Source organism: Cheilinus undulatus, linkage group 6 (genome assembly GCF_018320785.1).
Source record: "Cheilinus undulatus linkage group 6, ASM1832078v1, whole genome shotgun sequence".
Taxonomy (NCBI): domain Eukaryota; kingdom Metazoa; phylum Chordata; class Actinopteri; order Labriformes; family Labridae; genus Cheilinus; species Cheilinus undulatus.
Genome location: NC_054870.1, coordinates 4,969,455 through 5,037,926, shown reverse-complemented (window position 1 = coordinate 5,037,926; position 68,472 = coordinate 4,969,455). Strand labels below are relative to the sequence as shown.

General features: G+C 39.8%; 1 protein-coding gene across 1 annotated transcript; it reads left to right on the top strand.

Moving 5' to 3' along the window:
• The first annotated feature begins 10,312 nt into the window (after nucleotides 1-10,312).
• slc18a2 (solute carrier family 18 member 2) lies at nucleotides 10,313-67,446 on the top strand. The gene is made up of 16 exons (XM_041790009.1): nucleotides 10,313-10,333; nucleotides 10,446-10,634; nucleotides 24,202-24,541; nucleotides 33,029-33,087; nucleotides 33,176-33,259; nucleotides 33,479-33,571; nucleotides 40,822-40,911; nucleotides 41,068-41,111; nucleotides 44,574-44,634; nucleotides 46,633-46,728; nucleotides 56,265-56,343; nucleotides 62,245-62,296; nucleotides 64,107-64,170; nucleotides 64,248-64,367; nucleotides 64,482-64,615; nucleotides 66,980-67,446. Exons 2-16 carry the CDS (start codon nucleotides 10,502-10,504, stop codon nucleotides 67,085-67,087), a joined length of 1,557 nt encoding a protein of 518 aa, XP_041645943.1. The 5' UTR covers nucleotides 10,313-10,333; nucleotides 10,446-10,501; the 3' UTR covers nucleotides 67,088-67,446.
• Nucleotides 67,447-68,472: the final 1,026 nt, after the last annotated feature.

The following is a 68,472-nucleotide window of genomic DNA, read 5'->3' as shown; positions in this document are numbered from 1 at the left end:
TAGTGCCTGGACACTGAAGCACAGCAATGACACTTTTTTCCTTATTTACTGTGTACTGTACCTTGTTTGCTAATAATCTGTGTTCAGTCAAATGTAGTTCGATACATATTGAGTCCAATAAGGGAGGTAATATTTTACTATTTACATCAACCAGATGTGTCTTTGATCAATGTTCTTGTCAAAAATCTGGGGAATTGTTTAAAGAACGTATTAGATGTCTGCACCAACACCAGTTTTGTCTGCACCAATTTTACACAGTGAATGATGCTACTGTTTGTTTTTAAAGAGATTTAAATTGTGCATGTAAAGGCTTGTTTACATTAGAATATATCACATTTAAAGGTTTTGTTAATTACTGGACAAATTTGATCTAAGAATGCTGCAGTTAATGTTAGGAAAATGTAGATTCTGATCAGAAATGTGCAATCTTTTTGATTTTATATACATTTTCTTTCAGAAGGAAAAATCTCCAGCCCAGGGATAAATTAGTGGAACTGAGAGTGAGACTTGAAGAAGAAGAGCAGATTAAAGTTTAACATTTTAAAGTCGAATAAACTTTTTTTCATGGCATATATAATTTCTATGGATGAAATTTTGCATTCCATCAATATTAGTTGATTGAAAATAGTGAAAATTTCCTCCATTAATCTCCCTCTCCACAGTCCTCCATAGTCTTGGTCTCAGCCTCTGCAACATCTGGCTTCACCGCTGGTTTAACCACACACCACAGATACATGCTGATAATGGAATAGAGTACATAATGGATGGAGGAATACTGTGGCTTTCTCTGATCCCATCTGAATGATCATTTCCAGTAAGCTCATCCTCGCTGTGACTCTCTTACATTGATTAATAAATCAATCTTTGTTGCATCATTAGAAACGTAATCCTATAAGACACTTCACTGAAAGAACATGTCCAGCCTGTACTCTTCATTTTTTAAAAGAGCCAACATTAATCCACCATGAAAACGTTTAGCAAAGTTAAAGAGGAAAAGAGAAACTCCCTTTAGCGGGCAAAAACATCGAGCAGAAGTAGACTCATGATGAACTACAGCTGCAAGCAGCTCTGAAGGGCCCTCACACTCTGGTGTATGTCGGCGAGTATCACAACCATGTGCATTGTCCTGCTGCACAACAGAGAAAGCATAGGACAGATCCTGTCTAAGGACTGTTTATAAGTCAATGTAATGAGTATATTGCACTTTGTATATGAAGTAGTACTGCTCTTCACCAGCAGGTGGCAGGATGATGAAGCAAGATGCTAATATGTGAAGGTGATCGGGACAGGACTGATAATTATCATTTACATTTCAAAGGAGGTGAAATGATTTATGTTAAGGTTGTCACTTGCTCCTTACAGTAGGTGGCACTATAGAAAAAAACATAATACTTAAATGTTAGAGGAGCAGGATCAGATGATTCATATGAGATCTGCACCAACTTCCTGTCAAATGGCAAGATATGGAAATGCTCGCCCTGGCCAGATGCCAGACATGTCCTTTAATGAAAAGGTGTCGGTGTTGTGGTGAAATAATGAGGCCTTTATCCTAAAACTGGTGCTTGATAGGTTCAGCTCATTAACAGGAATAAACAAATGACCATTTATGTCACTTCCTGTTACACGTAGGGGGCATTTTGATGAGATGTTTGTAGGTTGGCATGATCATTGTGATGTTGTTGTCTTGCCAGATATTCAAGAAGAACAAAGAATCACATTTTCAAAAGTCAGTACATGCTAAAGTCATTTGGCACCATAAAAGATTATTTATTTTGGATTTGAGAGAAACCTCGTGGACTTCCTGTTGGGATTTGTCACATAGCTGACAGGCTTTTTTGTAGGTCTGATGATTTTAAATGTGCCAACCCAAAATCATAAGCCTAGGTGTGCTAGGGCTGAATGTTAAAAGTTGTTTTGGATTAAAATATCAAAATTTAGAAGAAGAAATATTTAACTGGCAGAAGGGGGCGCTGCAACACAGTTATCATATTGATCTCTGAATCAATATATGCGATCATCCCTGAGATGTTTGGTGACAACTGACATGAGCCCTAAAAAGTTATAAGGCATTATTTGTGTAGGTAAACTGCAAAGAAGTTATAAAAAAGTAGTCCAACTTTGGGCCTCAATCACAGCCATGGTTAAAACTCACAGTTCGCTCAGCTTTAGGTCTCAATGTTGCCTCGAAATCTGGATTCAGTCAATAAAACCTTGAGGATTAGTTTGTTAAAGGTCACAAATTATGCAAAATACACTTTTTAGGCTTTTCTAACAAAAATATGTGGTCCTGGCCTGTCCACAATCCCCCCCAAGGATCAGAAAAATCTATTCAGAAAAATCTAACCCCCCCAATTCAATTTTCAGAAAATGTGTGCTAAAACAAGCCGTTCCCAGATTTTCCTCTCATGATGTCATGTGGGGAGTCAGCCCCGCCCCCAAGTTTTGGTAGCCCTCCCCGCTTGGAAGAAAGTTCCGCCCTCCTCCGCTACATCCATTAAGGCACATCCATTTCCAGAGAGGGGCAGAGGGGCTCAAAGGGTTTTAGACATGCAAAATCCAAACTTCACAGGCATGTTTCGGGGACCTCTGAGACCGATTATAAACTTGTCCTAAAAGGGTAAAATATGTGAGCTTTGAAATTTGCTACCTTTTCCTGGAAAGGAAATTTGACCTTTTGCTTTTTGTAGTTTGCTTTCTGTATGTTTAAGAGCCATGGTTCTCAACTGGTGGGTCGGGACCCAAAAGTGGGTCACGGAGCAGCTTTCAGTGGGTGGTGAATGTGTGTCTGGAAAAACATGATGGCAAAAGTCTATGAAGAACATTCAACCATGCCTTTTATTTTATTCTGTTTAGTTGTGATAATCAGTGTTGGGCACGTTAAAAAAGTAATTATAGTTACTAGTTACTTCTCCCAGAAAGTAACTGAGTTAGTAACTTAATTACTCCACTATAAAAGTAACTAGCTACCAGGGAAAGTAACTATTGCATTACTTTTTTTTTTAGTTTAAACATGTCTAAGAATTTGGATGTTTTCTAATCAGGTTTCACAAGCCAGTTGCATAGAGCAGGGATGCTCAATGATGGGGTCCCGAGACACAGGGGGGGTCTCCGAATGCCTTAAAAAACTAAGAACATTTTTTCAATGACACTGTTGCCACTTGTGCAATTATGTCAAATTTTAACCCTTTTTAATCATTTTTCCACGTCAATTTTATCAATTTTATCAATTTTAACACATTTTTGCAACTTAAAACCCTTTTTTTTGGTCAATTTTAAACCCTTTCTACCACTTTTTTCTGCCTGCTTTGCCACGTCTAAACCAAATATTGCCACTCTCTGCCTATTGCTGGCTCTGTTGACACATTATTGCCACTATTAACCCCTTTTACCACTTTATAAGCCACATTTCCCAATTTAATATACCCATTTATGCCAGTTTCTGACTTTTTCTGCCTCAGCTAACCCTTTTTTTTGTGAGATTATATCAATTTTGCCACGTTTATCTAATTTTGGGCATTTCTGACCATTTCTGCTACTTTTAAAATCCAGTTGTACCATCTTCCCACCATATCTTGCCGTTATTAACCCATTTTAGCTATTTTTTATTGTATTTGAATTCTGTTTTCAACAAAAGGATTTACATTTTTAAGAGGGCTACTTTCTACAAAAATGTTTTGGTTTTTTTTTTATAAGAGTGTTATTATTCAGGATAAACTTAACTTTACACTGGACCATGATTTCACTGGCCCCAAGTCTGGCTGGGCCCCAGAAATCTCTCCCATTTTTCCCCCTAATGGGCAGCCTTGTCTGCACATGACTATTCTCTGAATATGCATGGCTGTGTTGGACCACCTTCATTCAGTTTCATTATAGTCCAGGCTGATGTGCTGGACGTAACACGACTGTATGGTAGTCAGAAAGTGGGCTGGAGAGACCCAGATAATTTACTACAAGTCGAAGATTTGCATTCATAAATCTTTCAATAAAATATTTCATGATTTAACCAAAACAGGCTTAGCAGAGGCAAAAACTTCCATACCAGAGTATTTCTTTCTAGTAATTTCTTGGAACATGGCTTTTATAAATCTTGGCTCCTTTGGTTATTTGACCATTTCAGACCAATCAGGGGTGAGTGTGATGGTGATGTCATCAGGCAGGTAAAGGTGCTGATCTGAGGGAGGCAGGTGAACATGGAGACCTAATAATGACAACGACATGGTGATGGTTTTAGCACAAACAGCTGCTGTTCATCTCGCTGTGTCAGATGTTATCAGTTTGACTTTGAAAGCTGCAAAAATAGCAATTAGCAGAAGGGATTTTATAGTATTTAACTCAGATTTTCCTAAAACATTAAACTGATGGAAAAAAAAATACCCTCATATGGAGATTACACAAAATTCAAAATGCAGAGATGGAGGATGATATAACAATTTAAAATCCTGCCAATAATCAATAGATTTACAGAAAGGTATATGAAATTCAGTCACTTAAAAAATGTGATTTTGTGCAAACGTATAGATCAGGAAACAAATAGAGCCGACCCTTCATTTACTCAACAAAGACCAGGCTCTGCTGGAAGACTACAGTGAGCCCTGTTATACTGGAAACACATAAACACACTCACTTTAAGGTGGTGAGACCAGCTGTAGTGGTGTCCTCTGTCCACCAGGCATTCACTCAGAAAAATAAAATTGGACGAACATTTTCAGAAAGGAATGGTAAGAAAAGGAGCACAATTAACAGAGATGAGCTCAGCCTTCAGAGGACTGTCAAACAGCAGATTCGAGAACTTTAGGGATCTTTACAAGGAGTGGACTGAGACTGGAGTCACCACACAGACAAGCCCAGGAGATGCGGTACAGGTGTGATGCATCAGCACCTCACCTGGACCAACGATCAGAGGTCCAATGTCAGGTTCTGAGATTAAAGTCATAAGTTTCATGCCAGTCCTGGCTGTCATGTTGTGTATTAAAAACTTTGGTAGAAAGAAAGACAGAAAGAAAGAAAGAAAGAAAGAAAGAAAGAAAGAAAGAAAGAAAGAAAGAAAAATGTAAAATGCTGACCTTGCTTGAGCCTGATAGGCTGGTGTTGCCGGTTAAATAAAGGCTTGTCTAAGGACTGATTTTGGGGGAAATAAAGGCCATTTAACTGATCACATACTCCAAATTTTGAATATTTCTTCAGAGGAATAACCTCATTTCCCTACATGTTTTTATTCACCAGTTCTTCTGCTGCTTCATAATAAAGTGTCTCTCTTCACTGCCTCAGTTAAAGACCTGATGTAGGAGCACGTCCAGGTCACAAGATGGCGCTGCTGTAAAACAATACTGAGTACTGAGAGCACAGGAACAGGCTGCTGAGAAGACAGAAACATTCTGTCTACATCTCTCCTCACATTAGCGTCACAGCAGCTTTATCTGTGGAAGAAAGTAGGAGTGTTTGTTGGTGAAGCAGTCAGCTCAAAAGTTAAGCAGCACAGTAAAGGTAAACCCCACTTTAGTTTTTTTTCTTCCACAACTTCTCAAACTTTACAGAACAGGGGATTTCTTCAGATAGCATGAAAACATCTTAGAGTTTGGAGGTCATAATCAGATAGCTCTCAAACATGTGCTACTGTCTGACATTAAAAGAGTATGTGGTAGCCAGTCACTCATTTATGTAAGAAATGAAGAGTCAGTAATGAGAGATGTTTATGTTTGATATTTATATTCTCCTCTCACCCCTGTGGTCCTTTAGTATTTTCACATGGCCCTGCAGTGTCATTCCCTTATATGGTCATAGAAAGGTTGTTTTTTTTAGAGTAGTGGTTCTCAACCTTTTCAGACCATGACCCCCCAAAATAAAGGTGCCAGAGACCCCCACTGTACCTGAAGGTGGTTGAACAGCCACGCACATTCAAGAATAGTCATGTGCAGACAAGGCTGTCCATAAAGGGGGATAAATGGGAGAGCCAAACTGGGGACCCATGGAGGTCAGCAAAACCTGCAAAAGCTGTGATATTTCATATTTAACCTGAAAAAAAAATAACCATTCTTATCAAAGAAACAAAAATCTTTTTTAATGATTTGTGTAGCCTTCTTAAAAATGTAAAAGCCTTTTGTTGAAAATCTGAGTTAAAATGGTTTAAAAATTACTAAAATGGGTTAAAATTGGCAAAAATGGTGAAAAAGGTGGTGAAATTGGATTTTAAAAGTAGCAGAAATGGATTAGAAGTGGCAAAATTTAAAAAAAATGGCAAAAATGCGTTAAAGTGGCAATAACTGGAATAAATAGCTGTAAAAGAGAGTTAAAATGTGGCCAAATGGCTTTAAATTGGCAAAAATGTGTGGAAATTTAGTGAAATGGGTTAAAAAAATTGATATAACTGCCAAAAAAGGGCTAACTGTGATGCAGACTGGGACAGAAAAAATAGACAGATATTGGCAGAAATTGGTTAAACTTGCAAAATTTGACATATCAAATGGTGAAATGTGGTTAAAATGGGAAACATTGGGTTTAAAAAGTGGTTAAAAAAAAAAAGGGAGGGGTAATAGTGGCAATAATGGGTCAGCAGAGGCAACATTAAGCTTAAGAGGCAAGAATTGGTTTAGAAGTGGCAAAAACAGGCAGAAAAAAGTGGTGGAAAGAGTTTAAAACTGACAAAAATAGGTTTTAATGGCAAAAATGTGTTAAAATTTGCGAGGGAAAAAATGATGAAAAGGAGTAAAAAAAAAAAAAAAAGTGACAAAATCGGTGTGAAGCTGCATCAGTGTCATTTAAAAAATGTTGTCAGTTTTTTTTTTAGGACATCTAGAGACCCCCTTTCTAGTGTCTCACGACCCCAAATGGGGTCCCAAGGCTGAGAACCACTGCTCTAGAGGAGAAACTAGCACCTGCCTGCAGTTACAAGCACCTGGCATTCATCAAGTTAGTCACACAGGAGAGAGCAGTTCAACACTAGAACCACCAGGGGTCTCTAGAGGTAAAATTTACATGTTAGAGTGCTTTATCTTAACAAATAGTGCCAACCAAGAGCAATTACTAAACCTCAGAAAGAGAGCTAGCTCGCTGTCTGATGATGATTCAGCACATCCAAAATTGTCTTAGGACTCATCACTCTTTCCTGAAACTTCCCCAACATCAGACTCTTCTTCTCCTGAGTAAATCCATTGATTTTTCACAATAAACAATGTCTTTTATTCCCTGTGGTGTCAGTGTTGGAGGCTGAATGATGACTTCTGATTAGGCAGTGCAGCAATAGAGAGAAGGTATTTCTATTGCAACATTTATTGTTTATCTGATGGAGTGAAATAAACAGAGGGAAAATCAGTGGTTTCTTATGGGGTTAATTTGACCCACATGGCCATTCTAGGTGTAAATGGGCGTTTATAGAATTTGAATTCATGCAAACAATTTTCATCAACACCAGGTACCACAAAACAGTCAACGACTGAAAGACTTTAAATTTTTATTGATATGAAGTTACAGCCTGAGGTGACTGTGGTGTACGTCCTTTTGTACTGAACGTCAGCTCTTTGTCATCGCAGATTGCATCAAAAATATAAAAGTAGTTTGCATTTTTGAACATTATCCTGATGTTTTTTAACCTTTTTTTTTTTCCTTAATAGTACGATCCTCAAAATAACCCTCAAGATAAAGTGGTATTCAGTTTTGGATATGGGGCGGCAGTCAGGGTTATGTCCAGATCATTTTTCTCTGAATGTTGTCATATTAAAAACACTGTGAAGCATGACAGCCAAAATGGTACCTTTAAAAGTAGCCAAAGCTGTACACCATCACACATATTCACTTCATAATTCAGAGACATGATGGTCAGGATGAGAGTCCGCACCCCCAAAACCGAGGCCAACGGTGGAGGTTTTCCAGGCACGTCTGTCTGGGAGGAGACCTCGGAGAAGACCCAGAATGTGCTGCATATCCTGTCTGGTCTGGGAACGCCTTGGAATCCCCCAGAAGGATTTGGAAAGTGTGGCTTGGGAAAGGGACGTTTGGGTGGACTTGCCTAGCCTGTATCCCCCCGTGATCCAGCCCTGGATAAGCAGAAGATGATTGATGGATGCATTCAGAGACATACTAAGTGCACAAAGCAAGTGTGCTTTTATTTTTATCAACCCTGCCCCTTAAACAGTCCACCACTGTACATACCATTAACTTTTCATACAAAACAAATATTTTCTGTTTTCTGAAGTTGTTAAAGTTTGGTGCAGTTTAGTTTACTTAAAAACTTGTTTTTTATGTTGTGTTCAGTTTGTTTTAATGTGTCAGTTTCTGCAGCCTCACCACAGTTCTGAACAAAGTTGATGTAAGACAAGCAGCATGAGCAAAGAAGAACATCCAAAGGTTCCTCATTGATGTAGTTTAAATAGACTGATCTAGTTTTTGTACTGGGACATCTTATGACCTACCTGTTTTTTGAACATGCATGAACAGCTTGTGGTGTAGACCTGCATAGGCACTTTAAAGTGCAAATATTAGCTCTGACAGTATTAATTTGAGCATGCAGATTTTTCTGTGTACAATATGGCTGAGTAAAAAGACTCCTACTTTGACTGAAATTGTCATTCTATAACACCAATAAATACTGGTTATATTTGTTCTTCTATCCAACCTGCACTGCTGGGGTCTAGCCAGTACCCCAGACTGTCCTCTGTCCCAGAGGGAAGGTTCCCTGGAACACACACAAAAGCCCTGGGAGAGGGGATACAGGTGGAGACATTACCAGGTGCTGAAGGCGGTAGCTGAAACCATCTGGCAGCCATACAGCACTGCAAGCAGCAGCTCCACTCCAGACATAGCATCACTTTGATCAGCCCGGTAGAAAGAGCACAGATGTCATTGAGCTGCTAGAATCCTACATCAGACAAGAATGGCACAAAATTCCTCTCCTGAAACTCCTCACTTTCCAGACGTTTATAGAATGCTGCTAAAAGAAGACAGCATTATACACAACAGTAAACATGGCCCTGTGCCTGCTTTTTGTGAGATGCGTTGCTGCCATGAAATTCAAAATGGGCTAAGATGTTTCATGAAAATGTAACATTTCTCACTTTTAACATCTAAAATTTTGTTATATGTTCTGTTGTGAAGAAAATATTGGTTTATGAGGTTTGAAAATCATTGCATTCTGCATTAAATAATCTTCATCATCAGGCAGTAGTACAGCTGCAGTCTGAAACAATTGTGCCAGGTCTGAAAACAGATCTGAGCAGTCAGCATGATTTAAGGAAAACAAGGCGCTAGCTACAGTCAGGTTGAGTTGTACTTGAAGCCGATGTAGATGTTAGCTCACATGCAGCAATAGTGTATCAGCAGTTTTATAATGACTAAACCATCTTTCTTTATTAAGATATGAACAAGGAGCCACACTAAGCTGTTCTGGTGGAGAGATGTGCATTATTTGCAATCCTCCTGACTGGTCTTGACATGAGTTTTATCTGCCAACAAGTTTCACTGGATGAATGAAGGGATGGATGGATGAATAGATGGATGGATGCATGGATGGATGGATGCATGCATGGATGGATGGATGGATAAATAGATGCATGCAGGATGGATGGATGGATGGATGATGGATGCATGGATGGATGGATGGATGGATGCATTTAGGATGGATGGATGGATGATGGATGGATGGATGCATGGATGCATGCAGGATGGATGGATGCATGGATGGATGGATGGATGGATGGATGGATGGATGCATGGATGCATGCAGGATGGATGGATGCATGGATGGATGGCTGGATGGATGCATGGATGAATAGATGCATGTAGGATGGATGGATGATGGATGGGTGGATGCATGGATGGATGGATGGATAGATGCATGGATGCATGGATGGATAGATGCATGGATGGATGGATGGATGGATGGATATTTGATTTTTATTGGCAGTTGGCAAACTGATGCATCACAGCGAACATTTGGCAGGGGGATCACTACACAACTATACATTTGGAAATAAAACAGGTGTAATAACCCTTTTTGAAATTAAAGTAATTGTTTATTCATACCTATGGTGTTGGTTCTTTTCTACTTTTCTTCTTTTTCTACTTTTAATAAGTCGGTGTTATAAACTATTGCCAGTCTCTTCTGGGCACCAATAAAGAACAGTTTGGGAGCTTAAAAGAACCGGCTCTGCCAAATGATCCGGATCTCTGAAAAGAGCCGGATCTCCCATCAGATGTTCTGGTGTGAATATTTGAAGGTAGCTCTGACAGGAACCTACACACAAAGGTTGTGTGACGTCAGCAGCGGGTCCTGTCCGTCAGTAAAGGCAGCATCTCCTCCTCCCTCACTGCTGCTGCTGCTGTTGGCCCCTGAGCGTCTGAGGTAAGGCTCCTGCAGCTCCTCTCTCTTATTTCAGCTTTATTAAAAGCTTCATTCTGACTGGTAGGATTCCTGTAAACTCTCTGACCTTCCACTGGTGCTCATTTCTCTACAGGAGGACTTTAAACCCGAGTCTTTTTCTTCTGTCTTCACCTTTTCGGAACTATCGCCATGGGGGGACTGGATGCGATTCGACAGTGTAATTTTTTAAACTGGCTCCGAGAGGAGAGACAGTCGAGGAAACTGATCCTGTTCATCGTTTTTGTGGCTCTGCTGCTGGATAACATGCTGCTCACTGTAGTCGGTAGGTGCTCTCTTCATCCTCAGCCAAGTCTTCGTCTTTGGCACTTTTTCCTTGCGCAACAGGTAGTCCGTTTCTCCATTTCACCGAGGCGCTCGAATCAGAGAAATTCCTCTTAAATACGGTACAGGAGGGTAAAACACCTGAATGAAAGTCTAGAATTTTCTGTGGGGAAATCCCTTCTACCAGGGGCTCGATAGACGAAAAGTTTAGCCTTAAGAAATAAAATCAAAATGTCAGAAGTGACCATCCTGGAACAATGGTGGATTTTTAAAATTATTGCGTTTATCTTTTTAATCATTAACATCCTCTGGACCCTGATAACCATTAGAAAGAGTGAAAACTCTGAGTCCAGACGTGAGGAAAGATCCTTTACTATGCAAATGAAGCTCTCTGCAGCCAGTAAATGGGGCTAAACGGACTTCAGGGAATTTATTCAGCAGCTTCTGACCTTAATATCAAGAAATTTATCTTCATTAATATCACATTGCTTCAAAATAAATTTAGCTTACATTTAAGTGATAATTTTTTTATACCTAAATATATGTTTTTTCATCTTTTCTGAGCTATGGAAATGTATTTCTAGTGTGAAAAGGAAATTTTATTGACTAAAATAGATCATTTAATATTCATGTAATAATTATGAGTCAATAAAAATGTATTTATTTAATCTGTCATTAAATAATAAGAAGAAATACAGCAGTATGATCAATGGATAATAACTACTGGTTAACAATAAGAATAAATACCCAACATTTTATTAGGTATATTTGCTTTAATGCTCATTAACATGAATATCTAATCAGCCAATCACAATGCAGTAACCATGTAATTTTGGCATGTCGACATGTTTTCAAAAGAGGTGCAGAAGCTTAAACTGAGCAGCAGAATGGGGCGTAAAGGTGATCTGGCAGGCTCTCTTGTTGTTTATTCTGATTCAAACATTTGAACGTGGCAGCAGAAATTGAGACTCATCAGACAGGGCTGGAATTTTCTAGTCTTCTGTCATCTGAATCTGGTGAGCCGGGGTGAACTGTAGCCTTCATTTGCTGTTCTTAGCTGACAGCCGCGGTGGTCTTCTGCTGCCGCTGTAGCCTGGCTGATTCAGATTAGACCTGTTGTGTGATCAGAGATCCTCTTCGGCTAGGCCTGGGCCATAAATCCATTTTATTGATGAATTGTATTTGTGCAAACTGATTGGAGACACCTTGTCAGAATGAGAAGTGCTTTTCCTTCCTCTCCTCATCACGTACTCATAAATGCACACATGCATCTGTGCAGGAGCGCTTTGGAGAGCGATGGCGAGTCTTTGACTACGCATTTCTCGCTCAGACTGCAGTCTGCTCATTTTAACTGCCAACCATTGAAGCATTTCTATTTAATCTATCTTCAGAGATCACATTTTGTTAGTCTTCAATTTCAGTTTTTCTCCTACTTTTATACATTTTTTAATGTTTAGCAGGGAATGAAATTAAAAAAAAATAAATCAGGTTTGTTATGCAGCTATCTTAAATCCAGTCTCAGTCTTTAAATTGAAATGCCTCATATTTTCTACCTTTTTTAGTTTATTCAACAAAACCCAAAAACATTTTAGTCCAGTTCTAGTCCTTATATTTTAGTCTTTACTTTTATCTTTGCCGAAATGTGGTGCCAGACCCTACTTGTGTGTTCTAGCGCTGTGCAAAACCTGAGATCCCTGCTTGTAGGACTGAGAGGCAGAAAGGCTACGGCGTCATTCTGCCTAACAGCTTGTGCTCTCTAGTGTCATGTATTTCAAATATCCCCCCAAAAAACGAACTTCCAATTTGGTGTTGTTTTAGTCCCCTTGAAGAAAACTGAACTTCGTTTTCAACAGATTTTTTGTCATCAGATCTATTTCTAGTCTTAGTCTCATTTCGTCATGGAAAAAGGCAGCTGACAAACATTTTTAGTCAGAGTTTAGTCAAGGAAATCAACACTGTTGTTATGAAAAATGCAGATATTTTATTTGAGGGCCGTATCGCCCAGCCCTATCCTCTACACACCTCAGTTGTAACCTGTGATTATGAGAGTTATCGCTGCCTTTCTATCACCCTTAACCAGCCTGCTCGTTCTCCTCGGACCTCTACCGTAAACGTGGAGTTTTCACCCAGAGAGCTGCCACTTACTGGATATTTTCTTTTTTTAACCACTCTTAGTAAACCCTATAGGTTGCTGTGATGGCGTTAAATCTCAGTAGAAAAATACTCAGACCAGTCCAATCTGAACCTTCAAGACCACGTACATTCACCTTAATGGATACATTACTGCCATGTGATTGGCTGATTAGATATTTGCATTGATGAGCATTTGAAATGGTGTACCTAATAAAGTGGTCGGTGAGTTTATGATGCAGTGAAGTAACTTCAGCTTAACCTCTTTATCATTGATGCTTTCCCCTGAATTCTGTCCTGTTAAAGGCACAGCCAGCACACTTTAGGTTAGTTTGGACTGCAGGTTTCTTAGCGCCATGACTGACTGTGTGGAGGTAGAGACTACATTTCAAGCATTTTTTCCTTTACTTTTCTGATTTTTGCACAGGATATTTTTATGCAGTCTGCTTAATTATGTTGCAAACTGCAGGAAGAGTGGCAGCGGCTGTGTGCTGAATCCTTATTTAGCACCACGTACATTTTTTTTACGTAATTAGTTCTTGCTAAATTAAAAGCTGTATTATTATTGTTATTGATATGAAACAAGGGCTTGTTTTCTAAAAAACCTCATCAGCATCAGTATTATTTTCTGAGAGACTCAAACAAAAGTCAGTGTGATTGAAATCTGCTCAGGTAAAAGACTTTCTCTTCTAACAATTTGTGAGATTTAAGAGTCTAAATTAGGACAGAATTTATCAAATCTTTTCCATGCATCAGCGATGGACCACTTTGTTTACTTTAAGGACCACATTCATTTTATTCCAACTGCCAGAGAGCCAAAGTAGTAAAAACTAAAGGACACTCTCAGAGATGTTTAAATCCCTTATATTTTAAAAGTGTATTTTACTTTAATTTTTCCAATGAATTCACAAATTCTTAGTTTAATTGTTATACCTAAGGTTGTGAATCTCTCCTTCTCAAGACGATTCAATTAGAATCTCGATTCACAGACTACGATTTGATTCGCTAACAATTCATTACAATACAGAATGATTCAGTCCGATCTGATTTAACTCAGGTCGGTTCGGTTCAATCCAGTACAATCTGATTATAGAATCAAAATAACTTTTTGCTTTAACAAAAAGTGTACAAAAAGGGGAAAACAAGATAATTTCATAATAATGTTATTAATGTTATTTAAGTTTATTTGATCTTATTTATAAAGCAGACTAAATGCCAGGCCTCCTGTGCTAACATTCTGAAATTATGTTTAAAGGGGACATATTTTACCCTTTTAAGACAAGTTTAAATTGTTCTCAGAGGTCCCCAAAAAACACGTTAGTTCAGGATTTTTGCATGTCTAAAAACCCCCTCTGTTTCAGCCCTTCTCAGAACGAGCCATCTCTGTGTCTGTGGCTTTAAATCTTACTTAGCTGTCTGACTCCGCCCCTGATCACACCTCTCCCAGGAAAGGGACTCCTGATGTTACAGACACTTATATTCAAAGTTCAGGACTTGACTGGGATTCGAACCATCAAGCTCCCAGACTGTAGTCAGCAGGGTAACCCACTGATCTATCCAGCATCTCAGCTGCTAGCTGAGAGGATCAGTAATGGAAGGCAGAAGTTTCCTCCAAGTGGGGGAGGGCCAACCAAACCTGGGTGCAGGTGCTTACTCCCCATGTGAGGTCACTAGATGTAAAATCTGAGAATGGCTTGTTTCAGCACAAATTTTCTGAAAGATGGAGAAAGAGAGGGTGAGAGGGAATGGATTTTTCTGGTACTTAAGGGAATTGTGGACAGACTAGTGGGACATATTTGTGTTAGAAAAGCCTGAAAAAGTGATTTTTGCATAATATGTCCCCTTAAAAATATGCAAAAGACAAAGGGGGAATTTTAAAGTTATTTACACTTCCTTTGTTTTGCAGTTTTTGATTTATCTTGATTTTCAAAAACAATGCACCAATTTTGGACCTCGATCAATCGCAAGTGAAGTATTAAAGGGTGCATATGCCGAAACTTGTTTTTTTCAGCAGCAAACTCCACAGGCAGGTTTTGGGGACCTCTGAGATCAATATAAACTTGTCTTTAAGGAGTAAAATATGTCCTCTTCAATTTTGAATGAACATGGCACCCAGAGTAAGCTAAAAAAAACTACAAGTTAATCAGAGTGAATGGTGACCTTTGACCCAGAAAGTGCTTTTCCACAGAGTTCAGTACATCAACATTGTGATGTTAAATCTGGTCCCTGCAGGTGGGACTTCTCTAACTGAGTGGGTAACTTCACACATGGTGCAAAAGTGTCTAATGGCCAAAGGCATGCTGGGAAAACCCCAGATTAAGGGGTGATTGTTAAATGTTTTGAGTACAATGACAAAAAAAATACTGAGTCTTTGAGAACTGTTTATTGAAATCTAAAAATGTGTTCTATTAACTCTGATAAATAGAGCTGAAGGAGCTCTTTTAGGTTTTTAAGTTCACACAACACTTTTTTAGAGCCTTCAAGTGTTAGGTGTGACAGCGCAGTTTCCCACCCCAGATGTATGAAATTTTTTTAGGTAATAGACTGTTGTGTTGAATGCAAAGATGTGGTAGATAAACCCTAGAAAATTAAGCAATAACATTAGATTGCATCATTACATTTAACCATTAAAATTTAGTCAACATTACAAATTACTTATGTTCAGTATTTTATACCATAAATCATGTCATGCAAGCACACAGCACTAATCCAGAAATACAAAGCATCAACTTAGAGAGAAGCCCTTATCTTTTAAAAAGCAATATTTCTTTGATTATTTTTTATTGAAGACCATGTTAATTTGCATGACTGACAAAATGTATCTCTACATCATCTAAAGCCGAAATAAATGTTCAAAAATAACTGTAAAAAGATGCCGTTTTAAGAGGAAAGGTCCTCCACTCCCGTTTGCCTGGCTACAGCCTTGTCACAATAATAAATGAGTTATGAAAATGAAACATGAAGGATTATGATTTATCAGATAAAACGTGAGAATACATTAACAATGTGGCCATATAAAATCTCTCCTCCATCTTTGCCTCATGTTTCTTTTCCTCGATATATTGAAAATGTAAATGTGTCGATGATAATCTTTGGTTTACTTCTGTTGACACTAACATCTGCATTTATCTACCATGGTGAACTGTTGTGAGCAGTGTTTGAAGTACACAGTGGCATTCAGGGGAGCCCCATTTTCTGATGTGCACCACGATGTTCCAAGTCACATGCACCACATGTACGCTGCCAAACACGCCAGTCCGCTTACAGCAGATCGATCGGCACAGCCAGAAAGCATGAAAAGTATCGGGTCAACTTCAAAATACGACACAATGCTCTGATTCCAGATACTAAATCATTACTACATTAGAATAAGGTCTCATCCTGTGGCATGAGCAGCAGGTCATCAGGAGGTCAGTGGGTCACAGACTATGCTGGCATTGATGAAGAAGAGTTAACTTTTGAGGTGGAAAACTACAGAATACTACCTAACACCACACATCCTTATGAGAATACATTAGACTTTTAATTTACAAACATAATCACCCATGATAGAAGCAGAAAAAACAAGGAACTATGTCGAAACAAACGATAAGCCCTCACACTATCAGCACGGCATCCTGCAGCACAAAGGGTCATTAGGAAGTCAGAGAGTTGCTATGGCGCAATTGTTTGAGAAAAGTTTACCTATGTGGTGGAAAACTACAGAATTTTACATGAAAAACCATACATTCTTCGTAGAAAACAAAAACCTTTTAACTTTTTAATGTACTCAGCCATGGTGAAAGCAAAAGAAAATATGGAATCATGTCCAAATGAATGGCAAATCAACCCCAGGAAGGAAAAATAATCCACTCTTCATATACCATTTAGGTTTGAACTCGTAGCTCTCCCCTCTCGTCTCAAGCTGTTCAGGGCTGCCCTGGTCAACGTGGCGCTCCAGACAGCTTCCAGTGTGAGAGGTCGCTGGCCTTTGGTCGGAGCAAAACCTTTGCACTGCAAAGCATGACACAGACTCACTACATGTGGACTGCAGGTGCAGCAGAGTCAGCATCAGGGTCAACAGACATTCTGCCACCTCTGCAGCAGTTAGTAAATGACATCAGTACCCAGCAGGCCGATACCGAGAACTGATCCGATACCGGTGTGAACTTTCTGGACTAATTGTGCAGACTAGCAAGTTATTTTAAACCTATGTTTGACTCAGAACATGGCTCAACAAATAGAATCATAATGTGCAGCATCTCTGTGACCCTAAAGTTGTTTTTCTGTTGATTATTGAGTTTTACTGTTAAATATTAAAATATCAATAATAGAAGGGGCTGCATCACAGACTCTATATCTCTCGTCACGTGATTATGGAACAGCCTGCCATTGGCTGACAGACCCTGACAAAAGGAAAACAATATGATAATTAGCATTCAAGTTAGCATTCACGCTAACAGTAATAAATAATCATTATTGTATCAAAATGGATAAAACAATGTTTAGTATCGTGTAACTGGTGTGGATTTAATCATTAAAACCCCCAAAAGTCACACAAGTTCCAGGATCACTGAAAATGCTGCTGCAGGGGATTCCAAGTCATCAATAGCATCAATAGGAAGGCACAACTGTTAGCTTCAAGAGGGGAAAAAAGTAAGAGCCAATGATTTATGGTTCAGATGTTATTTAACTTTTAATAAACTGTGTCACTTCTTGTCGTGTACAACAGCGCTGGTCTAGGATGCATTTTAACGATCACATTCAGGAAAAAATTGTCACACAGCCTCCATTCTTTGCTGCTACAGTGGGTCCTTTGGTTCTTCTTTGCTACTCTAAAACAGTAGCTTGTGCATGCAGTGCTTTCTGGCAGCAAAGAAGAATTGATTTCCAGTTTATAGCGCTAACGGTTAGCATGGCTAAACGAAGTAAAATATAAAGTTAAACCAAACGGTATCAGATCGATGCGTAGACTCTTGTACTCGCCGATGCATTTTAGGCAGGCTCGGACGTATTTATGATACTGGTATCAGAATTGATACAACTCTAGTAACCACGGCAACTCACTGATAAGTTCAGGTACTTGCGTAATTCTAGATTTGTTTTTGGGCCTTTTTGTGCCGTTATTGGATAGAGGAGGACAGTGGACAGACTTGGAAACAGGGATGAGAGTGGGGGTGAGACATGCAGCAAAGGGCCACAGGCCAGCCCCAAACACGGGCCTCCCACACAAATGGTGCGCGCCCCAAACCACTCGACCACTGGGGCACCCCATACCTGCGTAATTCTGGGCCTTATTTCAGTGCTGCGCTGCTGACCAAAATGATCACAGAAGGAATAGATGCAGAATTTTGTTGATTTTTTGGGGTAGATGGTTCAACATTTAACTTATTACCTAATGAGCAAGTCAACAAACAATATTGAGATATTTATGCTATTGGTTTTCATTTCAGGAAACTTACTGTACATAAACTAAAATAGTAACCTACATGTTGACAGCATTTTAGGGCTTTCTCTAAACATCTCATCTGAGGTTGTCAAGGTAGCCAAGCTCCTCTTAGCTTCCCCTAAATTCAAACTATGGTTGTGAGCAGGATTGTGATTTAAAACATCAAACCTTTGGCGTTATAGTCATGACTACTGAAAGTGCTTTTTTATCATTTAACACACTGATTATTGAAGTTACTCTGCAAGGAGTCCACCAGTATTAACTAATCTCATTCATCCATATTCACATGCCACTGATGCAGCAGTGGGAGCAATTCAGCATCCATTTGATGTGGGTGATATCAACTGTTCAACTGCACTGCTAGTACTCAAATATAAGTGCTCAATTTTGACCTGCTAGAATGCAACAAGGTCTTACTAGTAGAGCAAAACGTGTTACTAGTAGTACTAGTAAGGCCAAAAATGTCTAGTAGTAGTACCAGTAGACATTCTAAGTGCCACTAGAATGGGGAGAAACAGTCTACTGGTTGTACTAGTGGACTTTTTTTTGCTAGTAGGCCAAAATTAAGTATGAGTACTGGTAGAGCTACTATGGTTGATTTCATCGATATCAAACAAATGCTCAAAGGGTGTCCCATAGAATTTGATTTCTTCACATTTCAGAGAGACATGCTTTTTTTCCTCGTCTCCAGCTTTACAAATGTTCCCAATCTTTTTTCTTCGACTTGTAATCTCTGTGTTTGATCACTTGCTTCGTAAACGTCTGCATGCATCCCTTGCTTTATTTTCTGAAGCCTCAGGGCGTTTCCTGCCTGTCTGATTTACGTCATGTGCAGCACTCTATTAACCCCCCGCCTTCCTAAACTATAAATAAAGTTCCGCTCATATATCTGTGTTTCTGGGATCTGAACCTCAGTTCTCCAAATCAGGCTTATTTAGCAGTCATGTATTCTCTCTCTTGTGTGATGAACAAGGCATAAAATTTCGGTTTTGGCCCTTTATTCTGATAACAGCAGAGGTATATTAGGTTTCTTTTAGGTCTACACAATCAAATTAGGTAGTAAATGCAAATTGAGGCAAGTGTTAGAAAGTGGGACACTTTTAAAAAACAAAGAGAAATTCAAAATAATTTGAAGTGTTTTATTTCATCCATTATTGTACAGATACTCTTAAAATGAGTCCAATTTGAAATAAAAACAGAGTAAATAAGTGAGATTTGTGCTGACATATAAGTAATGTGTACAAAACATGTACACACTTTAACTGCTTCCAGTGACAGAGGGGCTTTGGTGTTTTTATTTTGGGAGTCACAGGCTGGAAAGTTTGGGAACCCCCCAGTCTAATTGTCATTGCTAACCATATTTAAATCTGGTTTCCAATACCATTAGCCTGACCACACTTTCACTGTCTCTGGAAATCAATTCTGCAGTATGAAATTTAAAAAAAATGAGTGGACATTTGACAGGTGTGTAAAAAGCCACAGGCACTGTTTTTCTGTACGACATTTGATACAGCTGACCTGCACCTCTTCATAACATCAGGAGGATCAGACCCTACCTGTCAGTGCATCAACTCAGCCCCTGGTTCAGGCTCTTGTAATATCACATATGGACTACTGCAACTCATTACTGCATGCACATTTAGACATTTGCAGATGATCCAGAACCCAGCAGCACGTCTGGTCTTCAACTAACCCAAGACAGCACCTGTCAATCCTCTGTTCATCTCTCTACGCTGGCTTCAGCTCACACCACAATCAAAACTCTAATCATTGCTTAAGCAGGAGCTAAAACTGCTCCTGTTTACCTGGAATCCCTCATCCAGGTCTGCACTTCCTTTCTGCTTTGAAGAGAAAGCTACAGACCCAGCTTTTCTCTGCTGTTGACCCTCAGTGCTAGACTGAGTCTCCCAAGTACAGTTGGCTCTCACCGTCCCACTCTGGACGTTTAGGCCAACCTCTTTGTGAACAACCCAGCACTTCATACTTTGGTGTAATACATGTTGGTGAAGACAACGGTACCGATGAGAGAGTTTCATGAGGATGACTTGTTGTTTGATGACTAATTTATTGTCACTCACTGTTAAATCCATATGACTCGTATTTTATTTTGATATCATCCCCTCAAAGAAAATGATCTTATTTACATTAGTTAGCCAGCAGGTGCTAATGATAGCTAGCATGCTAACAGTCAAATGTTTGATATGTCACCAGTATGGTCTTCATTGTTCTACACTCAGTTCTCAGATCATTTTAAGTGTGTCTATAGCATATTGCATTTGATTTTTCTGCCCAGTGTTAACTTCCATTCATTTTCTACAGCACTTATCCCTTTTGGTATCATGGTGGGCTGGAGTCTGATGAGCATTTGTCTTGTCTGTGGTAGGAAGCCAGAGTACAGAAAGGCCCTGACTGGGATTCAAACCAGGAAACGTCTTGTTTTGAGGAAACAGTGCTAACCCCTTAACCACCATGCATACCCCAGTGTGAACTTATAAACTCATAATAATAAGTATTTAGTACAGAAGTTTGGGATATTGTGAGTAATGTCTACAGGCATAATAAACTCACTAGCCACTTTATTAGGTACACCTTGCTAGTACTAGGTTGGACCCCCTTTTGCCTTCAGAACTGCCTTAATTCTTCATGTCACAGTTTTAACAAGGTGTTGGAAATATTCCTCAGAGACATTAGTCCATATTGACCCGATAGCGTCACACAGTTGCTGCAGATTTGTCGCTGAACATCCATGATGCCAATCTCCTGTTCCACCACATCCCAAAGGTGTTCTGTTGGCTTGAGATCTGGTGACCGTGGAGTCCATAAGAGTACAGTGAACTCATTATCATCTTCAAGAAACTAGTTTGAGACGATTTGAGCTTTGTGACATGGCATATTATCCTGCTGGAAGTAGCCATCAGAAGATGAGTACACTGTGGTCATAAAGTGATGGACATGGTCAGCAACAAGGCTGTGGCGTTTAAACAATGCTCAGTTGGTACTAAGGGGTCCAAAGTGTGCCAAGAAAATATACCCGACATCATTACACCACCAGCAAGACCTGTTGATACAAGGCAGGATGGATCCATGACTTCATGTTGTTTACGCCAAATTCTGTCCCTACCCACTTTCATAGGCCTCATACACGTATATTAAAGTTAGTCAAAACAATCTTATGTAGGTTCAGATATGTGTAGGAACTGAGTATGCTTAAATAGCTAACAGCTAATCATTTTAAAGATTTTGAGGAGGCCAGTCAGATGTCAGTGGGCCCTGGTCAGCCTATGTACAGCTGGCTCCACCCATGGAATGCCATTGGTACTGATCTTTGCTGCCATCATCCATTAGAGCATAATAAATCAAGATACTATTTATGTTTGCCACTATGTTTACAGATTTACAGTAATGACCTGTTTTTATTTCAGTAATAAGACAACCTGTGTTTCCTGAAACTGTTTCTATGACAGTTATTTTGTTACTGAGGACACGTTTTAGAGACGTACAGACTTTTCTTCAGTCATAAATCATAAAGGCCATTTTCACACATTATTTTAATGATTTTAATCATCAGGTTACAAGTGACATTCATTTAGGATCACACTCTTTACGTCCCTCTCTGACTCTTGCGGTGCAAACAGGGTTCCATGCACCAGTATGTTTTGTGAGATGCATGCTTGGTCACAGTATGGCTTGATTTGTTTTTTTTTTTTTTTTAATTTTTACCTCCACCAAGGAGGTCCTGTGATCGGGTGGGTTAGTTCATTTGTTTGTTTGTTAGCAACATAACTCAAAGTTGTGAACGGATTTTGATGAAGTTTTCAAGAAATGTCAGAAAAGGTATAAGGAAGAACTGATTAGATTTTGGGACTGATCTGGATCACCATCTGGATCCAGGGATTTTTTTAAGGGTTCTGTATTACTGGGAGATAGGGCTAATGGCGGAGGTCTGTGCTGTTACCACTTTACACCAGGAGATGGCGGGCATGAGTAACTTCAATCCCAGCAGCATTGTGGGTGTGTTTTTATTCAAAGTTTTGGAGTTTATAGAGTTTAAAAGACGCATGCCCGGTCGAGGAGACGAGTCAGAGCATAACAGAGAGAAAGACAGCGAATTGTAGTGAGAATACTCACAATGCTTGGAGGAATAGAGGAATATTCACTCTCTGCCATGACTTCCAGTCATCCAGTGAGACCATGGGTGAGACTGTCAGTGCATCTGTTGGCACCGGCAGGCAACGCTTCCACCATGACAGTCCACCTGTAGCGAAGCCAATGCTTTGCCTCACCATGCTTCCACCCCACCGGGGAGGGAGTAATCGGCGAATGTCGTGGTGGGGGACACATGGGGATGGATCCAGGAATTTTTAAAGGACTCTTCACTACTGGGAGATAGGGCTAATGGTGGAGGTCTGTGCTCTCTGAGTGCTTTTCTAGTTATATATTTTTTGCTTGTTAAGAAATCAGAGCTTTCAGACTGCCTATGTGGTGGCGCATGTCTGATGTGTGGAGAATCTAGAGAATAGAGGGCTTGGCTAATTTTTCCACAAACTGCATATGATTCCTGGTCAGAATAGACAGGAAACTGATAAATAGAAAGAAATATTAACCTTGTTTGAGCAGATATCTACTTCAACGTCTGTTTCCTGATGACTATAATTAAAGGTCTTTACACACTGGGGCCGTTATTTTCGGATGTGTTTTTTTCTGATCCATAATTCGAAAAAACATCACACACTCGGACCTTGCACACTGGGTCTGATGCTTTTTTATTTGCCTTCACTGAGAAAATTTGTAAATGTGCGTCTCTGTCTCTTCTTTAAAATCCCGCTGGATCCATCCTGACAGAGAGCTTCATACTGCGCCTGCTCATGCGACATATCGCTGAGACAAGTTGGAGAAATGGAGAGCAGCTTTATAATTCAGTCTCTGTTATGACCTGTGAGTAGGCTACAAACTTCAGCCTTTACCTGTTATATTTCCATAGTTGATTTCCAGAATCTCAGTGTGGGGCTGCAACAAGCTTTATGCTATAAAGGAGGGGGCTGGGGTGGAGGAGGTGCTGAGAGAAAGAGCTGTGATTGGCTGGGAGCAAGGAGGCGATAACCAGGCATCAGCTGATCACGGATGGGTGTATGCTAAGCTTCATGAAGAAAGACAGGACAGTGACAGCAGGGAGGCGCGGCCACCACACACAGCACATACAGCACACACACACACCAAGTATGAAAGCCATGATGGTGCATGTTGGAGCAGCAAAACAAGCAGATAGTCTGAAATAGGCATTACACTCTTTAAATGTTCTTCTGAGATTCATACACTAACCTAAACCATGTCTATAACACTTGAAAAATAGCCAGTTAAATGAAGAGTGATTATGTTTTATAAATGTGCATGATTTAGTAGAGAGAAGAGAACATCTCTTAAACCTCTTCAAAAAACCGGAAGAAGAAAATTAAAAGGATCAAACACGACAGGCTGGATTAGGATTATGTTTGTTGGTGCTGTTAACTATCATGAGACGGTAATTCAAATAAATACTACAAGAAATGCAGCAATTCTGCAGCCTTGCCTCAAGGGCATACTGTTTTTATGCAAATTTAGAAGACATCTGAAGCTATGATTTGTTAATTTCTTGAAATAGGAAGAGAGTTTTCTGAAGCATTTAGCCACAGTTGAAACTTTGAATTTTAAGATGAAGGGGCATTTTCCCTTAAAGTCTTCCTTATTTTGGATTAAGAACATTTAGTACTCTGGTCACAGTAAATGTATTTACACCACAGTAAGAGGTGTTGGTAGAAGGCTGATTTCTGAAGGTGCCCATCCATCCTTAACATGGTTAAAGAAACATTTTCTCTCAGGGGTAATGCTTATGAATCACCAGTAAAGATCCCACCTAGCTCTCTGCTGACATACGCTGCAGTGATGTGGATTAGCATCATGCCAGTGAGCATCAGTCAGTGGTCATGTCATATTTGATTTCATCAGTCTGCTCTCGCCTCTTTCTGCCCTGCAGTTCCCATCATTCCCAGCTACCTGTACAACCTGGACGAGTCAACGGCAGTGGTGGTGAAGAACAACACACTTTCACAGCCGGGTGCTCCAGGGTCCTTCAACAGCATCGTGTCTCTGTACGACAACACGGTGAGGACTTCAGGCTCCAACAGCACAGTCAGGTCTGCTGATCTGGTCACTACGGCGCCCACCACCACTGCAGCGCCGACTCAGAACTCCTCCGACTGCCCCAGGTCCTCCAGCACGCTGCTTAATGAGAATGTGAAAGTGGGGATGCTGTTTGCCTCCAAGGCCACCGTACAGCTGATTACAAACCCCTTCATAGGCCCACTCACAAACAGGTATGTAGCTCTGTCTCCATGGAGAGGGATCAGCGATGTAGTCTTTAACAACCAGTGGAATTATCAGGATACTAACAGTAAAACTAGAGTTTTGATACTGCCTTAGTAATGGCTACCTAAAGAGAATCCTGTTTGTGGTTCTCTTCCTAGTCACTGTCTACCACAAACAAGATTTGTGTTCTTTGTTTACTGATGACGTTTGGTTCATGAGGTCATCATCTTTACTTAGTGTACCGTTAATATTAACCACAGGGTTAAACTACATTTATCAGGAATATATGGACAGGCACAGCAATAACTTCCTTAGTCTATGTATAGTAAGTTTGTTTTTTATATTTTAATTTAGCATTTGGGATTCAGTAAATGATTATTTCATTATTGTCTAAAATGCTATCATGAAAAAAAAAATCAAGAAGCCAACTCACAATAGATATCTCCTAAATTAATTCTATTATATTAATATATTATGATTAAATCGCAATATGGCACGCTGCAATATTCAAGTCGCAGACAAAATACCAGTTTGATACAATCTTTTTTTCTTTTTTTTATGCTTTATACCACTGTTTCTCAACCCTGCTCAACCAAAGAGCCAAATAGTTGAAAAATACCTTTGCAAGAGCCACAATCTAAGTGGTGAAAACTGGCAGAAACAGCTTAAGAAGCAATAACAATAAAATAAAGGGGGCAAAAAATGCTCTAAAAGCAACAAAAATGGGTGAAAAGGGGCAAAAATGGGGAGAAAAGTTGGAAAAGGGTCAGTAAGTAGCAAAAATGGGTGAGAAGTGACAACAAATGGGTGAAAAAGTGCAAAAAAGTTTCTTTTTTTTTTTTAAGTTTTCTGGGGGAATAATATTTAAAATGAAGACATAAAAGAGCCACTTGTGGCTCTAGAGCCACACGTTGAGTATCACTACTTTATACTTTACGTTATACAAACCTTCAAGTATCTTTTTTATTTTATTTTATTTTTTGCAAAAATCTTACTTTTCTTGCTCATGCATTTATTTTTCTTCATCAAAATGAGAAGAATATGAGAAATGATCATCCCCTAAAGCAATCGATATCACATTTGCTATGTGAGCCAAAATGGCAGTAAGATATTTTTTCTAAATTTAGCCCTAGTTGAACTTATCTAATATTGTACTTGTTATAATATAGAATGATTTCTTGCTGATGTTTGTTGAACAACAGCGAAAATGAGGAACCTGAAAAATTGCATTTTTAATTGCAATCGCAATATTGCAGAAAAAGATTGTAATTAGATTATTTTTTGCGAATCGTCCAGCCCTAGTTACATTAGGTAACATGAGATTGAAGTAACATCATGTTTCATTACATTTCTGACCTTTCATTACATTTCAGTACAGGTTTATTATGTTACATAATATTACCTGATGTAACATTATGTTACATAAAAATATGCTACATTATGCTATGTTACATAACATTAGTCTATATTGTTAGATTACATAATGTGATGTAAAGTTATGTTTCATTACATTTTTGTTATGTTAAATTAAGTTACATTACGCTACAGTGTGTCATGTTTTATTATGTATGTTACATTCGGTTGTGTTACACTTTTATGTTACATTAAATGACATTATGTTACGTAGTGTTGCATCGCCTCGTGTTAAGTCCCGTCGTGTTTTGTTATTCTTCTTTATGATATGTTAGAATTCATTTTCATGTGATGTGAACGTCATGATTCAGTATGATACCATGAACCAAACATTGCCGTATGAGATAAGGCAACTGGATCTGATAGAGCACAATACGATACGTTGTGTTACATTACGTGATGTTACATTACGTCATGTCATCATAGTGGAGAAATTATAACATATAGAAACGATAAGATATGACACATTCCATTATTTCATTCCATCACTGTATGGTACTTATGCTGGGTTGCACTGCGTTGTGTTCTGATTAGAGGTTCTGAAAATAATCTTCCCCGTGATGGACTGTGATGCAGACACGGACCACTCTGTATTCATTTGAGGAAGACCTTGATTGGGTTATAAAGAATTTGCTTGTGGGATTTTGCCATGCAACTGGACCATAAATAACAAAATAATTACCAGTTTCTTTTATTGTTACAGTAATTGGAGGTTTTCATCAGTACTCTTTTAATATGTTGCAGCTGTTCTAGTCTTTATGGTAGCACTTAAAGCAAACGAAGACCCCACTAGTTAGAAATGGGTTTAAATAGTTTAATAATGAGATGATGGAATGTCAGAGAAATGAGGGGATTAAGGAATGAAGATAAGAGTTGTGTGATGAAGGGATGAGGGGATGAATAGATGAATTTATAAGGAGCGGAGCAGATGGGTGCAGAGATGATGTTGGGCTGTCTTGAGCTGGTCTGATCTGAGGAAAGCTGAAGATTTGGGACTTGAGGTATGACGTGAAAGCAGAGTCACTATATGATACCATGGACAGGTTAAAGAAGCCAGCCATGTGCAGGTTGGCTTCTTTAAACTCTGTCATTTTTTTCTTAAAAACCTTGTTTGCTACAGTTTTTGTCCATATATACATCCATCCATCCATTCATCCATCCATCCATCCATCCATCCATCCATCATCCAGCTGTAATGCAACTTTGCTAACTGCCATTATGTAACAAAAGAAGAAGGAAGATTTGGGTGACCGTATATGCTCATTTGATCAGGACTGTCCAATTTTCCAGCACCATGTCAAATTACCTAGTCATGTATCCATCCATCCATCCATCCATCCATTTATCCATCTATTTATCTATGCATCCATCCATTCATGCATCTATTTATTCATGCATGTATCCATCCATCCATCCATCCATCCATCCATCCATCCATCCATCCATCCATTCATCCATCCATCCATCCATCCATCCATTTGTCCGTAGATTTTATTTTAAAAGCATAGATACTTTATATTTCTATTTTCATTTGTTGTTTGCTTTGTTGCTCATCATGTTAAGGTTGGTTGTTGACAGCGTTTACTTTTGATAAATACAGGTGATGCAGATGTAAAATTACTGAGTCATGTTTAATAATAATGAATTTAATATCAATCAGAGTAAAGATTATTATCATTCTTTTGTCATAATCATGCTGTTCTATTTTTTTTTCCAGTATAAAAGTCATACATCTGATCATTTCATACACAGAAAATTGATTCAAGGAAAAGTACAAAAGACAAATGAAATACTCAGAGGTGAAATTTGCTTGTAAATTTTCTCTTCCCATGCTTGGTAAAGACCTGGACCCCTGAGTTGTAGATTCTGATTGTTTCTGATTGTATCTGTGTTAAAGGAGCCATAATCTTTTTAGATCAATGTAATTCATTATGACGAATTTCATGTACAATCACCAATCATGTTACATTGCCTCACACTGCCACATGCCTAATCCAATTAAATGTTTTACAGAAATGGTAAAGGGCAGAGGATGGGAAGAGATAACATAAAAACACTCTGACAAAGGACAGAGCGACAGTATCACAGTCTGAACAGTTTGATCTAAATGTAATAGAAGCCTCTTCTTAGCTCGAGGGCTGAATATCTTTTTTTATGACCAAAAATCTGCCTGAGGTCAATACAGAACAACATTTTAGCTCTTATCTAGTTCAGCATCCCACACAATGAGACACAGAGGAGCTCCAACAGACTCCCTCCTTATCGTCTAGAGAGCAGGATCAGATATGGGTTTCATGTGGTAAACATGTCGGCGTAATGCTGTTTGGAGGATGTAATGTCATGTCAGCTACAACAGATCGAATCCAACTGAACTACACCAAGCAGAAATCCTGATTATGTCTGCTTGTGTGTGTTTGTGTTCATGCATGGATAGGCTATTCAGATTTCAGCAGCATCTCAGTGCCTCAACTCTGAAGGATACACTAGTTAAGATTGTCTTACAGCTTCATCTACATCAAGAGAAAACATGATCATGGCTGAGGAAAGCATGAAAGACAGAAGAAGGTTCTGATGTGTTTGAAAAAAATGTCTATATGCTTTCCAAAAGCAGTAAAGACTCTTCTGACACCCGGCTCAGAGTGTTCTGCCATGCAGTGACGGTGTCTATCTGATTTTCCCCCTGAAGTAGTTAGCAGTTTTACTCTGTGCAGTCAAATAGTTCAAATAGTAAATTATTTTATACTCCAGTTTGAGCCCTTTGGTGTCTTAAAATGAGGAGGGATCAGGCAAAGAACTGGCAGGTTTCTGATGATTGTTCTCTGTACATTAAACCACCTAAACCTGGCCTAAGGATCTGTGATTCAGTTTGATATTTAGAGACCAGTCAGAGAGATGGACTTCTGTAGCGGGTTTAAAACTCATTACCGAGTTTGTTCCACTCATGACAGATTTACAACAGCACACCTTCTCCACAGTTTAATGTCAGAGCATTTCTGATCAAGGATTTAAAGTGACAGAGAAAGAAAACCCATGGTTTTCCGGTCAGCAGAGCTCAGTTATAAAACATTTGTTTTGCTTTTAAAGTTTTTTTGTCAACGGGGCCTGTTTTTATGTTCTCCATGCAGGATGATTGGAGGTTAATAAATCAACGTGCCAATTAAAACAATAAATAAATCAGCTAGGGCTGCAACATGTTGCAATGCAATTAAGTAAATTATTGCATTCAAATTTTCAGTCCAATCAATCTCATGCTATTTTGTCCTTTTAGGTGCACAATAGTGAAGCTACTCTCGCAGGGCAGCAGATAGATACTACTCAGTGTAGCATCTTCCTGCTCTGATGTAAAAAAGTCCACCAGTTCTACTTAAAGTGTTAGTGAACCCCCAGCTCAGAGCTAAATCCACCCACTTCAATATTTCAAAAAATGCACAGGAAGTGAGCAGTTTGGTACTGAGAGGAGGGAGAGGAAAAGGATGTTTTTTTTTTTTTTAATGGACAGGATTTTCCAGATGAAGCAGAAGTGACAGTGACTCCCGTTGCTAGAAAGTGACACAGAGTCCTGCAGCGCTGCTGCCTCAGAGCGATGTTTTGAGGTGGAGGAATTTTCCCCTCCAGAGTCTCCTGAAGCAGGCTATAGTGTGGTGGCAGACCGTGGTGGTTCTGAGCACTACCTGTTTGGGCCGTTTGCTCCAGCACCGGTGTTACTAAAGCCGGAGCTCTCAGAGGCGAGGAGATGACGGGAGTGTTCTCTGAATGGTAAAATCAGATAGAGGCGGTAACACTCTACCTTTTATACAGAGTTTGTGACGTACATCACATAAGCCCCCATTTGAGCTAATTAAAAGTTGTAAAATGCTGATTTTATCAGTTGCAGATGTCAGGAATAATGCCAGCATTGATGTGTTTTGTCATAGTTCAGTCAGATATCTATGTGTATGGCTGAAAAATGATGTTAAAGTGTCCACTACTTCTTTAATGTCTCAATTCACTGTGAAAACTCAGATACAGCTTAGTGGAAGAGTCAGAAGTCAATTTAACTATGGGTCGAAACATTGCTAACTGCAAGCCCTGTGATTGGCCCCTGGGCATCACAGGGTGACTGTCAGTCTCTGAGTGTGTTTACAGGTATGTTGTGTGGGTTAGCCGTGAGATAAATGGCTTCAGACGATAATACAACTGTTAAAATGTGCTGGTCGGTATCAGACAGTACCAGACAACATTTCCTCATCCGTGTCTGCCTAAGTGGCTAAAATCAGCTGTCATATTTTCCATCTCTTCTCTTTTCTTCTTTGCAATAACTGCAGTATAATCAACAGCTGATAACTATTTATCAGCTCCAACTTCAACATAATATGCAGTTTCACCTGCCCTGGTTCCCTCCACAACCAAGCAGACAGTATGGCAGAAGGACCCAGAACTGGCATAAAATCCCACTGCTGAGTGGTGTTTGGGTGAAGTATTGCACAAGCATTCCACAATGATGCAGCTACAAGCAGGCTTAATTCATAAATTATGAAATATTATTAGTATGGACTTGTAAAATGTTTTAAAATGAACTTTAACCTGAAGTAAAATGGGATTAATCACCATTCGGCAGCCCTGAAATCAGCCTAATGAACAGTGTGAAGATGAAGAATGTGAGACTAATGTTCATGGAAAAGAAGAGTGAATGTTTCCCTGTTCTGCTCTCACCTCTAAGGTAGTATTTAGTGTTCAGCTGGGCATTTAGATCTGCTGTTATTGAAGCAGAGAACAGACTCCCATTACTGTCTCTTAGTCACCTTCCTCTCTGACAGAGGACAATACAAGGCAAGTCAAGCATGAGAGTATCTAAAGAGGAATACAGCTGCAGTTATCTGCATGGCAGATTTTAGCCTTTAAATGAAAGTAGATGTAGTTCTCCTCCTCCAGTGACGTATGTGGGAAGACTGTCATACAGAGTCTGAATCTCTATGAATGCTTTGAGAGGTGGAAATGTCATCTATTCTAGATGTAGGAACGATAATGTAGTGGTTTGATACAATTTCTGGCAATTTACACTTTGCCATGTGTTCACCTTATTTCACCTGCTCAGTTATGAAGAGAAGTGGAAGTAGAGGGGATTTACTGTTGATCATCAATCATTTCTTGGAAGTTTATAGAAAATCATTTTGTCATTTTTGTTTGAAAGAGCCTCAAATTTCTCTGGACTTTTTTTTTTTTTTGCAGAGAAGTTACGGTTACAGGCCCACCTAAGATGCCTTCACAGTCAGAACTCAGGGCCTATTCCAAGTACACTTGGCTCCAGAGTCCAGGCCAGTGCAGATTTAGGAAATACCCTTTTCAAAAACTGTGAAGAGGCAGTTTCTGGCATGTTTCATATCGAGTAATAGTAATGGAGCAATGAGTATGTGATTAACTGTTCCCAGCACAGAGAACTCATCAGCTGGAGTTGTAAAGGCAGTCCTACAAGTCTCCTGGTCCATGCTGCATGGCCCGTTCCGCCCCCAAAATGTGTGGAAGTAGAAGAGGGTCGTCATGAAGTTTTTGAAATAATAAAACATCCACAGGAGCAGGAAGGACTCAAATGTCTGTAGTTGTTTTCTTATTTCTTATTGGAGGATTTTAAGGCCAGCCACACACTACAGGATTTTAAGCCCAATTTTAGGCAAGATTTGCCCCCCCCCAACGATTGTGGGGGCGTATACCGACTGGAGCCTCGTTGCAAATTATTATTTGTCTGAGTAGTCTGCGTGTGTGTGGTGTCAACACGATTAATTTTACTGCTCCAAATCACGTCGTCCTGAGTCTTTCCCTTGTTTTATGATTTTTGCTGCACCTGTAATGCATGCCAGGACAGCCTGTTGTAGAGAAACAGCAAGACGGTATCGACAGACATCCATGTTTTTTTCTGGAGTCATGTGATCATGCGAGGTAATGGGCAGGTCGACTGAGTCAGGCTGAGTCGTCTAGTGTGTGCATTCAGAGAATTAAAGATGAAAAGTCTTTGGAAGTTGTCCAAGTCTGTGGTCCCTCACGGTTTCAGATATCGTGTCAGATAAAAAAACAAAAAAAAAAAGTCTAGTGTGTGGCCGACCTTAGGCTGAGCAATTAATCCAAATGTAGATAAAATCGTGATATGTAATGCTGCAATTTTTAAATTACAGGTGCAAAATTTCTTAAACCTGGAACACCAGTTGAACTCACATTTTTGTTGCAGACTTGTTATGCTCTACACATTATGCAAACATTCACGTCATTTTTGCATATATTTTTATAAATCAAAACGAGAATGACAGAAAAGGTTATACCCTTCATTACAACAGTTCCTATCATATTTGCAATATGAGTCAAAATAATAGCAGTTGCATGCTTTTTCAGAATTGCTCAGCCCAAGTGCAATTACAGCATCAGGCAGTGTACATACGTGAGTGTGCTTGGGCACAGAACCATGTTACTTATGTAACAGCAGACCAGTGGAGGAGAGGGGTGGGGACCATTCACGCCTGTGCACCAAAGGAAACAATCGTGCCTTAATAATAATAATAATAATAATAATAATAATTTTGTCGATCAGGCTTACAGCTAAAGCTTCAGGTCAGGCTAGTTGGCTGGCCAATCAAGCACAGTCATACCATAGTTAGCAAACCAGTAATTTTGGCTGATGCCAAGTCCTGCTGTAAAAGGAAACCAGCCTCTTCATAAAGCTCGACAGCAGAAGGAAGTATGAAGTGCTTTCTGGTAGACGGCTGCTTCATCTCTGTTACCAGGAACTGGCCTACAAGTGTCACATTCCTGAACCAGGGACAAAGTCCGTACCCTAGGCTAAGGAGAAAAATAACTGAACTGTTGCTCAATGAGCAAAAGTTTTCTTTTCAGAAGAGAGTAAATTTAGTTATTATTTGAAGATAACAAAGAGGCCCGGAATCCAAGGTGTTTCACGCCCAAGATGACTTGGAGTAACAGGTCATTTGCTGGTGTTGGTCTGATTTTTTTCCATTATTTGTATCCCAAAATGATACATTTCTACCTTAAATAAATTGTTTTATTAAAAGAAATTTAAAATGATATAGAAATGTAAAATCTGCCTTTCTCTCCCCTAGAATAGGATACCAGCTGCCCATCTTCGTTGGCTTCTGTATCATGTTCCTCTCCACGATCAGTGAGTGTCAGCCATCATGTCTTCATTATGCTTCCATCATACTGGGTGTTTCTTTGTCTAAACTTCCTCTATTCTCACCGCTGTCAAGTGTTCGCCTTCTCATCGAGCTACGCTCTGCTGTTTCTGGCCAGATCATTTCAAGGCGTGGGATCCTCCTGCTCCTCAGTGGCTGGTAAGACGTTCCTCTTTTCACCCATGCGCTGACGTTTAGCCTGTTTCACTGTTCTCTAAGCAGCATCTTTAAAGGGTCAGGGTTGCAGCACTTTTACAGAAAATCACAGTCTTGTACTGTTTTAATACTGTTGGATGTTTTATCGTAGTTTTTTTTGTAACTGTTGTGTCTCCTGTTATCTATGATTGAATGGACAAACATGACCCTTTGTGTTTTCAGGAATGGGGATGCTTGCGAGCGTCTACACAGATGATGAGGAGAGAGGTCACGCCATCGGGATCGCCCTGGGAGGGCTGGCGTTGGGAGTGTTAGGTCTGTATACGAAGTACAGTGCTGAAGTCCAACACATTCACCAAAGCTACTATTTGGACCCCTTATCTCTGAACTGCAAAGTGCAAATCCCTCCCATTCATTATCTTTTTTTTAGGTTATTAAAGGCCGCTAAAGTCTAAAATTTAAGAATATATAAAGTAATGCTGCTCAGTCTGAAAGACTGGTCAGATTACATTGATCATAAAACATCTCAGAAGCCCGTCAGTGCATGTGCAAAGAACAGAACTCAGGTGGGAAAGAAGGCTTGTAGGTTTTCTGCAGACTGATTTTAAACTGCAGAACCTGGTGATTATTTTTAAATCTTTGGTGAAAACTCTTGAATCCAGAAGTTCCATACGTGCCATTATATTAGCTCATGTTTTATTTATTATCACATGAGTCTGTATGTGTCTGCCTGACTGGCTAACTGAGGGAGTGACTCTACTTTTAGAGCCATAGAGTTGCATCAGCGGAGAAGTACCTGCATTTAATTAGGGTTCATGGAGGAGAGTGGACCTCAGCTGACGCCATGCTCTGTTAACCTTTCAAAGCAGATGGATTTGCCAGACTCCCTCTCTGTCATCAGGCAAGTCATCTTGAAAAGCTCAAATCCACACGTTGGTGCAAAACTGAGCACTGTGGTACAATCAGCATCATTTGAGGAGAACAAAGCAGTATCGTTGAGTTCAAAACAGTTTGCATTGGCTGCCTCCGCGTGATAATTACCTCAGATGTAGCTTTAGTGTCAGTTTTACTAGAACTTGATCTCGTTTCTGTATGAAATACAGAATAAAAACAACACCATGAGTTTCACATGATGCCGACCTGCTTCAGCATGAGTTTGTGATTGTACAGAAGGAAAGAGTTAGTTTATATCAGTGGTTATGTACAACAGTTACTATTGGAGTGATTAGCTCGGACGTAGCCACAGCGGCAGTTTTGTCAGGATTGGACAACACGTCTTTATTAAAACAAGGGCAGAGAACAACACTGAAAGCTTTTTACGACCGAAAAGATGTTTTCACTCTTCTCAGCAACTGCTTTGTCATGAATTTGCAATCATTGCTGCGCTAGCTGTTTGCTCGGATGTAGCTGCAGGAGCGCATCAGTTTAATCAGAACTAGACCAGATTTTTTAGACAAGAGCATCGAGCCACACAGAAAGCTTGTGTTGGCAGAGATGTTTATGCACGTCTCCCAACCAACCTTGGCATCAAATTTATTCACCAAGAAGCTTGACCATAAACAATCTACGTCAGCGGTAGCCTGTCAGCAAGGCGTGCACACAATGTCATTTTGTCTTTTTGCTCTTATTGGCCCATCATGAATTTGACAGACAGAGCATTCCTCCAATCATATTCCGAGAATTTTTTGAAAAGTCCTGCCCTTCCCGCTGTGGATACCTCCCTCTCCTCTGTCCGGCATTTCAACAGGCATCCCAGATAGTTGCAGTCAGCTGGTTTTAACTAGGGCTAAACAATTTGTGAAAATAATCTAATTGCGATTTTTTTCCCCAATATTGCAATTGCAATTTAATATGCAATTATCATTAGGTTCCTCATCGTATATATTTTTCAGTAAATGCAAGCAATAAATTTCTATATTATAACATTCAAAATATTATATAGAATATACTAGACCAAAACAATTTAAAAAAAATAGCTTATTAGGAATTTTTGGCTCATATTGCAAATTTCATATCAATTGTTATATTGAACGGATGATAATTTCCATGTCATCTCATTTGAAATAAGTAAAATGGTTGTTTTCATTCTAAAAAACTTGAATGTTTGCACGATGTGTGTAAAATATCTCCTGCAAAAAAATATTACATTGGTATTTTGACACATTTCAAGTTTAAGAAATATTGCAATTTTTGCAATTGGAAAATCGCAGCAGGCCAAATTGCGATCTAATCTAATTCGCGATTAATTGCCCAGCCCTAGTTTTAACCTACTCTTGTTGAAAGTGTCTGTTGCCACCATTCTTGGTCAGGTCTCCCTCAAAAAGAGATCCTTGATCTCAGTGGGACTAACCTGGCCAAATAAGGGTTAAATGAAACAAAATGAAATAAAATACAGCAGACAGCTCTTTAAAACCAATCAAATGTGCTTTATATACAAAAGAAATCTAAATATAAGTGCGAACATTTTAAAAAGTTTATTCCTTTTTGAGTCTGATTTTTGGATGAGGCTGTATCTTTGTCTTCACCTTTAATTCACGTGACACAGGTGCATTTCAGTCGCATCTATCCTGGCTGGTTCCAGTGAGAAAGAGTAGCCTGTTTAAGGTCGAGGTGAAGACGTCTCTCTGTTGTCTGTTACACACTGAAATGCTGATGTCTGTGATATTAAAGTCATCAGGTTGTTAAAGATAAAATTAAGTATCTCCATGTCTTGTTCACCAGTGAGGGTAGAGTGGACTGTCAGATTAATGGGCAGCCTCAGCAAACCAAGGGTGGAGCCATTAGACATTTACTTGTCGATCTTCATTCCAACCCTCACCTATGGTCATGGATTTTGGGTGATTACAGAAGTATGAGAGGAGCTCAAAGTAGAGCTGCTGCTCCTTCACACCCAAAGGAGCCAGCTGAGGTGGTTAGGAGATCTGATTAGGACGCCTCCTAGTCGCCTCACTGTGGAGTTCTTCCAGGCATGTCCAACGGTGAGGAGACCTCAGGGCAGTCCTGGGACTTATGTATCCCATCTGGCCTGGGAGGGCCTCTGAATCCCTTCAGGAGGAGCTGGAGAACATTACTGGGGAGAAGGATGTCTGGGTTGACCTACTTCACCTCGGATAAACAGAGGAAGATGGACAGATCAACCAGTGGTTCCATAGTGTGCCTTGAGGCAAGTCTAGGTGTGCCTTGGGAATTTGTATTACCATACATTATTACAACAACTATAAAAGCGAAGATACTATAACCCATGTCTGAACTGAATGAGGGCTTCAGAGGTCATCCAGCATTGCATCTTTACTGTCCATCAGTTATTGGTTAAATGTGTAATTCTCTGCCCTGTATACTGACTCTTCTCCACATGTAAAAATATGACCTCTCATGATTTTATTTTGAAAGTGGAGAGTCAGAGGTGGGGTGCCTTGTATTTACTAGCCTCTGACAGCTGTGAGCCATATAGTTTTGTCTCCATGTTAGCTTAAGTCTTACTGTAATATGTGACCAAAGCTGGTAAAAACTCCTGCGAGTCGTCCGAGGTCATTTTTGAGTTTTTTACACATATTGAAAGTGTAGATTCCAAGCTTTCAAATGGTGTATCATAAACCTTTATCTGAGGATATTTCACAAAGATATGCTCATTTGAATGTTAACTTCTAGTTCCTGTTTGTTCAAAGAAAAACAGGCTCAAAGTTTCAGGACTTTTCCTACCTTCAGGTAGGCAAGGTGATGGGCGTGAACAATAGGGCCACATTTACATAAAGTCCACCCAAACCAAGCTTCTGAATCGGACTGGTGACGCTCATCAAAATATTCCCATAGGAAATCCGCCTTCATCAAACTTTCACTGTCGAGTGATCCTGAAGTCATTCCAAGTCTGTTTGTAATTCTTGCTGCTTTTTCATCGTCTCTTCTACTTTTCTTCGCTGCAGGGTGCATCTTGAGGCTTGCTGATAAAGGTGATAACTAGAAACAGCTGTAGTTACGTGCCGACGGGGGTTGGAGTTTGAGCCATGCGGTGTTTGTTACTGTCCATCTCAATGGGCGAAACTGGGGACAATGGCAGACTGAGTGGCCAGTTATCACCCAGCAGTTTCGCTTTCCCCTCCCCTCAATCTCCCCGCTGAAACTACGAAAAGAGGGCATTTTTAAACACAAAATTAACGCTTTTAAATATCACATTTGTGTTACTTTTTTCATCAAATGAGTAGTTTAAATGTCGGACTTGCATAAAATGAGAAAAAAACGAAAAATGATCATTTTGAAGAAAACGACTTTGTATCCATTTTTCTCAACCACCGGAATGCCGACTTGCAGGAACTTTATCTGGCTTCGGTCACATATTTCATACATGGATGGATACATGGCATACAATAGGAACAGGTGACAGGGGAAAAACTTGCACTATTTAGCTGCATTACAGTGCTGGCATACGTTGGATGCATTCAGGACATGTTGCAACTCATGTTAAAGAAGCTATTTTGGAAGGACATGAATATGGTGTGCTGGGATAAGCTATCAAAACATTGTTCAGAGAGGAGGAGAGTGTGCACATGTACCACTCTGAAAATTGATGGTCATTGCAAAAGAACTGAAGAATAATGTTGACGTGTCAAGGCAGTGTTTGCTGTTTGTGAATGAGCTGCTCCACCTGCACAGTGAACAACAGACTACTGCTGACATGACATCAGGTCACAGAGCACGTTTGTATTTTCATGAGGATGGAGATGTTTTTGAGCACGTCAATGGATTATTTTTAAAAAACAGAGCAGGAAAACCTTCACTTTTCCTCTGCAGTCTGGAATGTGATAATGGCTTTAACTATATCAATACAGTAAAACTGAATTCTTCCTAAATTTGACTATCTATTGATCACTGAAGTCTCCTCTCAGCTGAGTGCTCTTGTGTCCCTACAGTCACACTCTGAGGGTGGGGTTAGCAGAGACATCATCATCATAACAGGATTCATCTAGAGGATTTTTGTGTAGTCCCAACTTCATTCAGTCATCAGTAGAAATAAGTAGCAGGATGTAATTTAGTGACTAGTCTGCTGTTTGGCTGAAAGTAACCATTTGTTGAGTACAAAAAGAAAAAGTGAGTTCGAAAGTGTGTTTTTTGTTTGGTAAATGAAATGTGCTCCTCTACACCGTGTTCCAAAATTATTATGCAAATGATGTTTTTCTCTGATTTTCCCAAACAGTCGATGCAAATGATAGTATGATTTTCGAATCACCATCTGTTAGAGCATAATTTATTTTATTGGACAAACCTTCCAAATTATTGTGCAAAACAGAGTTTCAGAACATTTTACAGGTTGTAAAGAACTGAAAATGGTCATTTGTTGAACTTGCCGCATTAGGAGGGCATATTTACTGAAATCAAAGCTATTTCAATCAAAAACATCTTCACAGGACAAGTTGCATGGTAACATAGGAGCCCTTCTTTGATATCTCCTTGATAATTCTTGTATCCATTGAACTTGTGAGTTTTTGGAGAGTTTCTGCTTGAATTTCTTTGCAGGATGTCAGAATATCCTCCCAGAGCTGCTGTTTTGATGTGGACTGCCTCCCCCCCTCATAGATCTTTAGCTTGAGGATGCTCCAGAGGTTCTCAACAGGGTTGAGGTCAGGGGAGGATGAGGGCCACACCATGAGTTTCTCTCCTTTATGCCCATAGCAGCCAATAGTTTTTACAGAGATTCCGCAATAAAGATGAAAAGGAATGCACACATACACCCCCTGGCATCCCGTAATCAGATGGCAGCTGCTGCCCAAGCTGCTGCTTTCAGTGGAACTCGAAACTTTGGATTTCTCAGTTCAAAACTTTGTATTTTCTAAATAAAATACGGGGAAAATTGGTCGGAAACTTCAGAGTACCAAGCTCACTTGAACACATCATGGAAGTTTTCAGACGCTGCTGTGAGCAGAGATGTGTCTGCTCTCTCCTCTCCTGTACAGAGTGTGATCAGCTCTCTAACCTCCCAGTCTCTCCAGTTAATCCACATTATTCTTTGTTTTTCTCCGATGAAATGCCGCTCGATTAAACTGCGCTGGTTTTTAAATCTCCCGTTTATGGAGACAGCAGTGCACACTCGCCATTGCAGAATGCCATGATGTCTTTTCAGACTCATTGTGGAAAAGTCTGTTACAGCTCTGATATTATCTCTTAATCCAGAACAGAGGTGGGGCGAGATCGACCCCCCGATTGTGGAACGGTCACTTTCATACAGAACGACGTTGTGGAACGAAGGCGTAACAGACACGGATAAGAGAGGCAGTGTGAAAGTAGCCAGTGACACAGAGGGATTCTTTGCAGCATGAGATGGTGCATTGACATGCATGAAGATAATTTTGCTACAGAAGGCACTGCTCTTCTTTTTGTACCATGGAAGAAAGTGGTCAGTCAGAAACTCTATATACTTTGATTAGGTCATTTTCACACTTTCAGGGACCCTAAAGGGGCCTATCAGCTCTCTCCCCATGGTTCCAGCCCAAAACATGACTCCAACAGGTTTGTTGCAACATGGTGGCCACCCACCAACCGTCCACTACTCCTCCATCTGGACCATCCAGGGTTGCACGGCACTCATCAGTCAACAAGACTGTTTGAAAATGAGTCTTCATGTATTTCTGGGCCCACTGCAACCGTTTCTGCTTATGAGCATTGGTTAGGGTGGCTGGATAGTAGGTTTATGCACGACTGCAAGCCTCTGGAGGATCCTACACTTGAGTTTGGTGGGACTCCAGAGGCACCAGCTGCTCAGATACCTGTTTGCTGCTTTGTAATGACATTTTAGCAGCTGCTCTCTTAATCTGATGAATTTGTCTGTCAGAAACCTTCCTCATTATGCCTTTATCTGCACAAACTTGTCTATGCTCTGAATCAACCACAAATTTCTTCACAGTATGATGATCATGCTTAAGTTTTCCTGAAGTATCTAATGTTTTCATACCTTGTCCAAGGCATTACACTATTTGAGGCTTTTAATCAGCAGAGAGATCCTTTTTCTTTCCCATATTGCTGAAACCTGTGGCCTGCTTAATTATGTGGAACGTCCTTCTTAAGTAGTTTTCCTTTAATTTGGCTCACCTGGCAAACTAATGATCACAGGTGTCTGAGATTGATTTGAGTGATCCAAAGAGCCCTGAGACACAATAACATCCATGAGTTTAACTGAAAAACAAAAAAAATGAATGTTTACGACACTGAAATTCAGTTTGCTTAATAATTTGGAAGGTGGTGTGGTTTAGCTATTAAATAGTTTACATATATTTAAAGTTCCTTTTAAGACACAACATTAAAACATTACATCCCTATTATAGCTCCTAATCAGGCTGAATCGTGTGTTTCAGCCTTGTTCTCAGATAGCTGAGTTCTTGAAAACTGAAAGTTCTTGGGTGTGCAGATGGTCAAGTGGTTTAAGGCGCGCACCATGTACGCGAGCGACCACTCTCTTCCCTTTTTGCTAGTCCATCCACTGTCCTTTCTCTATCTAATAAAGGCATGAAAAGGCCCAAAAATAAATCTTTAAAAACTGAAAGTCCTCACAAACTGACTATGGATTGTGTCTTCCACAGTCGGACCTCCCTTTGGCAGTGTGATGTACGATTTCGTTGGGAAAACGGCTCCGTTCCTCATTCTGGCATTCCTGGCTGTATTTGACGGAGGTACAGTTTCCTGTTTTTAACACATTTAAAACACAAACAGACGCTGCAGGAGAAACAGGAGGACTGACGTTTGAGCTGAACTTTTGGGACATTATTTCATTAAGTAAAACTGAATATATCTGATGTTGAAATGTGGTTGATTTCCTGTGTTTACAGCTCTGCAGCTCTTTGTTCTCCAGCCCACTAAAGTGGAACCAGAGGTGAGTTTGTTTGATGATTAATTTCCTGAAGAGTACTTCCTTTTAATAATGTGACCTTTACAGCTGCTGAACACTGACCACTTCATTTGTATGCTTTGATAAAAAGAGCTGGGCAGGAAATAATGCAAGTGTGGAAGGAATAAAGGACATACATGTAGACACAACTACAAACATTTGGGTCAGAATTCTTCGCTACCAGTGGGAGAAAACTGAGTAAAAGCATCAATCCTCTTGTGCAAATATCAATCCAGTACAAATGGAAATTGCTCTGACAGATTCAGACTTGCTTTTAAAAAGTTGTCCTTAAAAAGTCTTACAGCAACTTATTTTCACAGGTCATGTAACATGACCCCAGTAGGACTGTTTTATATACGCCTGACATGAGGAATATTTCACATCCATCTGGGCAAAATCTCATAGACAGAGAAGGGAAGAACCTTTCAAAATAAAACTTGGAGGAAAATTAGATGAATATCTGTGTGTGACATTCATCATTGGCTGATCAGAGCAGCAAAGCAACCCAGAAGATGTAGGAGATGTGCACCACTGCATAGGGGTTATTTACATACAGTGCATATAAAAAGAGATTTCCACCGTTTTAGGTAGACACAGTAGGCAGCACATTATGTGGCTGTTGTTCCTCGTCGTTTGAAAGGCAAAGAGTCTTGATGTTGGACCAGGGATGAATATGCTCCTCTGAAGGAGACGCAGGTATTACATGTTCAGCCATTATCTCCAGCTGTTGATAGTTAAGGGGGAGGGGTCACTCCTCCGTTTACTCTGTGGTGCTGAGGATTTTACCTCATGCTGCTGTGAGAGCTCAGCTGAGTGTATAAAATACTGAATGAAAACAAATTATAGACAAGTAAAAGTAGCGACCAGTGCATGCCCAATGTAACGGAGTAGAAGTGAAAAGGACTCTGCTCAAAAACTACTCTCAGAAGTAGGATTTCTCAAAGAAACTACTCAAGTACGGAGTAAATGTAACGTGTTACTACCCACCTCTGGTTTTAAATGTCCAGGTTTGTGCAGTGTAACAGCACAGACCAGAGAAACAGATATTAATTTACATTATTTATTGGCTGAGCACACCCTCAGTGCTGCAGTTTCTCTTCCTCAGATTCTATGAATGAAGGTTATTAGCTGTGAGTGTTGTAAAGAAACAGGAAGCCCCCTGCAGCTCTAGAGAAGAGGCAGACCCTCCGTCATCCTGACAGCTTACTGCTAACATACTGACAGGTCTGTCAGAAATAGCTCCAAGAATCACATGAGCCATTGGTGACCATCAGCCTCAATCACAACTTATTGACTGATTGGCAGATAGAGTGACAGACAGTGATGAGTTCAGACAGCACGGTTCAGGGTTTACTACGCTGGGTTTGATCATTAAGAGCTGATAGGCTGTGAATTATAACTGCCGTCTAACTTCATATGGTTATTTTAAACACATTTTTGTTTAAACTCAGGCCACCCAGCTTAGATGGAGTCTAATTTATCAGGATCATAGGAATAGAAGAGACAGTTCCAGCCCTCATTTGAACTCTCTGATAGTATCTAGTATCTCTGTGCTGTAGAATGGTCCAACAAAACAAGAACGCACAGTTAAGATTAGTATCTCTGTTTTCCTGCAGTTGTCATGTGACCTTAGCATCAGTCAATCAAACTTCATTTATAAAGCACTTTTCAGAGCAAAGTAGCACAAAGTGCCTTACAGACAGACAAATACATAAAAAGAAAATATGACTTCACCCACCCAACCTGAAATCCATACACAACATAGGCAAAATATGTCACAAATACAGGTGCAGCTAAAGAATGTCAATTCAGTAATTTAATTCAATAAGTGAAACACACAGACTGATATATTTCAAGTGTTTATTTCTGTTAATTTTGGTGATTATGGCTTACAGCTAATGAAAACCAAAAATTCAGTGTCTCTGAAAATTTGAATATTACTTAAAACCAGTAAAAAACAATTTTTAACCCAGAAATGTGGGATAACTGAAAAGTATGAACATGTACAGTACTCAATACTTGGTCGTGGCTCCTTTTACATGAATTACTGTACTGACTCCAGCCTCAGTCCGTTCCTAGTGAAGCTCCCCGAAATTCTTGAATGGGCTTCGTTTCACAATCCTCTCAAGGCTGCGGTTCTCCCTGCTGCTGGTGCACCTTTTCCTACCACACTTTTTCCTTCCACTCAACTTTCTGTGAATATGCTTGGATACAGCACTCTGTGAACAACCAGCTTCTTTAGCAATGACCTTTTGTGGCTTACCCTCCTTGTGGAGGGGGTCAGTGACTGTCTTCTGTACATCTGTCGAGTCTGCAGTCTTCCCCATGATTGTGTAGTCTACTGACCCAGACTGAGAGACCATTTAAAGGCTCAGGGAACCTTTGCAGGTGTGTGACACCATGAGTCTCCAATGCTGAACTTTTTCCACAATATTCTAATTTTCTGGGATACAGAACTTTTGGTTTCATTAGCTGTAAGCCATAATCATCAAAATTAAAAGAAATAAACATTTGAAATATATCTGTCTGTGTAGGGAATCTATAGAAAATATGAGTTCAACTTTCTGATGATATTCTAATTTATTGAGATGCACCTGAAAAAGAGCATGAGAACAGGAACTTACATACTGAGGAAGCACTATCTTAAGATTAAAAATGAGGAAACACTGGAGGTTATGTAACAGTGTAGAAATGAAATATAAAATGAAATAAAAATAAACTAATATATGTTAATAAAGAATAAAAATGTGCACTCCATGTGGTCATGTAACTGAAGGCTTTGAATTGTAGTGACCCCCCTTGTGCATGCCCTCATGTTTTTTTGTAATATAGTAATTTGCAGGTAAAATAATGGGGCCATGAGGCTTTAAGAAAGGTAGCAGTAAGAACTTCACACATTAGTCAACCTATGGCACTAATGAATGACATGAAGGAGAAAGTAAAGGGTGCTCTTTGCTTCTTCTCAGCACCACACATGATCTTACACAATAGAGATAACAACACAGCAACCAAAGAAAGGAAGCAAAGCCAGTGGGAGGATCCTTTTATGGTCATCAGCAGATTTTTCCTCACCTTTTCTTTCATCTCAAGTATCCGGACGTCTTTAGACAAGGGTCCTCTGAGATCAACAGACAGAAAAATCTTTTCAGCTGAAGCCCAGCTTCATCACACTCCCAGTCTTCTTACCTCTGTCAACACAGACAGGTTTTTGTGCTCTTTGTGTGTCTTCCATGTGTCGGTCAGCTTCACTGAGGTAAATCTACTGGCCTCAAGTCATGAGGCATGAAACATGGATGGCTAAGCTTGGGCTAAGGGAAAGCCCTTATATTTTGGGGCAGTTTCAGCTCATGAAACAAATTTAGACCAGAGGTTTTTGGTTTGAACATTGTCTTACATGTACTTGACACATAAATACCTTTGTGAAATGTGTGGCTTTATTCCTCACAGACTCAGAAGGGGACTCCACTGCTGACACTCATGAAGGATCCATACATTCTCATCGCAGCTGGTAAGAAAAAGACTAACACAGATGAACAAACTGAGTGTTATTAAACTGTGAGGAAACATCTGTAGGGTGCTGCTTTTTATAATGGTACCAGGGAAGAGCAGAGAGAAATATGATGGAGAACTGTGTCTTGTTTTCTTTCTAGTTTTCATCGTGTTGATGTTGTCTGTCACACATAATAGTCATTACAGTGAAATCCAGTCATTTTCTGCTTTTAGTCAGGGTCTATGCAGATCTGTTACGGCTGTTTCAGACTGTTAGTGTGGCTTGATTTGCATTTCAGCATGCATGTTAACAAGTCAAGACGTTCTGACTGCATGAGTGTGCACAGATGACAAGCTCGTCTCTGGCACTGAGACTCTAGAGCGCTGAAGTCTCGCCTAATTTACCATGAGCCGTGCACATCTCTCACCCAAAACAGACAGGAAGATCAATAATAGGGAGCCATGTCCACATCAGTAAGTGGACATAAAAACAGCATGGTTATACTTCCTTTTGTTGCTTTTCAAAATAATGGCCTGATTTGCATTTTTGTGGAGAAACTCTTTATGGAGAATGCTTTTATCCTGAAATCTTCCTGAGTCATTTATACAAGGAATCATGGTGTTTGAGTTGAAACTGTTAAAGAAGGACAAAGGTGTGACAGCAGGGAGATGCAGACCAGTCGTAATTGACTCCACAGCATTGTTATTTTTCAGAATATACCCATCTCAGTGAAACAGTGGAAGGCCTTCACATTAATTTCTCAAGACACCACTTACACTATTTTCACCAGATTTTGTTTTCCTGTGCCCATTCATTCTATAGTGCATTTATGAGGTCAGGCACTGATATTTGACCAGAAGGCCTGGCTCACAACCTCCATTCCAGTTCACCTCAAAGGTGCTCGATGGGGTTGAGGTCAGGTCTCTGAGCTCATTAAACCATGTCTTTACAGTCCTTGCTTTGTGCACTGGGGCACAGTCATGTTGGAATAGAAAAGGGCCTTCACCAAACTGTTGCCACAAAGTTGGAAGCAAAGCATCATCCAAATTGTCTTGATGTGCTGAAGCGTTAAGATTGGACTGGAGATAAGAGGCCGAGCCCAAACCTTGAAAAAACAGTCTCATACCATTATCCCTCCTCCACCAAACTTTACATTTGGTACAGTGTAGTCTGGCAGGTCGTGCTCTCCCGGAATCTGCCAAACCTAGACTCACCCATCTGGCTTCCAAGCAGAGAAGCATGATTGGTCTCTCCATCGGACATGTTTGCACCACTCTACAGTCCAGTGTGCTTCACACCACTCCATTTGACATTTGGCATTTGACTTGGTGATGTGAGGCTTTCATGCAGCTGCTCAGCCATGGAAACCAATTCATGAAGCTCCTGCTGCACAGTTTGAGTGTTCACATTAATGCCAGGAGATGATCAGAACTCTTCAGCTATGGAATCAGCGGAGCGTTAGAGAATTCTAAGCGTCGCACACTTTAGCAGTCGTTGACCCCTCTCTGGGACTTACACAGTCTTCTGCGTCATGGCTGAGTTGCTGTTGGTCCATTTTCTAATAATATCCCTTACAGTAGACTGTGGAATATCTAACAGGGATGACACTTCATCATTTGTCTTCATGCAAAAGTGCCATTCATCCCAGTACCACTCTTGAAGTCTCTGAGTTCTTCAGAAAGACCCATTTAGGATCACAAATGTTTGTAAATGGAGACTGCATGGCTAGGTGATTGATTGTGGTGTGGCAACGGGTCTGATCGAAACACCTAAACTCAATAACTAACAGGTGTGGCCAAATACTTTTGTCCACATAGTGGAAACAGAACAAAAATCATTAGGAACTGAATTTGGAGGCTGTGTGAAATCAGCATGCTTGAGTTGTCTTCCTGAGACACAACATGGCAAAAATGTGAGCAAGCGTGTGTTGAGGGTAGCGGTTACATATGAGGACCAAAAAACAAAATCAGACCTTTACTCACACAGCTTCTTCTTATCCCCAATCTTCCTCCTCAGGGGCCATTTGTTTTGGAAATATGGCCATCGCCATGATGGAGCCAACGCTGCCGATCTGGATGATGGAGACCATGTGTGCAAGGAAATGGCAGCTAGGTATGAACAAATCTTTTTAACATGTTCCCTATTTTATTGTGTATTATGACTTACTCCCAGTTTTAAGAACAAGATGTGACTGATGTCTAAACAGATGGGGATTATTTCAGTGTAACATAATTGAATCCATACATTTCTATTTGGTTTTAAGGGTTTATATGTTGTTATGACTGATTTTTTTTTACATCTGAATGTGTTTCTAAATTGTAAATGCATTCACATAAACAATATTGTGAGGACTGACTCAAGCAGAGACTTATCTCTCAGTTGAAATGTCATGAGTTTGATGTAACTAATTCTCAGCAGGATCCGTCCCATCATCCTGATCTGTGTCCTTACAGCTACAATACGTCTGACCTGGAGCCAGATAAAACAGGAATAAAAGCATAAAAGAAAAGCAAACATGGACTCATGTAGCTGTAGTTTATTGATAAATGTAAGGATAGTCATATTTTACACAGTTAAATACCAGATTGAATTCTCTGGTGTAAGTTCTTTGCAGATGATGTTGTGCCACAGGTGGAGAACTCCAGATGGAGTGCAACAAGTGATTTCTGCAAAGAGAAACTCAGCTAAAATAGCACATTTTGTGTTGTTATGGTTGTGCCAACCAGTAAAAGTGCAAAATTCAAGACATTCTTCAGTTACTTGTGTGTCCCAAAAGCAATGACACCCTCAGAAACAGCATCAGGCATGGAATAAAAGCCTAAGTCTAAAGCCCGGAAAAGCAGAGTTATAAGCTTGTTCATGGTCCGTTTCCACAAAGCAGTCCGGTTTGGTTCGGTGCAGTTTGCCACAGTTTTACACAGTTTACACATTAAATCCTGATCTTGCCTGTGCTTCCTCAGTTGATGTCTATCCAGTCTCGCTCTGATGGGAATCAGTGGGCTGATTGGTTCCAAAACGGCTCTTCATGTCGTACCAGTTTGGCTTGTTAAATGTGGATTAAATAACAAGAACAAAGGGAAAGGAAACTGGCACTCAAACAGGAGCTAGCTACAGTGGCTCACATTAAAGAGCCATTTTGTAGAATAGGCTTGTTATGATTGATGCATCATTACCCTTTCGCTTCACTCACAAGTTTATTTTACCTAATAATTCACCAGTGTTTCCATTAAAGGCATGTTTGGGACAAAACGACAGGGAAAAGCTGTTAAAGAGGTGCAGCTAAAAGACAGCGAAAGGCTCTCCCTCTCCCTTTATCTGGCTGGACATGTAGTCGGAGGTCTTCTGGACTGAGAAAATGTGTTGTTGATAGCATCCATGCTAGGTAAAGTAGTTCACCTGTGAGGAAAATACCTTTTTTCTACAGAGTAGAGATCATCAATTTCAAATGACAACTACGGCGTGCAGATCTATTAAGAGCTGTGAAGTACTAACTTTCCTCTGTTCACTTTCATTCCTAATGGCTGGTCTAATCTGAAAGTAAATCAATTACAGCCTAGCTTTATGTGGTCTAAAAAACAGTGAATCCACTGTCTGGTGATGGTTTTTCCCAATCAAAAATAAAGCTCTTCATCTCAGCACTCCCTACAGCCCTGAAACATTTCTGATTCGTGTTCCCTGTATCTGTATGTTTTGACTTTTCATCAACCTTCTGCTGCACTTTTGTTCTTGATGCTTGTGTTTTGACTTTTTGCTGCATGCCTCTTCATTTGTATTTGTTTGCAATACATTTCCTTTGCTTGCATATGGTTTTAAAGCTACAATATTTGGAGTTTCTGCATGTAAATGTCTATAATGATAAAAATAACTACTCCTGTGTGAAAGAAGGAGCAGTCTGCACCACAGTTTTTATAGTTAACTAAGACTAACTAATCAACTAAAAGTAAAATTCAAAAAACAATTTAGTTAACTGAAATTGAATAAAAACTAAGCTTTACCAAAAAACAAAAACTAACTAAAACTGTTTAGTGCACTTACAAAACTCACTAAAATAAAATAAAAATGGAGACAAAATATCCTTAGTTTTAGTCTTTGACACAACCAGACTGACTGGCACCTACACCCAAGTCTGTGGAGAATTGCCTGATCTGATTGGTTAAGACTTCACATAGTGGTAGTTTTATGTCTGGAGTTGTATTCAAACATCATCATTAAATAAATAAATGATAAGTGAAGAGTAGCCTGTTTGAATATGTTTTTAAAAATATATGACGCTCACTCAGCCCCGACATCTATCCGTAAAAAACTAAAACTAATAAAAATTAGGGATGTCAATAGATTAAAATTTTTAATCGCGATTAATCTCACAAATTCCATAGTTAACTTGCGATTAATCGCAAATTAATCACACTTTTTTGTCTGTTGTAAATGTACCTTTCAGTACTATTTCTCAAGATTTAAATACCCTTATCAACACAAGTGGACAAAAATGCTTTCTTTATGCAAATGTTTGTTCATGTCAACAATCCAAAACAACAACAGATAAAGTCCAGAAAATTCTCTAGTCTGAGCTCAAAGATACTGAACGCTGCAAAAATCTGCTGAGAGCATAACATGGTAAACTCAAGCCACAACAGATGGAGATACTGACCTTAATGTAACATTACTGAATAATACCACAATGTAGAGTCAGACTTTAGACTTCTAGAAGTTAACTCCTCTGTTCTCAGCAGCTGAACACAGAACAACAGATCTCATCATCACACATGGACATAAAGAAGTCAAGTCTCTGCTGAGAGCTCAGCAGTAAGGCACAGACACATCTAATGGTGTTTCACTGTTCTGATGTGAGTAAGGTGGACACATCTGCCCTGCTCAAGAGAAAAAGCAAGTAATTACTTAAAAAATGTCTGCTATTATTTATCACATTTTTACTTTCAAACTAAAAAATGTAGTCCAAATGTAAAATAAAATGCTGACAGTAAGAAATGACTGTCATCAGTCCAGTTGATTTACTGGAATGATGTCAATAAACACACATGTGAAGCCTCTTTTCAAAACTCATGGACACACAAAGTAAAAGAAGTCTCAGTGGAGAACTTTTAAGGTAAAGTAAGAGGACTTAACCATCTCTTCATTCTTCAGATCATAGAAGAGCTACAGATTTAATCTAAAACCATTTTTTTCTTCCTAAATAAAGGAGACCCACAGTCTAATAATGCTTTCAGCTTATATTATGATACTCTACAGAGCTCATTCACTAACCTCTGCTCTCCTGTCACACACCAGCCTCTGCTGCTCTGTCTCCTCCTCCTCCTCATGATGCAGCTGTACATTCACCAGCATCAGACAATCTCCTATAGGGACTGCAGAGTCTTTGACACTTTTGCAGCATCTTGATTGACTGTTATTTAAATTTGGTGTTTATTCACAGTTCCAGTCGATCGTTTTAGTAAGTTTCGTTTTTTTTCCCCAAATACTTTCACATTTAAGCAGGAACTGCGTGGGGATGAGAGCGGGGAGGGGTGAACGGACCTTTAGGAGACGTGATCAGACCAGTCAGCAGTCAATAGCGCAGCTGTGGTGCCAGTTCACGGCAGATATAATGGCCTAAATAAATGAATAAATCATACTGGCCCAAAAGTGCGTCAGCACACTGGGAAATGCCCTGTATGCCAGATAGCGAGTCCATCCCTGCAGTGTTGTCTGAGTGTCTCCATTGTAAACAGATCCAGCATGGCGAGGGGGGTGGCTCTCTGCATTAGCGGTGTGCATGGCTAGCGAGTGGTGCAGGCTATATAAGACTCTACGAACTTCCTGTAACTCCGTTCATGTCGACAGTAGGAGAAAATAACTTCAGTCTTATCTGACATGATCTGAAAGCTGAACCTGTCATTCAAAAGTCTCTGTCCTTTATCCATTTCTGCTCGCTTGTACCACATCACAACGGCTTCCTGGTCTGGCAAACTACGGGATGGGTCGAGGGTCATACAGAATGCGTTAATAGTGCGACAAAAAAAATAGCGGCGTTAAAAGTAATTTGAGTTAACCTGATATTAACACGTTAACTTTGACAGCCCTAATAAAAACTAAACTAAACTAACAAACCAGCAGTAAAAACTAATAAAAACTAAACTGAAATCGAACACAGAAAGTGAAAACGAAATAAAAATAGAAACTAATGAAAAATCCAAAACTATTATCACCTTGGTCTGCACTCCTCCTCTCCCTCCCCACTGTGGCATCACTCTGTAGGTCTTACCATTGCTTGTTCCCCACCTTCAATCCCTCTTCCTTTACAGACCAGACTGAGCTCTGACCAGCCACCTGGTGTGCCCGATGATGGTGCATGGTTTCTGTCTGTGCGTCAGAGCCACAGAGGACTCACATGTTTGTGACGTGCAGCCGCTCCTTATTACTGTTCTCATAGATGCTTTTAAGTAGTGTCTGGTTTATTTGCAGAAGTTCATTATTAGCCCTTTTATTGTTCTTTGCCATAAATCTCACCATCTTCTCTTGATTTTATTTGTCCTTGTTTAACCACCGGCTTTGGCTTTCTCACTTGCATATCATGTTCTGAATTTCTGCTTTACTTTTAAACTATCCAGACATAAACCAATAAAAGATGCAATCCCTAACTTGAAAACAGTACCAGAAAAGAGTATTTTTCTACTGCCTGATTTCTTTTATTTTTTGGTGTATTTGTCAGTCTTAAATGTTTCAGATGATCAAACAAATTTTGATATTAGACAAAGATAACCTGGGTAAAAACAGTTCATTCAGTTTTTAAATGATTATTTTGTTTATTGGGGGGAAAAAAACATCCAAATCTACCAGGGCCTAGGGTTACAAAGAATTTCTGAGGCTTTGAGACTCAGTGAGAGCCATTATCCACAAATACAGAAAACTTGGAACAGTGTTAAACCTTCCCAGAAGTGGTCGGCCTACCAAAATGACTCTAAGAGCACATGGATGACTCATCCAGGAGGTCCCAAAAGAAGCCAGAATATCTAAAGACCTGCAAGCCTCACTTGACTCAGTTAAGGTCAGAGTTCATGATTCAACCATAAGAAAGACACTGGGCAAAAATGGTATCATTTGGAGAGTTTCAAGACTAAAACCACTGTTGACCAAAAAGAACACAAAAGCTTGTCTCACATTTGATTAAAGCATCCTGATGGTCCCCAAGACTTTTGGGAAAATATTCTGTGGACTGACCAGACAAAACACGATTTTCTGGAAGGTGTGCGCCCCGCTCCATCTGTGATTAAACTAACACAGCATTCCATCAAAAGAACATCAGACCAACAGTCAAACATGGGGGTGGTCGGTGTTGGGTATAATTTAGTACAAAGTGACCTGTCACTATAATGGCATTGCATTTGTCAGTAATGCAGTAGCATAACACATGACTGCTGTAAACTTAGTAATTATGTTACAGCTACTGTAAAATACTAAACTTGTTATTTATGCTACTGCAAATCCTTCAACTGCGTGTAAAACAGGAGCAAGGAGAAAACAATCAAAGCGCCCCTTTTTAATGCGTGCTCATGCAACACTCATTGATTCAGTTGAGGGATGCATTAGTGCGAGTTCATAGAAGAGGAAGAGGGAAACAGCAGTACAAATAATGACATCTTTAGACACATGGAGATATGAACATTACTTTGGATTTAGTGCACATAAACAACAAGAATGTGACGGTGAATTGTGAACTGTGACCAGACCAGAAACAACTTTCTGCTCCTATGAACTCTGCTTCAATACAACCTGCTAACACAAAGCTAGTTAAGATCCCTGGAGCCAGGGCAGTGCTCAAGGTAACTGCATGATTCCAACCCCTTTCAAGCAGCCAAAGCTCAATTTTCACCATCAGCTAAAGGTAAACACAAAAGCTCTGTCTGTCTATGTCACAGGAATGCAGCAAGAAAAACACGTTTTAGCCCATTCAGTAAACAACAGGATCTGCTATGATCATTGGGTCACGGAGTGCATCAACAAAATAATTCAGAGGACATACCGGAACAATCCCGATAATCACTCAGAATAACCAGGAGAGAGTAAAATGAGCTGTTTACAGCCTTTCTCCCTCCCTCACTCTCTATAAGTGACAGATGTCAGTCAGCACCACGGACAGCACCACATTAACACTATAGACTGTAGAAAGAATTGGACAAAGCCTGTGTGATGTCAGCTGTCTGCTTTCAATAGGTGGACTCAAACGGCTCTTGAAGCCAATCCACGGTGGCTTCCATATTGAAATTGCGGTCTCAACCGAACTTTGGATCAATTTAATGGCCCGCCCACTGAGCTCGACTTCCTCTCAGCTAGCTAGCTAGCATTCTAGTTGACAGAAACATATCCTCTGCCTGTCGAGCTATCTGTCAATCAAATGAGATGTGCTAATCAGTCCAGAGTGAGGTTTTGTGGTTATTTTGGTACAAAAAAATTCGACCCCTGTACAGTGAGAGCACTTGAAGACATTATCTAATGAGACACGTTTTGTTTTTTGAACCAGGCTGTAAACCAGTTTATTTCTAGTGTAAAAATCGGCTTTTAAACAGGTGTCCAGATGGGACTTCCAGTGTTCCTGCAGCCAGCCTCAAGTGGACACTTGCTGTATTGCAATTTTCTGCATCTCCGCATTGGCTTCATTTTTCAGGACCGGAGGTTGCTGCTTGATAAAGACACAAACAATCTCATCTTTTGAAACACAAATGCCCACTTTTACGCTGTACCTTACATTCATTATATAAAAAAATAATTAAATCATCATTAAATGAGCCTTTAAACTTGTCTTTTTAACTTTTTAAATGTCAAAATCGTTTATCATCAGTGCTACTTTTTTTTTTTTTTAATATATTTTATTACTGATGAAACAAGGTTGACAATTTATGGTTAAAAAGGCGACACTGTTAGGCCCTCAGGTTAGTCTTAAATCCAGAATCCGGCCCCTGCTGTGATTGAGTTTGACACCCCTGCCTTACACTAATTACTGCATGAACTAGTGCCATTTCCTTACATTACACTAATGAGGGACTATGTTAACCTTACAAAGCAGATGGATATGCCCGTTTCCTTGTTTTTCACTGGCGAATCCATCTTGCAAAGCTCCCATCTGAACTGTTTGGTCCCGATTAGAAAGGGACAGGACCAATCAGTGACGAGGGGCAGTACTTTCAGGCGCAACAGAGTCGTGACGTTAGCAAGCAGCAACAAGAGGCCGGCGCAATTATGGCGAAAGAGCTTAGCGTGGATGCTGCTAAAGCGCTAGTTTTATCAGAACTTGACGACATTTCTTCGTTAAATGAAGAACAAAGAACAGCAGTGAGTTGTTTTCTTTTCATAAACGACAAAAGTCAAGTACTGACATGTCCACAGTCACCATGGTTCGTGTTATTCCTCAGTAGTTGCACATGCGGACCTCGGTTGCGGTTACGTCACGTGCTCTGATTGGCCCGTAAAGATGTGACAGACAGAACATTCATCCAATTACACTATGATTTTTTTTAAGCCTCTGCCCTTTCCCAAATGCTTAGTATTGAAGTTTTCCAGATGGATGTGTGAAACACATCCTTGTCAGGTTAGGACTATGTAAGATTTAGCATTAGCATTTAGCATTGTATTTTATTGGCAGTTAAGTTACAGAAGATCTCATGTGACAGAGTAACACAAAAAGTAACTAGTACTGTAACTAGTTACTTTCTGCTGTGAGTAACTAAGTATCTCATTACATTTTTAGAAAGTAACTAGTAATGTGTAAGGGATTTTTTTTTTTCTTTTGAGTAACTGTTCCAACACTGGTGGTGGTAGATTGATGGTCTGGACCAGGACCTAGACTACATGAATTCTGCTCTCTAGCAGAACATCCTGAAGGTTAATGTTGCGCCATCAATTCATGACCTCAAGTTCAAGAGGTCTCGGGTTATGCAGTCCACCTCTGAATGGACTGTAGTGCCACATTATGTAATAATGCCGCATTATGTAATAATTAGGGCTGTCAAAATTAACTCGTTAATGCGGATTAATCCATCATCATGATTAATCTGATTAAAAATTTTAACGCAGTTAACCCATCTACAGCGCAGATTGACTCAAAATGAGTGAAACGTCTCTGGCAATGCATTTCGGGCAGTTTGTCCAAGTAGGGTTACCGTCCAGCTTGCCGCCGCGCAACTGGGCCGTTGATCCAGTAGTGACCCACCAACTCGATATGGAAGACGCTAAACAGCACATTGGCCCTCTCAATGGGAAATTTAAGTACAAAAAAAAAACAAGACAGAACAGTTGACCGACATAAAGTAGCATGCACATTCTGCAGAAAGGAGTTTTATTTTCACTGAAGCACTTCCAGCTTAAAATACCACATTAACGCGAAGCATATGTTCATCGGGGATTCTGCTAGCACTTTGGCTAACACGACGCCAAGCTTGCAAAATGAAACGTGATTAATATAGATTAAAAATGAATGTTATTCAATCATGATTAATCAAAATTAATCCACAGCAACCCTGTGATTAATCTTATTAAAATTTTTAATTGTTTGACAGCACTAGTAATAATGTAATACATTTTCAATTCATTATGTAATAACGCCGCATTTTGTAAGCCACTAAGCAGTTAGGGTTAGGGAAAGGTAGTAAGGTATACCCTGGAGCCCGCCTTAAGTACTAGGGTTAAGGTTAGGTGTTTAGTCTAGAGCCCTGAAGAGGGGTTAGGTTTAGGAATAAGTCACTAAGCGGTTAGAGTTAGGGCAAGGTCGTTGGGTAGGGCATACCTTGGAGCCCACGCTAAGTCCTATGGTTAGGGTTATTACATAATGTGGTGTTAATACATAATGTGGCGTTACATGGACTAAAAAAACAACTGAATGAGGATTTTGAGTGGTCTAGTCAAAGTCTGGACTTAAATCTGACTGAGATGCTGTGGCATGACCTTAAACAGGTCATTTATGCTGGAAAAACCTCCAATGTGGCTGAATTTAAACAATTCTGCAAAGAAGAGTTGGCCAGATTCCTCCACAGTGATGTGAAAGACTCATTGCAAATGCCTGATTGCAGTTGTGATGGAAGAACCAGTTATTAGGTATAGGGGGCAATGACTTTTTCCACATAGGGCTGGGTATGTTTGTATGGCTTTTCCTCTTCAACTGCAACACTAACACCACCACATGGGCAACATGTTGGTACGCATATGCAATTTAGCTCTCTTTCCATGGGACTTTGGTAAATCAGGCCCTTGGAGTACCCTGGTCTCAAAGTCTGATGGCAAGTGACCAGCCAACATTTCTCAGTGCTTCCCTAAAGCAGTCCAAAACCAGACGTCAAATACATGTTGTTTTTTATGTATCTGTGTGGGGAAAATGTGCCACTCTTCCATCCTGTGGCTCGTTTCTACACAGGCACCTTTCAGTCTTATTAGTTTGTCCCTCCAGTCTCCTCTATATGAAGTCTAGGTCAGATAAAACAGGGTGAGTGCTGAACAGGATATTAGGGTGTCATATGCTGGCAGGTGGAAAGCACAAGTCTTCATTACAGACAATAGAAGATGTACAGCAGCTCAGTGATGAGGCTCTGATAGAGATCTGCTTATCTGCCCACACCTTCAGTCTCATCTCTCTCTCTCTCCCTCTCTCTCTCTCTCTGGTCCAGGCGTCGCTTTCTTACCAGCCTCCATCTCCTACCTTATTGGAACCAACATCTTTGGCACGATGGCACACAAGATGGGAAGGTAGGGAGGGAAATCATCCTTATCTGCCTTCTGTCTCTCTCCCTCTGTGGATGTGGTATCTGTTTCCGCTCCTCTAAATGAGTTTTCAGTGTTTTTAGGCTTTGAGAGGCTGCCTTTATTGAAGCCCTGATGATACCATGCACCCATCATTTCCCTGTGCGCCTCAGGAAGGTTCATTCACAATTCTGTTCTTGTTACCAAAACTGTTTAAGTAGCCTCAGTGTCCTCTTTAATGCTGAGACAGGAGGGCATGAGTTAACCAAAATTCTTTTCTACTGTGTCTGTTCCTACTGATATGACAGGAATGAGGTGAAAACAAGAGAGAATAAGTCCTTAAAAGCTCATCAAACAACTTCAGTATCTTAGATTCTAACTAAGGTTCTTTTTTAATGTTTCTTATTGCTGAGTTTAAGGACATGTCCAGTGAAGAGTTAAGTTGGTACTATTCGAAAACAATTCCATATTTGGACAAGTCTTCTTTATCGATGTTTAAGCTGCATGGCTGTTTGTCTGCCTTTTTATTATGGACATTTAACCTCTTGCACCCTAGCAGGACCAAATTTAGTCCTGCTCGCCTTGATCCGAACAAACTTGCTCTCAGTGCACTCTAGTTTTGCACAAACATACACCGCGTTCCACATCATTATGCAAATGATATTTTTCTCTTAGTTTCCTAAATAGTAATGCAAATGACAGAATATTTTTCAAGCCATCCGCCGTTAGAGCATAATTCAAATGTTTTTGAACAAACTTCATAATGATAACCATTACTATTTTTAAAAATAAAAAACTCAAAATGCACTGTTCCACATAATTATGCAAAACAGAGTTTTAAAAGATTTTATTGGTTGTAAAGAACTGAAAATGGTTATTTGTTGACTCTGCAGCATTAGGAGGTCATGTTTACTGAAATCAAAGCTATTTCAATCGAATCTTAACAGGCCAAGTTGCATGTTAACATAGGAGCCCTTCTTTAATATCACCTTTACAATTCTTGCATTCATTGAACTTGAGAGTTTTTGGAGAGTTTCTGCTTGAATTTCTTAGCAGAATGACAGAATATCCTCCCAGAGCTGCTGTTTTGATGTGAACTGCCTCCCACCCTCACAGATCTTTAGCTTGAGGATGCTCCAAAGGTTCTCAATAGGGTTGAGGTCAGGGGAGGATGGGGGCCACACCATGAGTTTCTCTCCTTTCATGCCCATAGCAGCCAATGACACAGAGGGATTCTTTGCAGTTTGAGATAGTGCATTGTCATGCATTGCTACGGAAGGCACTGCTCTTCTTTTTGTACCATGGAAGAAGTGGTCAGTCAGAAACTCTATATACTTTGCCGAGGTCATTTTCACACCTTCAGGGACCTAAAGGGCCCTACCAGCTCTCTCCTCATGATTCCGGCCCAGAACATGACTCCGCCCCCTACTTGCTGACATCACAGCCTTGTTGGGACATGGTGGCCATCCACCAACCATCCAGTAATCTCCTCCATCTGGACCATCCAGGGTTGAACGGCACTCATCAGTAAACGAGACAGTTTGTAAATGAGTCTTCATGTATTTCTGGGCCCACTGCAACCATTTCTGCTTGTCAGCATTGGTTAGGAGTGGCTGAATAGTAGGTTTATGCACGACTGCAAGCCATTGGAGGATCCTACACCTTGAGGTTGGTGGGACTCCAGAGGCACCAGCAGCTTCAAATACCTGTTTGCTGCTTTGTAATGGCATTTTAGCAGCTGCTCTCTTAATCTGATGAATTTGTCTGTCAGAAACCTTCCTCATTATGCACTTATCTGCATGAACCCGTCTGTGCTCTGAATCAGCCACAAATTTCTTCACAGTGCGATGATCACTTAATTTTTTCATGAAATATTTAATGTTTTTATCCCTTGTCCAAGGCATTACACTATTTGACACTTTTCAGCAGCAGAGAGATCCTTTTTCTTTCCTATATTGCTGAAACCTGTGGCCTGCGTAATAATGTGGAACAGTACATTTTGAGGGTTTTATTTTTTTTTAAATAATGGTTATCATTACGAAGTTTGTTCAAAAACATTTGAATTATGCTTTAACGGCTGATGACTTGAAAAATATTCTGTCATTTGCATTAATATTTAGGAAAATAAGAGAAAAATGTCATTTGCATAATAATGTGGAATGCCGTGTAGTCATGTTACACATCAGATTAAAGAAAAGAAGCTCAGCTTCAAGCCCAAACCATTTTTTTACCTGCACCACAAACAACTCACAAAGGAATCTAATCAGTGACCACATATCAAAGTAGCCGTAGTGCTACGTAGCCAGACACTTCCGCCTCCTACAGGATGGTACCTTGTACTACAGACACAAACATAGTCTCATTTGACAGCCCAGTCTCTCTTTTTTTTTTAATCGCTATCCCTCACATACCACTTGAATATCACTCATCTGTCTTGTTATTTCTTACAAATAAAATATATATGAAAAAAAGAGGAAGAAAGCCCAGTCTCTGCTGAAGATTTGAGTCATATGTGTGCAGTTTCCATTTGTTTCAACTGTTTCTTTTAGTTTTCTGCATTTTTTTTAAATAATGTGCAATAAATCTGCTCCTCCTAGTGTCAAACTTAAGTTCCTTTGTAAGACTTTTTTTGATAGGGAAATATAAGGGCAACCAATTCGGACACTTTGCTCAAACAACGCCAGCCCCGCCCCTTTCTGGGGAAAACATTCTGTAAGAATGAACCGCAGTCAGTGGGAGGTTTGGGTCATCAGGGATTTGAAATCTTAAATATGAAAACCGTACAGTTAAACAGTTATTTAGAAAATCCATTGGCCAGTGAGATAAACATGTAATGTAGGACATTATAAAGTGCTTGTATCGAAACAATTTGAAATAAACAAAGTTTTAGAGGTACATGAGGGTGTGTTCAGGCTCCCTCCATCAAACTGGACAACCAATCCCATCTTGTGACTGGAGATGTCTTAACATTGAATGTGGTTAAACAGTTTAATGTGTGAAAAAGCTGTTGACAGAAGTGTGTCATTCTCTTAGATGGCTTCAATAACAAGACCGGGTTGTGGGGTTGTGTTGTTTTTGTGGGCATACGATACTAAAAATAAATTGCCAACTGCAACTTTAAGGCACAAAACACAACAAAACGGCTTTTAGTTGCCTTGTTTTCAACCTACCGCCATTCAATCTGACGGCCTGTTTTCCCCCAAATGGGGGTGCAATACATTGGAAAGCAGAAAGTAATGCTGCAGTGCTCTTATCCATAGAAAAATGTCTGCCAACCTCTGACCTTTAGACTGACACTTCATCTCACCTGGTGGGACCTTCCTTACTCAGTCTATGCCTACAACAGCCAATGAGGGCTGGGGTTGAAGGGAGGTGCCCACCTCTCTTGTGATGTCAGCAGCCCCATTCATATAAGGACCGACATGCTGTCAGTAGCATAAAAACAGTAAAATTTGTAAACAGTATCTCTAAAAATAAAAAATATGAGTGTAGGATGATGTAAAAAATGTAAAATTCATATTTCTATTTAGCCACCATAATACTTGATTTTAGTATTTTATTCAAGCTCATTTACTATGGGAAAGATGTCAAAAATGCCTTTTATTATAGTTATTTTTCTATTTCTGTGTCAGTGACTCTGGACTGTGGACAGGATTCCTCTAAGTGTCACTTTCCCATAGAGACAAAGATAATGTCTGTTTGTTGAAGCATTCAGGAGTAGCAGCCTTTTATTCTAGATATGAGCATGGTTAGCACACTTACCAAAGGTTACCAAGGGTCCTTTTTGGAGTCTGGAAAACCTTTTCAGCCCGCAACCCCCAAAATAAAGGTGCCAGAGACCAGGGACCCCCACTGTACCAGAGGGTGGTTGAAAACACAGCCATGCACATTCAAGAATAGCCACATACAGACAAGGCCGCCCATACGGAGGATAAGGGAGGGATAAAGGGGGGACAAAGGGGGAGGTTTCTGGAACCCAGCAACACTGGGGGCCCATGGAGGTCAGCAAAACCATGGTCCATTGTGAAGTTAAGCTGTGAAAACCATATTTTATATTTGACCTGAATAATAACCGCTCTTATCAAAGAAACAAGTATCTTTATTTACTTACTTGTGTAGAAAATATTCTCCTTAAAATGAAAATAACTTTTGTTAAAAACATAATTTAAATGGGTTAAAATGGTTAAAATTGGTTAATAATGGCAAAAAATGGTGGAAAAGGTAATGAAATTGGATTTTTTAAGAACACTAATGGATTAAAGGTGGCAAAAAATAAACAAGGATGGATTAAAGTGGCAAAAACTGGCACATAAAGTGGTAACAGAGGATTAAAAAGTGGCTGAAATGGCTTTAAAGAGCAAAAAATTGGTGGAAGTTAGGTGGAATGGGATAAAAAAATTGATATAAACTGGCAAAAATGGGTTAACTGTGGTTAATATGGGCAACAAGAGGTGTAAGAAGTGGTTAATAGTGGCTATAGCGGCGATTTATTCTTTTCAATTAACAAACAATTTCAAAACTCAAAAAAAATCAAAGCGGCCACCGTTGGATTGGGGATAGTAGATCTTACGCAGGATCAAAAATGTCAATGTCCATGCAAAAATTATAACTTTTGAGGCGTTTATTCACAAAAGCTTCTCACAAACAATTGGCGTTCTCCGCCTTCCTGACTCATGCCTTCCTGGTAAAAAACCATTCACCTTCCCCCGGTGCACGCCCATCCTATCCTACCTGCCCATAATATAGACGTCACCTTGTGCAAAACTACCAAATATATCAAAACAAAAGCCCCAATCAATAATTAATTACTCTATACGATAACATTAGCTGTATCAACATTAATCCTTAAATTCTCCCCAAACAAATAATGAATAAATGTAAAATTATTAAACAAAAGAAATGATGTGAATAGCTACAACAGTGGCAATAATGGGTCAACAGAGGCAACAAAAGGCAGAAAGTGGCAAGAACTGGTTTAGAAGTTACAAAAACAGGCAGAAAGGGTTTAAACAAATGGGTTTTAATTGGCAAAAATGTGTTAAAATTGGCAAAATTGGTGTTAAAAGTGATGAAAAGGGTTAACATTTGGTAAAATTGGTGTAAAATGACCCCTCTCAAACCCCTAGGGGGTCCTGACCCCAAGGTTGAGAACCACAGTATTAAAACATGTTTAATGCTCATTTTATCCCCCGAGTAGCACGGTAAATGTAAAAGTAGAAAGAGAGTTGTTGTTTATGTCTTAGAAATAAGAAAAACATCCAAAGTAGCAGGATAAACTCCACCGTCTGCATGTAGAATAAACAGATGTTGACCTGAATGGTTGCATTAGCTATTTCTTCATTCTAATTTGCAAACCAACTTTGTGATTATCACGTCCTACTGTACCAGACACCACTGACTTTCCTCAAACACTAAGTTCTCACATGTTTTCAGTGTAAATGTCTGATAACCACGTAGCTGGGACTCACTTATCAGAGCTGCTAATGTGAGCCCTTCCCTCAGAGCCGTCTGGAACTTCATCAAGAAAAAACACTCTTAATCTCAAGGTACATAAAACAACAACTGCCTGGAAAGGTTTGATGGCATTTCCTCTCATACTAAAAGTCTAATCTGTTCACCCATATTTCCTTATTTCTTACACAAATATTATCTCACCTCACATTGACCGCGAATAAAGAAAAAGGCTCTCTGTCATGGGAAGCTTTAAGAAGGATTTTCTTTCCTTCACAGGAATAACCTGATGTTTGCAAAATACATGCCTTGTGCAAAAAAGTGACTTAAAGTAGATAAATGTTGAGAAATAATGTAATTACCTCATGGCATGGCTCCTTCAGGTTTGTTCAGAGATGATTTCAGCTGAAAGTGAGTCTAACAGATCAGACTGACCATGTCTTGCTTCATTCACAGATGGCTCTGTGCTCTCATTGGAATCACAGTTGTTGGAATCAGTGTAATATGTGTAAGTATGAACAGCATATTCAGTTAGCAATTATCAGGCAGCGATGTTCTTAGATAGTTAACCCTAGAGAGATGGTGTAGAGCTGAGCATTTCAGGATATATCCATCCAAAGGTTTGTCTTATTCCAGTGAAAACACATTAGATCCACCTGATGTGAACTGTTATTTGTTGGCCAAAATTCCTTCACAGTGGCTTTGTGAAATAATCTGAAATACCCCTTATTAATTTAACTTTTATTAGTATTGAATTGATTCTTTATCAACTTGTCCACATTCCAGAAGCCATCTTTTCTGTCTACATCTGCCCACTGTGTTATATTTCTTTAGTCAACTGCTCTAATCAGTGACAGACACACATCTGTATAGCTGCTATATTTTTGTGTTGTTTCTATTCTGTTTAATATTTCGTATTATCACTTGCTACTGTATCTTCATTTAAAAAAAAAGCTCGTTAGCTAAACTTGATAAAATTAAGCAAACTTTTCCCACCTACTGTAAATGCATTCTTTCAGCTAGAAACAGTTGTGCAAACCTTACGTAACAGCTTTACGTTGGCTCATCACAATTATTTTTTGCTGAAAGAACGCATTTTTAATTTGGTGGAAAAAAATTCCATGATTCAGATATGTTAAGTTAACAAAACTGTTTTACATTGAGCCAACATAACACATTTAACTTAGGTGGGCTAAAATTTGAGGTATTTTTAATTCACTTACACAGTGTAAAATACTTCCCATTAGAGATGGGAGTATTAACACAACAGTATCAATATATCGATATTTACAAAGTTCTCTTTCAGTATTGATCTCTGTAAAAATGTTATCAATACTTTAAAATACATCTTGCCAGCGTTTCCCTGTCTATCTCTCCTTCAGACTGTGTTGTATTTTTTACTTGTCTGTGTCATGTGACTGTGGAGACCAATCAGAAATGTCTTCCCTGCTCGTCCTTGTCACTTGAATTTGTGGACCAATCATAGCAGAGTAACAGATCTCAGCTGCTCCACTTACGCGCATATGAACTCGACCGTCTTCCTCACTCAGTGTGACTTCAAATCTATTTCTAAGAAAACTTGACAAAACGTACTCTGAGGTCACATGTCAAAATACAAAATGTATGAATCGCTGAAACATAAAAAGATAAATATTTCTGACTTGTATTTCTGAAATGCTTGCCTGAAACTAGTGGCTATAGTTAACTAATTCTTCTCTACCATTTTTCATTTTTAAGTAAAATATTTTAACTTTATGTATAAGTTTGTGTTATAATTATTTATTGTATTTTTTGCCTGCTTGCACAAACATTATATTGAATTTAAAGGGATACTTCAACATTTTGGCAAATTCGCCCATTGCCATAATTCCTGTAGTCTTAGTAATAGGTTCGTTACCTTCAGTTGTCGGTGCAAGCTATTTTTAGATAAACTTCACTCATGGTGCAGAGGTGTTAGACATCAAAAATATCAACAATTGAACTGGAACATGAGCAAAGGAATCCCCACAGCAACATCTATATACAAACAAACACCTAAATACTTCAAAAACATACAAAAAAACATCTAAGATACATCTAAAACACTCTGCACAAAGGCATGATGGGAAAACTCTGCCCCCCAGATTCAAAATAAACTGGTTCTTTGACTTGTGGGTCAGTGGACCAATGAGAGAGCCAACAGAGGATATCTCTGATTTTCATCTTCAGTCGCACTTGGAGCAGGCAGCATCATCTCCCAGTTGTGTGATTTATTTAAACTCTACCTGAATTATCTAGATTAATCCATACGTTAGCTGACATTTGTCTTTCTTGTACAGGTTCCATTTGCCAAAGACATCTACGGTCTGATTATTCCAAACTTTGGAGTTGGCTTTGCTATCGGTAAGTCGACTAAACTTAACACAGTGTTAAAGCTCCCAGTTGGTCATATAACATATTTTTACTGTGGTTTGAAACAGGCATGGTGGACTCCTCTATGATGCCTATAATGGGCTACCTAGTCGACCTGCGACACGTGTCCGTTTATGGCAGTGTGTACGCCATTGCTGACGTGGCGTTCTGCATGGGATTTGCTTTAGGTGAGAGGGAACCGATTTTAAAGTGACATCAGTTTTGCTCATACTGTTTTTATCTGTGCAGTTTTTGTTTCTCGAGCTACAAAGAAACACCTCTATCTGTCCTCCATGATGCAGGTCCATCCATCGGAGGCTCCATAGCTGAGAACATCGGCTTCCCCTGGCTGATGACCATCATTGGAATAGTGGACATTTTCTTTGCTCCACTCTGCCTCTTCCTCAGGAATCCACCCGGACAAGAAGAGAAAGTAGTGAGTTTAAAAATCACAAAATAACCTCAGAGAACATCTGTGGGCTGCATGTTAATCTCCATGTTTGTGGGTGAACCTCATCATCCTGTTTCCATGCAGCTGCCCTCATATTACATCTGTATCTGCTCATCTCCATGCAGGATCTTCTGTCGTTTGTCACTGCTCCTTTGAATAGCATTTTATTTTTTCCACCCCCAACCATCCATCTCATCTGCCGTTTGCTCCATTAGTATTTGTCTTGTCCAACCAGTTTACATGTTTTAAATAAATATGCTGAATGGTAGAGAATTCCAGTCATATCAGATAGGAGGACCATGGAAGGAACGCCTGTTCATCACAATCTGCCTTTCTATCACAAGGATCTAGTTTATTGGGTGCAGTATAAATCATACGTGGGGGCTTTAATGCTAAAACAAAACTGCATACACAGTATATCTGGATATACTGGAGTGATGAATTGTGCTTCTCCATCTGGCAACCTGATGGACAAGTCTGGGTTTGGCGGTTGCCAGGAGAATGGTATTTGTCTGACTGCATTGTGCCAAGTGTAAAATCTGGTGGAGGGGGGATTATGGTGTGGGCTTGTTTTTCAGGAGCTGGGCTTGGCCCCTTAGTTCCAGGGAAAGGAACTCTGAGTGCTTCAGCATACCAAGAGATTTTGGACAATTCCATGCTCCCAACTTTGTGGGAACAGTTTGGGGATGGCCCCTTCCTGTTCCAACATGACTGTGCACCAGTGCACAAAGCAAGGTCCATAAAGACATGGATGAGAGAGTTTGATGTGGGTGAACCTGACTGGCCTGCACAGAGTCCTGACCTCAACCCCATAGAACACCTTTGGGATGAACTAGACACTGAGAGCCAGGCCTTCTCGTCCAACATCAGTGTGTGACCTCACAAATGTGCTTCTGAAGGAATGGTCAAAAATTCCCATAAACACACTCCTAAACCTTGTGGAAAGCCTTCCCAGAAGAGATGAAGCTGTTCTAGCTGCAAAGGGTGGACCGACGTCATATTAAACCCTATGGATTAGGAATGGGATGTCACTTAAGTTCATTTACGAGTCAAGGCAGATGAGCGAAAAGTTTTGGCAACATAGTGTTGGTAACCAATGACTGACTTACTGGGCTATTATTCTTCTTACCCTAGAGACTCCACAGGGCATCCTAGCCCCTGTCTCTAAAGAAAGCTGGGACAGTCTTAAAGTCTACATGCTGCATTAACAGTATAGGCAGTAGGTTATATACTTTACTGACATAGCAAGCTAGTGCTGTGAATGCTAGCAGCATGGATAAGAAGCCAGGACATGCACAATCACATAGCCTACATTCATTGAAGAGTTACTCATTATGTGCAACCCCTATTCCAAAAAAAGTTGGGGCACTTTGTAAAATGTAAATAAAACCAGAAGTCAATGATTGTCAAATCTCATAAACCCATATTTTATTCACAATAGAACATAAACAACATATCAGATCTTAAAACTGAGATATTTTACCATATAATGAAAAATATAAGCTTGTTGATGGCAGCAACACATCTCAAAAAAGTACGGACAGGGCCATGTTTACCATTGTGTATCATGCCCTCTCATACCACAGAACAGTTTTACGTGTTGCCTCAGTCTGTTTTGAAGGAGCTCTGGCCCAAAGAAGACAGCTGCATTTCTGGATCATCATTTGTCATTTGTTGATGGCACAGCCAACTGTGATGGCAGCCAATGATTTCTGGAAGTGTTCCTGAGCCCATGCAGTGATTTCCAGTACAGAATCATGCCTATATTTACTGCAGGGCCCCAAGATCACAAGGGTCCAGTTTTGACCTTCAGCCTTGTCTATTGCCCACAGAGATTTCTCCTTATTCTCTGGATCTTTTGGTGATATTATGGACTGTAGATAGAGGGATATTTAAAGTCTCCACAATTTTACATCAAGGAACATTTTTTGAAATTGCTCCACTAGTGTTAGATGCAGTTTTCCACAGACTGCTTTTATTCCCAGTCATGTAACTGACTTGTTGAAAGTTAACCTAATTAGTTGCAAAACACTCCCGTTTCTTTTATTACTATTTCCAGCCTTTTGTCGCCCTGTCCCTACTTTTTTGAGATGTGTTGCTGCCATCAAAATCAAAATGAGCTAATATTTTTCTAATGGAGTGGTAAAACGTCTCAGTTTTTACATCTGATATGTTGTTTATGTTCTATTGTGAATAAAATATGGGTTTATGAGATTTGACAATCATTGATTTCTACTTCTGTATGCATTTTACACAGTGCCCCAACTTTCTGGAATTGGAGTTGTCTTAGATCCAGGAACTTGACCCATGTTGTGGCAGAAATGACACTTTCCCATTATTTCCTTCCAGGCCATTTTAATGGACACCAACTGTTCAGTGAAGACCAGGTCCTACTACACACAGGGGACGCACTACCAGGGTGACGACATGGATCCAGAGTATGACGACTATGATTAACCCAACACCAGCCATGCAGGGTAACCCTTCAGAAGATCTATTTTGTTGTACAAAAAAGGGAACACAGAGGGAGAAAACAGCCAAGATATTTCCATGTGAATGTCCTGCGTTCAGTCTTCACTGTCCAGTGTCCTCTTAGCGGTTGTTCTGGGGGAAACCAAAGTCGTTTTGATCTGTGGTTGCAAGTGCATTGTTTGAGAAATATTTTTTTAAGCCAACAGCCTTATTCAGTACAGAGATCTGTCAGAAAGTACCTCTTTGGCAGGAGGAAGCTGAACAACAAATGCGCTTTGCTGGTTTATTTTGACTCTGTCTTAACTCATGTGTTTACCATTAAAGTCTCTTGTTTATCTGCTGTACATCCATGATCCTGTCCAGAGCTTTATTTCCAAACCTTGGAGTGAAAGCTGGTGTATTTTGGTGGGTCAAAATACAGTGAAATACTTTTGAGCCTGATATTTAGGAATGTTCGTGGGTCGTGTTAAAGGTCATTTTTTTTAGCATAAAAATGCATGCTAAGTTTACTTTTGCATTTTTTATATTTCCTTGCAGCCAGACTGTGAGGAGAGATTAACACAATCAAGCTGCATCAAAAAGAATGAAAAAAACATCAAGTACATACATAACTTCCTCTTCTTTAGCCCATTTCAGACCAAAGAATCATGATGTATTAAGACCATTTGCAGCAGTGTGAACTGAGCAGTCGCAGCTATATTCAGGCTAGCTAATGGTTTTCCTGCAGTTCAGTTTGTCACATTGCCAATAGTTGGTTTTCACTCTGCAGGTTGAAAGGTTTCAAATGGAAATTTTGTTTTGAAAGGCCGTTAACATTAACAAATATTTTTTCAAAGTGAAATATTTTGTTCACGATTTCAATTCTGGAAACGATAAAGCCTATCTTTGTTGAATAAATTTTCATATAGAAACAGAAGCTGGATAAAAACTCCTGCCCCTTCATCAGCTGTTAAAATAAGCAGGAAAAATAGTGCGACACAAGCTAATTTATGAGATATTTAAGACTGTAGTAGCTATAAATGTGTTACTGTCATTAGAAAGTCATTCCTGCTGTCATCATGATGATTTAAGATGCAGTCTGACAAACAGAAAAATACCCCAAAGTTGAGGATTCTGCTCATGGTTCTGCTCTGGGGTCGTCAGCTCCTAGAAATAAGAATATGGACCAGGGCCCCAGACCAGAGATGTGGAGTGGACAGGGGGCTGCATGCATTGTTATCAAAGGGATAAGATTAGGATTCACAGAACTGTATGTAACCTGTTAACGTTGGTAATCCCCCCCATGTCTCTGAAGTCGTACGACCAAAATATCAAACGTAGGAAATTTGCCTGACTAGTCAGGAGCAGCTGGTCGGTTCATAGTAGGGTCG

What these genes read in the sequence shown, in the direction of transcription:
- slc18a2 (XM_041790009.1), top strand. Translation starts at nt 10,502, where the DNA reads ATGGGGGGACTGGATGCGATTCGACAGTGTAATTTTTTAAACTGGCTC. An exon ending in ATAGGCCCACTCACAAACAG is followed by an intron (nt 24,542 to 33,028) that starts GTATGTAGCTCT and finishes TCTCTCCCCTAG; the next exon opens with AATAGGATACCAGCTGCCCA. An exon ending in TGGAGTTGGCTTTGCTATCG is followed by an intron (nt 64,171 to 64,247) that starts GTAAGTCGACTA and finishes GGTTTGAAACAG; the next exon opens with GCATGGTGGACTCCTCTATG.